This window comes from Gopherus flavomarginatus, chromosome 13 (assembly GCF_025201925.1).
Source record: "Gopherus flavomarginatus isolate rGopFla2 chromosome 13, rGopFla2.mat.asm, whole genome shotgun sequence".
Classification (NCBI taxonomy): Eukaryota; Metazoa; Chordata; order Testudines; family Testudinidae; genus Gopherus; species Gopherus flavomarginatus.
Window position 1 is genome coordinate 1008774 of NC_066629.1, and position 72089 is coordinate 1080862.

The following is a 72089-nucleotide window of genomic DNA, read 5'->3' on the forward strand; positions in this document are numbered from 1 at the left end:
TGGGAAACCTGGGGCTGCCCAGTTTCCGTGGGGGATGCTTGCCCTTCCCTTTCCATGCCCTGTTGCCAGCAGAGAGAGGTCCTCCCCAGCCCAGCTCAGCGTATCCCTGTCTCAGGGCTCCCCCAGCCTCTGCCCAGTTCACAAATCACCAGGGGAACGATTTCCCTCTAAACAAGGACAAATCACTGCAGGGAAAAGTGGGGGCAGGGAGGAGGGACACCTCAAACCTGGCATTTGAACTGGCCATTGGTGAAGTGGAGGGAAATGGGGCACAATCGGGGAGGAGAACAGACACCTTCTCAGGCATTTGAGAGGAAAGGGGGAATCACTCTGCATGGGGTCCCCATGGGAGGGGGCAGCAGTAAGTCTGAGGGGATCTCAATGCCCCCCCCTTCTCTCGCCGCTCCTTGGAGGGTCACCGGCTCTTCCATCCACATGTTTGCCCAGGTCTCCCCCCACTGGGACTCCACCGCCCAGTCTCACTGCCCCCCCCAACAGCTCCCGCCCAGCCACATGCCGGGACCCCAGTGGGGCCAGTCCCCCCTTGGGGCCCCAGAGCAGAGCCTGGCCAGGCACAAGGGTGCTGGGCTCTGGCTGGAGTGGCAGCTCCGAGCACCCCATGGCTCAGCCCCAAGCAGCAGACCCCGGTGCTGCGAGATGCCGGGGCCCCCCACCCCTGGACGCTGGGGCAGAGTCACAGTCCAGCCCCGGCCCAGCCCCTGGGGCTCGCTCCGGTACCTGGAGGCTGCAGCTCAGCAGTGGATGGGGAACCCGGGGCAGCCCCAGGGCTGCTCCACAGGGAGCATGGCCTGGGCCAGGCATTGGATGGGGGGGTTAATGTGTCTACCCGTCCCAGACCCCGTGGCTCAGCCCCATCCCCCCCCAGAGAGACTCCCAGCCAGCACCTCTCAGAACCCCCGCTTATCCCCTCCCCCCGCAGAGACCTCCATCCAGCACCTCTCAGTCCCCCCGCTCATCCCCTCCCCCCGCAGAGACCCCCCCCAGCCAGCACCTCTCAGAACCCCCACTCATCCCTTCCCCCGACAGAAGCCTCCCAGCCAGCGCCTCTCAGACCCCCCCGCTCATCCCCTCCCCTGCAGAGACCCCCCACCCAGTACCTCTCAGATCCCCCCACTCATCCCATCCCCCCACAGAGCCCTCCCAGCCAGCGCCTCTCAGTCCCCCCTGCTTATCTCCTCCCACTAGCAGAGACCTCCCCCGCCAGCTCCCCTCCCCCGCTCATCCCCTTGTGCTGCAGAGATCCCCCAGCCAGTGCCCTTCAGAACCCCTCCGCTCATCCCCTCCCCCGCAGAGATCCACCCACCCAGTACCTCTCAGATCCCCCCACTCATCCCCTCCCCCACAGAGCCCCCCCAGCCAGCGCCTCTCAGTCCCCCCTGCTTATCTCCTCCCACTAGCAGAGACCTCCCCCGCCAGCTCCCCTCCCCTGCTCATCCCCTCCCCCGCAGAGACCCCCCCAGCCAGTGTCTCTCAGTCCCCCCACTCATCCCCTCCCACCACAGAGACCACCATCCAGCGCCTCTCAGTCCCCACGCTCATCCCCTCCCCCCACAGAGACCCCCCCCAGCCAGCGCCTCTCAGTCCCCCCTGCTCATCTCCTCCCACTAGCAGAGACCTCGCCCGCCAGCTCCCCTCTCCCGCTCATCCCCTTGTGCCGCAGAGACCCCCCAGCTAGGGCCTCTCAGACTCCCCCCGCTCATCCCCTCCCCCGCAGAGAGCCCCCAACTGGGGCCCCTCCTCCCCTGCTCATCCTCTCCCCGGCAGAGAACCCCCAGCCAGTGCCTCTCAGTCCCCCGCACTCATCCCCTTCCCCTACAGAGACCACCCCCAGCCAGCGTGCCTCAGACTCCCCACTCATCCCCTCCCTCCACAGATCCCCCCAGCCAGCACCTCACAGAACCCCCACTCATCCCCTCCCCGCAGCCAGCTCCCCTTCCCATGCTCCTCCCCTCCTGCCGCAGAGACCCCCCCCCAGCCAGTGCCCCTCAGACCCCCCCCGCTCATCGCCTCCCCCCGCAGAGACCCCACAGGAAGGGGCCCCTCCCCCACCGCTCATCCCCTTCCCCCGCAGAGACCTCCCAGCCAGTGCCTCCCAGACCTTCCGCTCATCCTCTCCCCCAGCAGAGACCCCTCCCAGCCAGCTCTGCTTCCCCCGCTCATCCCCTCCCTCCGAGACCCCCCATCAAGCACCCCTGCCCCGCTCATCCCCTCCTGCTGCAGAGACCCCCCCAGTCAGTGCCCCCTCAGACCCCCCCGCTCATCCTCTCTCCCCACAGAGACCCTCCCCACCAGTGCTCCTCAGACCCCACCCCAATCCCCTCCCCAGAGACACCCCCCCAGCCAGCGCCTCTCAGACCCCCCCAGCCAGCGCCCCTCTCCATGCAGAGACCGCCCCCCCAGCTGGGAGCCCTCCCCCCCGCTCATCCCCTCCCCCCGCAGAGACCCCCCAACCAGCGCCTCTCAGACCCCTCCAGAAAGTGCCCCTCTCCCCCACAGAGACCTCCCCCAGCCAGTGCCCCTCAGACCCCCCCAACCAGTGCTCCTCCCCCCACAGAAACCCCTCAGCCAGCACCCCTCAGAACCCCCCGCTCATCCCCTCCCCCTGCAGAGACCCCCCCGACAGTGCCCCTCAGACCCCCCAACCAGTGCTCCTCCCCCCCACAGAAACCCCCCAGCCAGCACCCCTCAGAAGCCCCCGCTCGTCCCCTCCCCCCACAGAAACCTCCCCAGCCAGCGCCCCTCAGACCCCCCCAGCCAGCGCCACTCTCCATGCAGAGACCCCCCCCAGCTGGGGGCCCTTCCCCACTGCTGATCCCCTCCCCCTGCAGAGACCCCCCCCATCCAGCACCTCAGACCCCCCCTGCTGATCCCCTCCCCCCGCAGAAACCCTCCCAGCCAGCGCCTCTCAGACCCCCCAGAGAGTGCCCCTCTCCCCTGCAGAGACCTCCCCCAACCAGCGCCCCTCAGACCCCTCCAACCAGTGCTCCTCCACACACAGAAACCCCCAAGCCAGCACCCCTCAGAACCCCCCCACTCATCCCCTCCTTCTGCAGAGCCCCCCAGACAGTGCCCCTCAGATCCCCCCAACCAGTGCTCCTCCCCCACAGAAACCCCGCAGCAAGCACCCCTCAGGCCCCCACCCGCTCATCCCCTCCCCCTGCAGAGACCCCCCCCCTGCATCTAACCGGGGCCTAGCAAGCTTGGGGGAGCCCCTTGTGCCCATGGCTGCTGTTGCCTGGGGACTCTGCTGGCACTGGGTCCTGGCCCAGCTCCCCACCCAGGCAGCTCTTACAGGCTGTGAGCAGTCGAAGGACAGCAGCTGGAAGCTGAGGAGCAGTCACAGCCCCAAGCAGCAGGACGACAAGACGGGGCAGCGCTGCGGCTGCCCGCCCCATGGTACCAGCCAGTGCAGCACCCCTCTTCCCGGCTCCGGCTTCTGGCCTGGGCAGGGGGCGGGGCCTCAGAGGGGAGGGGCGGGGCTTACCCTTCACTGAGAAGCTGCAGGGGCTGGGCCACAGAGAGTGGTAGGACTCATGACGACAGGGGGGGGTGCAGCTGCAACAGTCTTCAGCCTACTCCACCTCAGCCCCCGCCCCCCGATCGCCCGGGGAAGAGGCTGGTGCTGCCCCTGCTGGCTACAGCTTGTCACTTCTCTCTGGGAAACACCCTTTGTGTATTACCCTGACTGGCCACCAGGTGTCACTGCCTCTCCAGGCGGATACGCTCTGTGCCTTACCCTGACTGGCCACCAGGTGTCACTGCCTCTCCAGGCGGACACGCTCTGTGCCTCACCCTGACTGGCCACCAGGTCTCACTGCCTCTCCAGGCGGATACGCTCTGTGCCTTACCCTGACTGGCCACCAGGTGTCACTGCCTCTCCAGGCGGACACGCTCCGTGCCTTACCCTGACTGGCCACCAGGTGTCACTGCCTCTCCAGATGGACATGCTCTGTGCCTCACCCTGACTGGCCACCAGGTGTCACTGCCTCTCCAGGCGGACACACTCTGTGCCTTACCCTGACTGGCCACCAGGTGTCACTGCCTCTCCAGGCGGACACTGCTCTGTGCCTTACCCTGACTGGCCACCAGGTGTCACTGCCTCTCCAGATGGACATGCTCTGTGCCTTACCCTGACTGGCCACCAGGTGTCACTGCCTCTCCAGGCGCATACTGCTCTGTGCCTTACCCTGACTGGCCAGTGGGTGGCACTGCTGCTCCACTGCCCCGCCCCCAGCTCCTCCTCCATCCTCAGCGCTGCGCCCCGACCTCCTCCTCCTCCTCCTCCCCCACACCCTCAGTGCCCCACCCACTACTACCTCCTCCTCCCCCCTCCTCAGCGCTGAGCCCCGACCTCCTCCTCCTCCTCCTCCCACAACCTCAGTGCCTCGCGCCCAACCTCCTTCCTCCCCCCGTCCTCAGTGCCCTGTCCCCATCTCCTCCTCCTCCCCCACACCCTCAGTGCCCAGCCCCCACCTCCTCCTCCTCCCCCATTCTCAGCGCTGCGCCCCGATCTCCTCCTCCTCCCACACCCTCAGGGCCCCACCCCAACTCCTCCCACAACGTCCTCAGTGCCCTGTCCCCACCTTCTCCTCCTGCCCACACTCTCAGTGCCCAGCCCCCGACCTCCTCCTCCTCCCCCATCCTCAGTGCTGCGCCCCGATCTCCTCCTCCTCCCACACCCTCAGGGCCCCACCCCAACTCCTCCCACAACGTCCTCAGTGCCCTGTCCCCACCTCCTCCTCCTCCCCAGCACCCTCAGTGTCCTGTCCCCGACATCCTCCTCCTCCCTCACACCCTCAGCTCCCCACCCCTGACCTCCCCCTCCTCCCACCCCATCCTCCCCAACACCCTCAGTGCCGTCCCCGACATCCTCCTCTCCAACACCCTCCTTGCCCCACCTCCAACATCCTCCTTCCTCTCCCCCGTCCCCAGTGCCCTGTCCCCACCTCCTCCTCCTGCCCCCACACCCTCAGTGCCCTGCCCCCACCTCCTTCCACCCCCGGCCTCAGTGCCCCGCTCTCAACCTCCCCCTCAGCTCCCCTCCCCTGAACTCCTCCTTTCCCCCCATCCTCAGCACCCCACCTCCGACCTCTTCCTCCTCCCACCCCATCCTCAGCACCTCTCCCCCATCCTTAGCGCCCCGCCCCTGATCTCCTCCCTCTACCAATTACCTCCAGCTCATTTCTCCATTGCTGGGCCCCACTTTCCCAGCACCCCACTGCCCCAGTCCATCCCTAGGGTGTGAGGTTCCTCATCTCCAATCTCTGCTACCCCCCAACCTGCTGGGTTCCCCTTTTCAGCCACTGTGGGGGCCTGCAACCCACACCCACCCGTCCTCTCAGGGTCTCTAAATCCCCCATTCCCATAGTGCGCCTTGGTAACCCCACCCTCCTCTCCCCCTAATCCCTTCCCTTGGGTCCTCCTGGACACCCTAACCCACAGTGGGAAATGATTGCTGAGTGTTGTAAGATTTCAGTGCTCTGCATTTTCCCTGCTGCTGTCACCTGGCAGCTCAGGGACGTGAGATTCTCCTCCACTGCGTTTCTGCCCACGGAAAGCAGAGACATCACACGTCAGTAGCTGTGGAAATAAAAGCAACCTGGAAATAAACCGGCCGTCTCTGCAGTTTGCAGTTTGTGTCTCTTTCGTTGCAGTCTATGTGTGCACAGCATGCACGGTGTGTTTGTGTGTGTGTGGTGTGTGTGGAGGACAGTGGCACTGTGTGTGTGGAGGACAGTGGCACTGTGTGTGTGCTCACGCGCAGTGTGTAGAGGACAGTGGCAGTGTGTGTGTGTGCACGTGCACAGCGTGTGTGGAGGACAGTGGCAGTGTGTGTGTGTGTGTGTGTGCACGTGCAGCGTGTGTGGAGGACAGTGGCAGTGTGTGCTCACATGGGAATTCACGGGGAACTCACCAGCCTTGGTGCAGCATTTGACTTGTCCTCGCAGTGATTGTAGCACTGTGGAGTGTCAGGCACAGGCTGCGCGACCCCCTCCATTTATCCTTGGTGCAGATACAGCCCAGGCAGCACTAGTGCAACCTTCCCTCCCACTGCCCTCCACCATCATCTGCAGAGTCCACCTGTCAGGGCAGGGGGGGGAATGTCGCTCCGTGGATCCTGGTTCTCAGGCTTTCAGATGGGACTGTCCTGGGGTGGGGGTGTGTGCTGTGGCCTCATCCATTAGGTCACCGGACTGAGCCAACTACTATCCTTGGCCTGCGTCCACTGCAACGATGGGACCTTTTAACACAAACTGTCCTGGACCGGGGGAGGGATCCGGCTGTCACTTCTGGTGTCTAGGCCCCAAGCACTGGACATCACTCAGAAGTCCTTGGTTTTTCTGCTGACCCTATGGGAGGGAGGGGAAGGTGAGAGCCCAGCTGGCTGGAGAAGAGGGATGTATTCTGCCTCCTAGAGAAGGAAAAGGTTTAATTGTCCTGGTAGCAGCACAGTGAGGATCCCTCTTGCCTCCCCCAGTCACGTACATCCAGCCTCTCAACAGAATGGGGGGCCCCAGCTCTGGTGCAGCTACAGCCCACAGGGCAGCCCTGGCTTCCAGCTTTCCAGCCCTTAGGGCAGAGTGAGTGGTATCTCGTACCTGTGTAAGGTTAGCATGTATAGTATATGTATACACCATATACTGTTTGTTTGCTTCACAAACTGAAGAGCTCATAAACCACTACCCACTTTAATCCAGACGGCTACCTAATATCCCAGGTCTGCTTCCCCTGAAGTCAATTAAATGAGACTAGGATTAGGCCCTAACAAAGCAGAAAGGAAATTACACTGAAGGTGTGAAGGACTGAATGGAATATTTATGGAAATTGCTTTTCATTATCAAGTCAAACAGTAGTCAATGAGGGACACTGTATGGCTGCATAAAGCTACTGTAAATCCAAATTCAAACTGGTCAGCTTCCAAAAGACTGGACTTTCCCCCTGAAATATGGAAGCATGTGGAACAAAGGAGAAACAGAACTGAAGTCTTGTTTTTACATGTCAATGATGCTAATTGTTAAAATATTTCAAGAACTGGGCAGAAAACTTCCCATACTAAGATGACCATCAGATAGTTCACATTTTAAGAACACAGGCAGATCAAGTCAAAAAGAATTTAATGTGGCCATGTTGCATTTGTGGGCAACACAACTAAACTCAGTCATTAATACATTTGACTTGAGGCAACTCTCAACAGCTACGGTGCCTTACACATGTTAGAGAGTCCATAACTGGACCATCAAATATTATGCAAGAAAAACACTAATACCATATGCTACAGTAGCTATAGTCAAATGCAGCTACATTAAACCCTTTAAATGTATTATTAAATTGCAACCGAAAGCTTAAGTGAGCATACATAGTTACCTACCATTTTTGAAAAATAAGACCTTTCAAGGCACATTAACTACATTATGAACCGATTAAGATCACATTCCTTCACAATAACTTACATACAAACAAAACAATAAGGACCTAATACGCCTGCAGCACAGCTCATACTCACCCCTGTGGTGCCTCCTGCTGGTCGTCCTCGGGAATTAGCTCTTGGACCCAGGAGCGCCCTCTGGAGGCCAGTGATCCTCTTGCCGTTGGCCCCCATATCCCTCCCAGGACCCCGGTGCCCTTATCTCATAGACTCATAGACTCTAGGACTGGAAGGGACCTCGAGAGGTCATCGAGTCCAGTCCACTGCCCTCATGGCACGACCAAATACTATCTAGACCATCCCTAACAGACATTTATCTAACCTACTCTTAAATATCTCCAGAGATGGAGATTCCACAACTTCCCTAGGCAATCTATTCCAGTGTTTAACTACCCTGACAGTTAGAGACTTTTTCCTAATGTCCAACATAAATCTCCCTTGCTGCAGTTTAAGCCCATTGCTTCTTGTTCTATCATTGGAGGCTAAGGTGAACAAGTTTTCTCCCTCCTCCTGATGACACCCTTTTAGATACCTGAAAACTGCTATCATGTCCCCTCTCAGTCTTCTCTTTTCCAAACTAAACAAACCCAATTCCTTCAGCCTTCCTTCATAGGTCATATTCTCAAGACCTTTAAACATTCTTGTTGCTCTTCTCTGGACCCTCTCCAATTTCTCCACATCTTTCTTGAAATGCGGTGCCCAGAACTGGACACAATACTCCAGTTGAGGCCTAACCAGCGCAGAGTAAAGTGGAAGAATGACTTCTCATATCTTGTTTACAACACACCTGTTAATGCATCCCAGAATCATGTTTGCTTTTTTTGCAACAGTATCACACTGTTGACTCATATTAAGCTTGTGGTCTACTATGACCCCTAGATCTCTTTCTGCCATACTCCTTCCTAGACAGTCTCTTCCCATTCTGTATGTGTGGAACTGATTGTTCCTTCCTAAGTGGAGCACTTTGCATTTATCTTTATTGAACTTCATCCTGTTTATCTCAGACCATTTCTCCAATTTGTCCAGATCATTTTGAATTTTGACCCTGTCCTCCAAAGCAGTTGCAATCCCTCCCAGTTTGGTATCATCTGCAAACTTAATAAGCGTACTTTCTATGCCAACATCTAAATCGTTGATGAAGATATTGAACAGAGCCGGTCCCAAAACAGACCCCTGCGGAATCCGACTTGTTATACCTTTCCAGCAGGATTGGGAGCCATTAATAACTACTCTCTGCCTCCTGCCGTACCCCACAGTCTTACTGGGTTTCCCCATACCAGGGGAACCCCCACTCCCTGTCCCCATGTCGCCTCAGTCATGGCTACTGCCAGTCTCTGTTTAGCCCCCGTGCCCTGGGGCAGACTGCAGGGTACCAGCCAATCATCACAGGCAACAAGGGGTCTGGACTGGCTGCCTTCACCCACCCTCTGGCTGCCCCTCGGCAAGCCCAATACCTAGGTAGGCCGAAAACTAGGCCCTGCAGCCTGAGGAGTTACTGGCCTAGGGCTTCCCAGCTCCTAAGGCCTTTCCCTAGCCCAGCCTCCCTCTAGGTCCTCTGGGTGAGTTCCCCAGCAGCCAGGCCTTTCTCCCTCTCCAGTCAGAGAGAGGCTGCTCCCGCTGGCTGCCCTGGCCTCCTTATAAGGCCCAGTTGCTTAGTTTGGGGGGTAGCCCCAGCTGCAGCCCCTTCCCTCACTCAGCTGCGGTTTTACCTTGCTCAGCCCCAGCCCTCTGCAGCGCTTTTCCAAGCCCTCCAGGGCCAGAGCGGGTGGTTACCCCGCTACAATGCCCAATACATCCAATACTACAAAACAATCCTGCAAGACTCCAATTATTTTGTAAACAAAAACGCAAATCAAGAGTTTCAAATTCTATTTCCTGTTAACATAGAATCATAACTCAAAAACTTAAAATTCTATCAACAACTCAAATACTGTGAACTCTGAAACATTTTCAAACCACCAACTATAGTTTCACAAAAACACATTTGACCTTCAGATATTAGTGCAAACAGATTGCACACACACACACACACACACACACACAAAATGCACTCAGGTAGCACTAAAATAATTCTCTTCGGTACCAATTTTTAGTTTTAGACTAAGACTTTAAAATGTCCATTGAAACCATCCATTAACGATTAAATTTTCTTTAGAAAAAGTGGAGCATAATTTAACAAGATTCTGTCTTCTAATAATTCCTCTGTTTAATCAGTGGATCAAAATGAGGCATTAGTGATTTTTCATTCTACAAAATGATTGACTCATCACCTCATTAACAATAGTACTACCATTGATACTGTATTGGTACTAATAGAACTATAAGACTACAGATGTTCTAGAAACATTCACAGGTCCAAAATTACAGACTGTTTGGAATATTTAGCAAGCATATGTATATGCAAAGAGAATTATATATTTATCAAGAAAGTGTCAAATTCAACATCATAAAATTATGAAACAGAAGAATCTTCATTTTAAGTCTTTAAATGTTTTTTTCCTGTCCTCAACATAATTCTTTTTTTTTAAAACAAGAACTGCTCTCCAAAACCAATCAATATACTAACACCTAAGAACATACTTGGTAATTAGTACATTGTGAAAGACAATCTAACATTAAGACACGATTGATAAAGCATTAAAATATTCATAAGTAGGATGATAAGATCAAAGTATGAATTGTCCATCCTTTTCTAATTCTCGCTCTACAGTCACATTGATACGTAACCATTCTGATTGTCTAAGCAACAGAATCAAGACTAGTAATAGCAATTAAACATATGAAATTTTCTCATGCTAAAACAAATCAGTTAAAGGGTTTTGGTAACCTAGTATAGTTAGCTTTGTGTAAATATCTTGCAAACATCCCTACTCCTCAAAAATCCCCTATATACTCTGTATATATTTATATATAATATACATAGTTCCTGAGTAAATCGTTAAATCTGATTACTAGGAAGATTTGGCAAAAGATACAACTGTATCTTATTAAAACAGAATTTTAAATGAACGTTTAATCAAAACATTAAAATAAATATGGAATGTTTCTGAAAATGAAGAAAAAAGTCAAAATGAGCCTTGCCACTCACTGGTTTCTCAGCTCATGGCTTGAGTCACAGCTGATACGGAGCTTTGGCTAAGTGGTTGAGAAAATGGTCATCTATTGCCCAGTTCCCCTGATTAATAAAATCTTTCTCTTACACAGAAGACTCTGTAATACCAGCAATATTAAAACTGCAATAACATTATTACAATAAATATTTGTCAACACCAGAATCACAATAATAAAATTGCAGCACTGATCCGCTGGATATTCTTATTTTTTCTGATGACCTAGCAAAAAAGTTCTCCATAGCACAAGTCAATTCACTTTCTTTCTTTTTTTCTTCCCTGCAGTTATGCAGAAATTGGTTTCTCATGTTTTTCTTTTTTGCTTCCCTGGTCTTCAGGATCTGCACTATTTTTTTCTTGTGTGCTGTTTCCTTTCAACCCTCCTTCTGTTTCACTGCCGTGCTTAAGGAGATTTTTGGTAGTCATCTGCAGGGCACACCATAAAGCAGTACGAGCCTTGCGTATGGAAACAGCTAACCCTTTAATGGCAGCTACCAGAGCAAGAACATCTAAAACGACAAGAATATGCAACCACATCACAACAGAAGTAATATACAACCATGACATCCATCAATTAGACAAAAATCTCTTGAATTCAGCCAGCACTATGTATTACAGTAATGAAATACCACAGGAAAGACTGCACCCTGGTATTAAAGAACCATATTTCCAATATTTCTTTAGTTATATTCTAGGCTTTCCAATGCACCTAAGTTATGAGATAAATTCAGATTCCAGAACACGGGTTCTTGGTAACAAATGGTGGTGACGTACAAATCAAAGAAAAAAGAGAACTTTGTACTAACAATTTCCTTTCCTTCAAGATAGTGTGACAATCACATGTTTCAGAGTAGCAGCCGTGTTAGTCTGTATCCACAAAAAGAACAGGAGGACTTGTGGCACCTAACAAATTTATTTGAGCATAAGCTTATTTGTCATTCATTGAGTTCATCTCATTCACAACACAGAAATTCTTGCACACCCTAGAGGAGATTTAATCCCAAACCTGCAAGTCCTATACCCACCCTTCCTGCTTGGTTTAAAAAACGTAATGGGAGCTTCACTGGTCGGAGAAAGCCAATGCCTCACTCAGTGTGTATGTCCACCTTTCGGCCTTCAATCACAGAACAAACTGAATTACACCCTGGATGCATTTGACTTGGCAAGTATCCACTATGAAATCTTTAGGGTTCCCAGCAAGCTAGCAATAGACCACTTTCAGTCTCATTGGTCTGAAACCAAGATATTGGACTCTATGCAATCTGGATTCAGCCAAGAACATGGAGCAAACACTGTATTATTGGTACAGATGGATGTTCTCTTGATGCAGATGGTTGGAGGGCAGCCTTCCTCCTTTATCCCGGCTCTCTCTGCAACATTAAATATGGTCAACCATGATATACTGCTCTGTGTAAGATACTTATTCCTTGTGGATAATCATAACAAATCAAAAAGTCACAAAGGAGAAAGCACCTTGAAAGACTAACTCTTGCCTTGTCTCCTGCAAGATCTAATCTTCAGTTTGCCTGTATGGGATGAACGGTCTTTCCTATTGCATCTGGACTTGTTGGAAGGAGATGCAAGATTTAAAGTATGTATGGTCTTTCTGGAGAACATGTGTGGAGGAAGACAGACTTTGTTCTACTTGAAATTCTCTGCCATTCTCCTCTGGGCTACACAGATCACAATCACCACTTCTCGCTTGAAAATATAATCCACGGATGAAGCCAAAGCTGCCTTTTAACTAGTGCACTGTCCACACAGGCTCTGGCTGGAAATGTGATTGGGGCTAGCATGGATAAAACTGCCAGAGATATTTGTCATTAAAGAGTCAATTCTTCCATCCCTGTTTGGAATAAGGCAATTGCAGTGGAAGTCTACAAGAATCTGTCTACTCGCTCAAATGTGTGTGTGTAGGGGTGGGGGTTATGACAGCTTATCTAACCTATCTGACATCTTTAAGAGGAAAAAGTCCACAGGATTAGGACGGTCTTATTTTTTCAACTGTGACTGTGGATTCCACTTTTGGAGTCTGGACTTTTCTATGTGGAATTTACTTACTGTTCTTGGTGGTGAACTCCAACTCTTCAACCCCAAGATTTGGGGAGTAAAGCCTGCTCTTTTCATTGCTAGCAGGATAGCACTAGCCCACAATATGCTTAATCTTAGGATCCTTGAGTTCTATCTTACATTAAGCGTTATCCTTCTCCCTTTTTTATTTTTTTAACAAAGCAAAAACAAAAAACAAAAAAAAATTTTTTTTGGTGCCTCCAAATTGGATAGATGTGATCTCAACAACACCTGGTTTTGATTCACCAGTGTCATCAAAAATTCTTGCTTGCCATTCCTCAGCAGAAGCTGCCAATCATGCCAAATTTGTACAGGAACTCCTCACTTAAAGTCATCCCGGTTAACGTTGTTTCATTGTTACACTGCTGATCAATTAGGGAACATGCTCGTTTAAAATTGGGAAATGCTCCCTTCTAACATCATTTGGCAGCCACCTGCTTTGTCCACTGCTTGCAGGAAGAGCAGCCCGTTGCCACTAGCTGGTGGGTGGGTGGAACCAGCGTGGACCAGTAGCCCCCCTAGCAGCTCCCAGCTCCCCTAAGTTTTCTGTGCAGCAGCTGTCCCTCCCCGCACCCTTCCCTGCTGCCTCGTAGAGTGTGAGAGTTAATCATTGAGAGCTCAGCCAATTGTTAGTTCATAATTTAGCAGTAAGGCATTCCCTGGGAAATATCCCACCCTCTGACTCCTGCACCTCAACCAAGCTTCACAGTCATCATCACTGTGTAGCAGTATTAAATTGTTTGTTTAAAACTTATACACTGTGTGCATGTGTGTGTGTGTATGTATATATATATAAAAAATTCCCTGGAAACTAATCCCCTCATTTACATTAATTCTTATGGGGAAATTGGATTCGCTTAACATCGTTTCGCTTAAAGTTGCATTTTTCAGGAACATAACTTTCCAGCGTTAAGTGAGGAGTTACTGTAGTGGTTTTGTGATAGACAAAACATCAATTAACGAGCAGTGTAAGACAAAGAGAATTTTTACTTTGTAAGCTAAGAAGGATGAAAGTCCACTCTCAATCACTATTAATAAAGAATAAGCTCAATTTTTTTAAAATGAGTATAATCTGCTTAAGGATGCTGAATTGCTTACTTGGCAGATATTTTTGTTTGGTATCAATTCCCAGTCATACGCTACCTTTTTACAGTGATAACTCTCATATCTACTTGTTAACTAACAGCATGCACTGAAACAAGTAGGAATTCATCCAGGGTCTTTAACAAAGTCTGATTATTTAATATAATAAAGAGGGCTTTTTTTTAACTGAGAAAATATCTTATGACAAGAAGGGGTCTAAAAATCAACACCACAAAACAGTAAAGTCTATGTAGAAATTACCTGATACAAGTGAGGGATTTTTCTCTTTTAAAGTCAAAAGCCCACGTATAGAGAAAGTTTCTGTTTAATGGAGTAAGTCTACCTGTTGCCAGGACAACATTTAAAATGTGTTACAAATTGAATTGTAGAACTACAAAGCAAACAAAAGTATTTACCCTTTTCATTATTATAACAAGATACTCCTTGTCTCTGTGGATTAGCAGCATTATGAATCTCATCTTTCCGCCTCGCTTGTGTAACATGAATAGCTTCCAAATGATGTTCTAAAGTTTTGGGTACATTCTCATGGACAGGAGTACCACGAAGCCTTTCCATTTTTCTTATTAAGGTGAGCACCTACCGAATATATTGCAAACACCAAAAGAGTTAATTTTTCAAATCCTCCACAAAATAATAAACCCACAAACATATAACCTGATGTTACTCATCCTTGCAGAACATTCCATGCTGTAAGTATGCTTACTCTGGCCTGTTCTGATAACTGGTACCCAATCAAACGATCCACTCCTGAAGGGTTAGCAGGAAGTCGGAAAACAGGAGTCTTATCTGAGCGAGATCTTCATGCTCCTGGAAAGTCTCTTGCAAGATCAGCTTCAATCTGAAGAGAAAGCACATACCTTTAAAATATTTAGAACAGAGTTTTATCTGATAGCCTAAGCTTTTCTATTTTTTCACTATGTAGATGCATGAGATGTGTCTGCTGTTTAAGTATCTGGGGGCATTTAAAACAATAAGAAGTCATTATTAAACTTTAAACTGCTAACAACTGGCTGTAAAAATAAGGGTACTTCCAAAAATTCCAAGTACTACTTTAAAGCATAAATCTAGAATCAACATCTGTAACCAACAATCAATCTTGGGTACAGACCCAAGGAAATAGAGGGATCTTGCATAATCCCTGGAAGATTAATCTCTAGCTTTGTCACACCTAATTAGAGATGTGAATTCCCAACTGCCTACTGAGAACACCATGTTAAGGGCTCTCAGAGACTCAAATCCAGGAACTACTAGCAAGTACATGAGATGCCCTCAATTGCTGTAGTGGTTGTGTTTGAAACCCCCAAGGAGAATCCCAGGTTTAACATATTGGCTTTGAAAAGATATCAGCCCTGAAAAGTCATCCACGTGGACATCAAAGTCACTCATGACAATAGGCCTAGGCAAATAAAGATGGGACAAAGCCAACAGACTGTGTTTTAGAGGGACATCTCTCTTATATTTGAAGTCAGACATAAACAGGGCCGGATGTAGGTTTTCTGACACCCCAAGCAAAAAAATGTTTGGCTGCCCCCCACCCCAGCCCTGGGCTCCACGCCGCACCCCCCTGCTGCCCCAGCTCTGGGGTCTCCCCCTCACCACCCACATACAAACACCCTGCCGCCCCAGCTCTGGGCCTCCCCCTGTACTCCCTGTCACCCCAACCCTGGGCTCTCTCACCCTACCTCCACCTGCACCCTCCTGCTGTCCCAGCCCTGGGCCACTGGTAACTCGCTCCCAGGGCGGGTCATTCAGCAGGAATTTTGGATGTGCACAGAACACAGACAGGATTGGTTCCCATATAGTTACAGAACTGCAATAAAGTGCAACAATTTTCAGCTTGTGTGATTGAAGGATATCTGGATGCATATTATAAGACTGTCCTCCATAAATGAGGAAAAGCTGAGATGCCTTTATTATTCTTTTGTTCCACTCTTTGTTTCTATGGGGAATTTGCCAATGCAATATCACTGTCTTCCTTTTAAACAAATAAAACTAAAGGCAATGGCTGTTGAAAATAGCAGTTCCAGTCCTAATAACCACTGGGAAGCATTTCTTGCTCAATTTTATCCTACCTTTTCTACAGCAAGTTACAGTGGATCAGTATATTTGATTTGGGAGAAATGAAGTAACAGCTGCCCAAACTGAGTTTGAGCACTCCTGAATTTTGAGGTGTTCAAATCTGGAAGGCAGGTGCTAGATTCCCTTTCTGAATATTAGCTACATCTGGAAAGGAAAAGTCAATTTTTGCTTCCATGGCTCAGAATTGGAAATCCTCCTACGTGCCTGGTACTGTATCTAAAGCTGCCCAGGTCCAGAGCCTCCCCTCCCTTACTTTTCATTTTAAATTCTAGTGGGATCCACGTACCTCCCTTGCTAGGCTTCAGATAGAGAGGGCACTGTCCATTTAGTCCCCACAATTCCTTCTTTGGGGACTGCAAGGTGAGGTCACACCATTATCCCTAATCCAGTCTGGTGATGTCTTCTGAAGGGGATATCTGGGCCAAAGCCTACTCCTTGAGGATACGACTAGGGTTATCATACGTCCGTATTTTCACGGACATGTCCGGCTTTGGGAGTTTTAAATAGCGATTAAACTCTCAGAAGGTCTGGGATTTTCCTCCCAATGCAGAGTGTAGCGCGGCTGACAGGGCAGCTCGGCTGGATCTTCCTCTGCCCCCCTGCTCCTCCCCTGCAGCCTCAGCCGGCAGCGCTGGGGGCGGGCAGGGCTGTGCACTCTGTGGGGGGAGTGCAGCAAGATGTCTGCGGCAGCATGTCTGGCTCTGTGCAGAGCCAGACACGCTAGTCTCAGCAGCATGGTAAGGGGCCGGGGGGTTGGAGAAGGGGTAGGGGGTTCCAGAGGGCGAGCAGGAGGGGTTGGATGGGGCGGGGGTGTGGAGAGGGGTCGGGACAGTCAGGGGACAGGGAGCGGGGGGGTGGATGGGCAAAGGTTTGAGGGGCAATCAGGAGCAGGGAGAGGGGGATTAGATGGGTCACGGTTCAGGGGGGGCAGTCAGGGGACAGGCAGCAGTTGGATAGGCATAGGAGTCCAAGGAGTCTGTCAGGTGGTGGGGGTGTGAATAGGAGCCAGGGCAGTCAGGGGACAGATAGGGGGTGGGGTCCTGAGGGGCAGTTAGGGGCAGGGGTCCCAGAAGGGGGCAATCAGGGGACAAGGAGCAGGGGGGTTGGATGGTATGGGGTTTCGGGGGGGGCAGTCAGGGGGTGGGAACTGGGAGGGAGTGGATGGGGACGGGGTCTCCCTGCCCTTCCCAGTGCAGCTCTCCATTCACACCAAGCTGCAGCATGAGGTCTCAGCTACCTCACTCCCCCTCCCTTTCCTGTTGATAGCGGCCAAGGGAATGGTGGGAAATGTAGTTCTTTCCCTGCTCCAGGGCTGGTGCTACACGCAGGGAGCTAACCAAGGAACTACAGCTCCCAGGGCCCCCTGCTGGTTCTCAGCTCCCAGGCTGGATCCCTGCCGCCCCTGCAAATGAGCCGCCCCGAGCACCTGCTTGCTTTGCTGTTGCCTAGAGCCGCCCCTGAATGTAAACAACCATCCTCTTGGCCCTCCCTCCGTTCATGCCAAACTGAGCACTATCCAAAAAGAACTGGACTAATAAAGGCCCTTCTTTACCAACCATCCAGGCTTACATCAGTGGTCTCTTCCACAATCCACGGATGGTGGTAACTATTGGCTACCGAGCTTGCACTGAACAACATGAACCAAAGAACAGGATCCATGTCACCAGATAACATAAGACACTTTGGCCAAAGAGGGTACATGGTTAAGTAACCACTGGCATCAGGTGTAATTTAGTTCAAGAAAATTACTGCTGAACAAGTTGTCCTAACTCCTGTGCAGCTGAAAAACAAAAGTTGAACCTCAGTGTCATGCACAATTTTACAACATTCACGCTGTCTGCTATCTTCTTACAACTGTGCAGACTCAAAATAGATTGTTGTAGATGGGGCTCAAAATATTTAGAGTACAATGAAAGTCACCATATTGCAAAAAGGCAGCAAGACTGGCTCCTTTTCACCAGTAAATTGCAGGAATTTCTACTCTACCTAGCAGTTCCTTTATAATCACCTCCTACATACAAGTCTATCATGGGATAGATTATTACCTTTTTCCTCTCCTCCTTCAGAGTTCTGCTCTGTAGATAACACTTATCCAGTTGAATAACAATCTCATTAGCAGGCCAAAGGCAATTTCTTCGAGGCCTATACTTAAAAGGAGTTGGAAAGGCAAAGTATGGTGCACTTGATTCCTCACAAAATAGGCCATTTTGCTTAAAATCAGACATTAATGAGAAAGAAGTATGGCCACAGTAAGACAAATGAAAATTTCTATTTTGCTGAGCAGTTGTCAGAAGTAAATGATAGTCACAAAATTTACGAGAGCATTCTTTAGGATTCATATGGCTCTTATATTCAATGTTATTACACGTTTCCCCCAAATTGAAGCTATTCTGGCCATTTTGCATGTGAGCTTCCTGTGGGTTTCTATTTGTTCCTCCAGGAAAATGATTTTCTTTAGTAAATGGTTGATTGAAAAAATAAAGCGGTGGGTGATTAGATGGCTGTGATTTATGAGAAGCTGTAAAATTTTCATATCTTTTAGAAACCAGATGATTGTCCTGGAACACTTCGCCCCATGTGCCATTAGTAGGTGGACTAGCTAAATCATTGGAGTACTTTGCTTGTGCTTGTTCGTCATTTTTCATAGGTTTGCCTCTTGTTTGGTCAGTTTCCCAATACTCTTTCTGAATACCAGTGCCATCTTTCATTCGAAACTGAGAAGAAAAATAACTAAAATCAGAGCAGTTCTTTTCATGGTCTCCATTTAAGTTCATCTTATGATAATTGCACACATGCTGATTAAACTGTACATTCTGAAATGCTAATCCTTCTTGCTGAAAGATGGCATTATTTTCAAAAGCAGGATTTTCAGGATAAATGTTCAAGATCCCAGCAGATGGCTGAGTATAAGGGTCAGAAGGAGAAAGCAAAGACTCTGTAAGATGGTCGTCAAACACTCTGTGTAAGTCTCCACAGCAGATAACTTTTGCAAGTGTCCTTGGTAACAGTCCCCGTGTGCCAATCGGGTTTGGAAAATCTTTACTTTGTAAACAGTGCTCAGAAGACAGACCTGACAAGTCACCATTATTTCCAGTGTCAGATGCCAACATAGGGGGAAACAATCTCAACAGATAATTCCTGTAACAAATAGAATTGCACTTTTAGGAATGACCAAACACATTCATGTTACATTATAACTTTGTTCAGAGTTAAGTGTTCTTTTTTCAAAATGCAAAGCTACTACTAAGACCTTTGCTAAAGATATGATTTCAAGCAGTTTTGTCACAGGAATTAGTTATAAAAAACTATTAGCGTACTTAACTGTTGACAGCAGATAATTATTTCCTGAAGTCTATTTTTTATTGTTTTTCCTAGTCTACTTTTAATGTGTCACATTATGGTGCTTCAATCTCAACTATTTGCCCTTCATATCTTCAGAAACTTCATTATTGATTCTTAAAGAGTTTCTGTACTGACATTTGAACTTCTAGAGCACTTTCCATAGAAAGAGTCCATAGAATTCTAAGACAAAATTAACCTTCCCAATATCTCCGCAAAGTTGATTCCTTATTTCTTTTTTTAATTACATTTTCCTTGTTCAAGAAAAGTATGTTTTTGCCCCCAGCAAGAAAACATTTATTTAAATCACTTGCTATAAGGTTTTCCAGTCATTGTTTTAAATATATACATCATCCTGCTCGAAGTTTAACAACATTTGTAAGCCACCAGATACAGATTTGACTTCTGCAGTGCTTGAAAATGTCTGATGGTCTCTCCTCTTAGCAATCTTCTATGACAACTAATTATGTTTTAAGATAGGGAAGATAAAAATTCAAGAGAAATAATGCACTAGCAAATCACTCTCTTGATTTTTTCCCCCAAATACTAACTATCTAAGAGAAGTCAGTAAAGTCAATGTTAGCTATATAGTCTCCACCATTCTATTTTTTGCAGGGAGGAGGAGGAACTCAGATCATCCTTGAGCAATTTCCTCACCAAATGTTTGGGTGCAAGAAAGAGTGCAGCCCAGTCAGGAGGCTGCAGGACTCATAGACTCATAGACTCATAGACTCTAGGACTGGAAGGGACCTCGAGAGGTCATCGAGTCCAGTCCCCTGCCCTCATGGCAGGACCAAATACTGTCTAGACCATCCCTAATAGACATTTATCTAACCTACTCTTAAATATCTCCAGAGATGGAGATTCCACAACCTCCCTAGGCAATCTATTCCAGTGTTTAACTACCCTGACAGTTAGGAACTTTTTCCTAATGTCCAACCTAAATCTCCCTTGCTGCAGTTTAAGCCCATTGCTTCTTGTTCTATCATTGGAGGCTAAGGTGAACAAGTTTTCTCCCTCCTCCTGATGACACCCTTTTAGATACCTGAAAACTGCTATCATGTCCCCTCTCAGTCTTCTCTTCTCCAAACTAAACAAACCCAATTCCTTCAGCCTTCCTTCATAGGTCATGTTCTCAAGACCTTTAATCATTCTTGTTGCTCTTCTCTGGACCCTCTCCAATTTCTCCACATCTTTCTTGAAATGTGGTGCCCAGAACTGGACACAATACTCCAGTTGAGGCCTAACCAGCGCAGAGTAAAGCGGAAGAATGACTTCTCGTGTCTTGTTTACAACACACCTGTTAATGCATCCTAGAATCACGTTTGCTTTTTTTGCAACAGTATCACACTGATGACTCATATTAAGCTTGTGGTCCACTATGACCCCTAGATCTCTTTCTGCCATACTCCTTCCTAGACAGTCTCCTCCCATTCTGTATGTGTGAAACTGATTGTTCCTTCCTAAGTGGAGCACTTTGCATTTATCTTTATTGAACTTCATCCTGTTTACCTCAGACCATTTCTCCAACTTGTCCAGATCATTTTGAATTTTGACCCTGTCCTCCAAAGCAGTTGCAATCCCTCCCAGTTTGGTATCATCCGCAAACTTAATAAGCGTACTTTCTATGCCAACATCTAAATCGTTGATGAAGATATTGAACAGAACCGGTCCCAAAACAGAACCCTGCGGAACCCCACTTGTTATACCTTTCCAGCAGGATTGGGAGCCATTAACAACTACTCTCTGAGTACGGTTATCCAGCCAGTTATGCACCCACCTTATAGTAGCCCCATCTAAATTGTACTTTCCTAGCTTATCTATAAGAATATCATGCGAGACTGTATCAAATGCCTTACTGAAGTCTAGATATATCACATCCACCGCTTCTCCCTTATCCACAAGGCTCGTTATCCTATCAAAGAATGTTATCAGATTAGTTTGACATGATTTGTTCTTTACAAATCCATGCTGGCTATTCCCTATCACCTTACCACCTTCCAAGTGTTTGCAGATGATTTCTTTGATTACCTGCTCCATTATCTTCCCTGGCACAGAAGTTAAACTAACTGGTCTGTAGTTTCCTGGGTTGTTTTTATTTCCCTTTTTATAGATGGGCACTATATTTGCCCCCTTCCAGTCTTCTGGAATCTCCCCCGTCTCCCATGATTTCCCAAAGATAATAGCTAGAGGCTCAGATACCTCTTCTATTAACTCCTTCAGTATTCTAGGATGCATTTCATCAGGCCCTGGTGACTTGCAGGCATCTAACTTTTCTAAGTGATTTTTTACTTGCTCTTTGCTTATTTTCTCTTCTAAACCTACCCTCTTCCCGTGAGCATTCACTATACTAGACATTCCTTCAGACTTCTCAGTGAAGACCGAAACAAAGAAGTCATTAAGCATCTCTGCCATTTCCAAGTCTCCCGTTACTGTTACCCCCTCCTCATTGAGCAGTGGGCCTACCCTGTCCTTAGTCTTCCTCTTGCTTCGAATGTATTGATAAAAAGTCTTCTTGTTTCCCTTTATTCCCATAGCTAGTTTGAGTTCATTTTGTGCCTTTGCTTTTCTAATCTTGCCTCTGCATTCCTGTGTTATTTGCCTATATTCATCCTTCGTGATCTGCCCTAGTTTCCATTTTTTATATGACGCCTTTTTATTTTGTAGGTCACGCAAGATCTCAAGGGTAAGCCAAGGTGGTCTTTTGCCACATTTTCTATCTTTCCTAACCATTGGAATAACTTGCTTTTGGGCCCTTAATAGCGTCCCTTTGAAAAACTGCCAACTTTCCTCAGTTGTTTTTCCCCTCAGTCTTAATTCCCATGGGACCTTGCCTATCAGTTCTCTGAGCTTACCAAAATCTGCCTTCCTGAAGTCCATTGTCTCTATTCTGCTGTACTCCCTTCTACCCTTCCTTAGAATTGCAAATTCTATGATTTCATGATCACTTTCACCCAAGCTTCCTTCTACTTTCAAATTCTCAACAAGTTCCTCCCTATTTGTTAAAATCAAGTCTAGAACAGCTTCCCCCCTAGTAGCTTTTTCAACTTTCTGAAATAAAAAGTTGTCTGCAATGCAGTCCAGGAACTTATTGGATAGTCTGTGCCCCGCGGTGTTATTGTCCCAACATATATCTGGATAGTTGAAGTCCCCCATCACCACCAAATCTTGGGCTTTGGATGATTTTGTTAGTTGTTTGAAAAAAGCCTCATCCACCTCTTCCGCCTGATTAGGTGGCCTGTAGTAGACTCCCAGCACGACATCACCTGTGTTTTTTACCCCTTTTAGCCTAACCCAGAGACTCTCCACCCTTCCGTCTCCTATGTCCATCTCCACCTCAGTCCAAGTGTGTACATTTTTAATATATAAGGCAACACCTCCTCCCTTTTTCCCCTGTCTATCCTTCCTGAGCAAACTATACCCATCCACACCAACATTCCAGTCGTGTGTATTATCCCACCAAGTTTCAGTAATGCCAATAATGTCATAGTTGTATTTGTTTATTAGCACTTCCAGTTCTTCCTGCTTATTACCCATACTTCTTGCATTTGTATAAAGGCATCTAAGATACTGGTTTGATTTTGCCTCCCAGCTTTGCCCTGACCCTCCTTCCTCTCTGCCATTATAGCCCGTGCTCCCTCCTGCTTCCAACCCATCTCCCAGGTCTTGTTCCCCACTTTCCTGTGGGCTTTGCTCACCTGTCCCCGTCGAACCTAGTTTAAAGCCCTCCTTACCAGGTTAGCCAGTCTGTGCGCGAATAAGGCCTTCCCTCTCTTCGAAAGGTGAACGCCATCTGTTCCTAGCAGTCCTTCCTCAAGTAGCATCCCGTGGTCGAGGAAGCCAAAGCCCTCCTGGCGACACCATCTTCGCAGCCAGGCATTCACCTCCACAATGCATCTGTCTCTGCCCGGACCCCTACCTTCAACAGGAAGAATCGAAGAGAATACCACCTGCGCTCCAAACTCCTTAACCCGTACTCCCAGAGCCCTGTAGTCACTCTTGATCTGCTCAGCATCACACCTCGCAGTATCATTTGTGCCCACATGGATGAGTAGCATGGGATAGTAGTCAGAAGGCCGGATAATCCTCGACAAAGCCTCTGTAACGTCTCGGATACGGGCCCCTGGCAGGCAGCATACCTCCCGGGATGAACGGTCAGGGCGACAGATGGGTGTCTCCGTCCCCCTCAGCAGAGAGTCTCCAACCACCACTACCCTACGTTTCTTATCAGTGGTGGCAGCAGACCTCCCAGCCTTAGGGGTACGAGGCTTCACCCCCTTAACTGTTAGTGGTGATTTCTTCTCTCCTGTATCTTTTACCACAACAGGAGGGTTCGCAGCAGTGGTGGAGCACTGCCCGCTGCTAGAAGTACCCAGCTGGCTGTGTCCACCCTGAGCCTCCTCCTCCACTGGTGTGTCAGGTACACCCTGAGGCATCTCCTCTTCCACTGCAGAGTCAGTAGTCCCGTCAACTGGGACAGCACCATCAGCTGTCTCCACATGGATACTGTCCAGGAATTGCTCATGGACATAGATGTTCCTCAGCCAGGCCACCTCCTCCTGTAGCTCTCCCACCTGCTGCCTGAGAGATTCCACCAGTAGGCACCTTTCACATTGGATGCCACCCCCAGCCTGGATATCAGTAAGTGGAAATTGCAAATTACAGTCTTTGCAAGCCCACACCAGAATCTGGGTAAAAGCATCCATGCTTTGGTGCTCTGTCTGGCTACAGGCGCAGGTGGAGGAGACAGAAGCAGTGCTGGCACAGGTGTTACGGGTCCTCCTCACCATTTTAAGCCTCCCTCTGTCAAAGTCTCAAATTCCTGTCTACAGCTCTCTGTCCGCTCCTCTTTGCTGTGAACAGAAAGGTTTTCGATGTGGCTCAGGTTATGGGTTCAAGGGACCAATGGGTCACAGATGAGACCGACAAGGGACCCCCCCTCCCTTCCTACTCCCCTTCCAAACTCCCTTGCAAAACTCCCTGTTAGCAGCTCCTGTTCGCTAAGCTCCCTGGTCGCTTGTGCGCAGCTTTATAAAGCCCTGGCCTGAGTGAATGCCCCGCCCACTGGTTAAGGCTCAGCCAATTACCAGAGGCTTCTAGCTTTCAAACCTTCCTAGTAGCTCCACCTCCAACTGCCAGCTACAGCACACGGTCCTTCAAACAAACAAACCAAACAGACTGACAAACACAAGCTCAGCACACAGCAAGTAACCCCCAAACACACACACAAACCCAAACACTGCAGACAGTCACTTACCCCACAGATGCTGTCTGTGCTCCTCCTTCACCTGGAGAACTCCCTTGCAAATCCCTGTTAACAAATCCTACCAATTCTGAGAGATCCACATGCTCTATACGTCTGCACTGGTTCCGGGCCTCTAGTTCTTCCCCAAGCCAACAGCCACACAGTTCCAGTGGAGGTATGCCATCAGCTCTGGTCAAATTTGTTCCCTAGGACCCCCAGTGCAGGAGAGAGCTGAGGAAGCGTAATATAGCACTATGCTATCACTTCTCTGTGAGAAGCTCCTTTGGGTACCAGAAGGAAGTTGGGTAATGGAGAAAAGCTGCAACAATGTATGTTACCCCACCCTTGAAGCATCCACTTCACTCACCACAGGGAGAGGTATCTGGCATGAAGAAGGTGAGGGGCAGAATTTCCCCTCCCAGCATATGTTTTTTAGAAATGATCAGGCATGGTAAAAATAGGAAGCGTATACCTTAAAAGCAAACATTTAACTCAAGCTATTTGGTATCACAGAAAAACCTTTCAAATTTTCTGCATAAACTCTGAGATAGAGACCCACTGATGGTTCACTACTTTGCATCAGCAATTCTTGACACACTCAGTACACTTAATACGCTCTTCTCATGATAATTACCCAAAAGATGGCATGTAATATATTATCAGAAATCTAAAACCTCACTGATCAGTAATATTCTTGCATAATGGATGCAGACTTGTGTACAAAGAGTTCATCTGTGCTAGAATTACGTTCTTAAAATGAGTTTGGCGAGCAGGCCATAACCCAGTCAGCCCTAGACAAAGGACTGTTTATTTTATGTCTGACCAGCCTGGTTGTCCGGCAGACATAAGGAAGGCACATTTACATGCAAGATAAACAAAGCCATAAGGACAGCAAGTGGAAGGATGGAAACTGCATCTCCAGGAAGCCTTCCTGCCTTGAAGCAGGATCAATGAACTTTGAGAAGCTATAGGGAGAGAGAAAAACCATTTTGGCACTGTCATAAACAGATAGTTAAAGGTTAATGCCTCTTTTACCTGTAAAGGGTTAAAACGTTCACCTAGCCTAGCTGACACCTGACCAGAGGAACCAATGGAGGAACAGCGTGGTTCAAAAAGGAGGAAGGAGGTTCCCTTTGTCTGGGTCAGTTTCACTTTGACTGGAGTGGGAAAGCTCCAGAATTCAGCCTCTTATTAAGTAGTGAGTATCAGTGAAGGAAATAAATAGGTTTACGTTTATTTCTTTGTAACTTGTCTTGTGCAATTAGAGGAACAATTAGATTGGGTATTTGGATATTTTTTTTTGTGTAACTAAGGTTTTGCCCAGGGGAACATCCTCTGTGTTTGGAATCTGTTGTCTGTGAGAGTAGCTGGTATCCTAATCTCTCCCAGAGGGTTTTCTTTTACCTTTCTTTTCTTTAATTAAAAGCCTTTTTTTAATATACCTGATTGATTTTTTCCTTGTTTTAAGATTTGGATCTGGATTCACCAGGAGTTGGTGGAAGAAATGAGGGGGGATGGTTAATTTCTCCTTTTTTTAAGATCCAAGGGGTTTGGATCTGTGTTCACCAGGAAATTGGTGAAGTCTCTCAAGGCTATCCGGGGAAGGAAAGTAGTACTTGTGAATGGTGGCAGCCAGACCAGATCTAAGCTGGTAATTGAGCTTAGAGCTTCTCATCCAGGTCCCCTACATCTGTACCCTAAAGTTCAGACTGGGGAAGGAACCTTGACAGGCATCATTACTTGAGGAGCTAAAGGGGTCAGAGGTCGTGAAATCACAGAATGGCGGATCCTGCAACTCAAGTGCTTGAAGTCCCTGGGTATTAAGTATAGGTGGGAAACCTGTTGAGGACAAGATTGTAACTTGCAGAAATTAAGTTTTAATCTTAAAATTGTATTTTTACTCATTTGCTGGCAACTCTTTCTCTATTTTCTATATTTGGTATCACTTAAAACTATGGGCTTTTGTTTAATAAATTTGTTTTTACTATAAACCAATTCAGTGTTTTGATCAAAACTGTGTTTGTCAAACCCCAGTTAAACTAATGAGCTGTTGTCTACTATCTCTTTTAAGGAGCAGTTCCAGGAGAGGATGGGACATTACAGGTAACAGAGTTTGGGGGAAATTTGGGACTTGGGGGACAGGACAAGTTTTGCAGTCACGCTTCTGTTACATACGAATACATATTTTTTGCATTTGAAAAACAAAAATGGTAGAAATTTAACTTTCATGTTCCTACAATATGATTTGTGTAGATCCCACTAGCAGACTTCAGCACAGTTGTATAATTAAAAGTATTATTTAGTCAGACCCCAAAGTACCTTACAGAACATAAATCTGGTCCCTGCTCCCAAATACTTCACAGTCTAAATAGACAAGACAGATGGATGATATGGGAAGAGATACAACACTAATGTTTTGTTTCTGATGTTATCTTATTCAGCTGATTGAAGAAAAAATACTGATTTGCAGGACTGGCTACTCTTCAGGGGATATTTTTTGTTCTCTTAGATATTATAGCTCATAAATCTTGGAAATAGATAAACAATTCAAAACATTCTGAAATGTATTTTCAGAGTAGCAGCCGTGTTAGTCTGTATCCACAAAAAGAACAGGACTACTTGTGGCACCTTAGAGACTAACACATTTATTTCAGCATAAGCTTTCGTGAGCTACAGCTCACTTCTTCGGATGCATCGGATGTAGCTCACGAAAGCTTATGCTGAAATAAATTTGTTAGTCTCTATGGCCACGTCCAGACTAGGAATTAAAATCGATTTTAGATACGCAACTTCAGCTACGGGAATAACGTAGCTGAAGTCGAATTTCTAAAATCGAGGTACTCACCCATCTGGACGGCGCGGCATCGATGTCCGCGGCTCTCCGTGTCGATTCCGGAACTCCGTTCGGGTTGATGGAGTTCCGGAATCGATGTAAGCGCGCTCAGGGATCGATACATCGCGTCCAGACTAGACGCGATATATCGATCCCCGAGCAATCGATTTTAACCCGCCGATGCCGCGGGTTAGTCTGGACATGCGCTAAGGTGCCACAAGTACTCCTGTTCTTTTTGAAATGTATTTGTATGTCTAGACATTATAAATATCTTCGGGATTTTATACTGATTGATCATTGCAGCTAAATCATTTTGAGTAACTGGCCTTCAGCTGAAGAATTTTGCCATAGCAGTTGGCACAGTGCCTTTTCCACTCAACTAAAACAAATGTGGAAGGTATTATAATGGGTTTGTTTAATAGCTTTGTGTATATATAGTTAAAACTCCCTCTATAAGCCCTTCCACATTTGGCTTAGTTGAATGAAAAAGGCTATCTATGCGACAGTCAAATTCTTCAGTTGGAGGCCAGTTACTCAAAATGATTTAGCTGCAATGATCAATCAGTTCAAAATCCTAAGATTTTTATAGTATCTACAAATACAAATATATTTCAGGTTTCAGGGTAGCTGCGTGTTCGTCTGCATCCACAAAAAGAACAGGAGGACTCGTGGCACCTTAAGAGATTAACACATTTATTTGAGCATAAGTTTTTGTGGGCTACAGCCCACTTCATTGGATGCATGCAGTGGAAAATACAGTAGGAAGATTATATATATACACACACACACACCTAGAGAACATGAAACAATGGGTGTTACCATGCACACTCTAACGAAAGTGATCAGTTAAGGTGAGCTATTATCAGCAGGAAAGGAAAAAAAAAACCTTTTTGTAGTGGTAATCAAAATGCCCATTTCCAGCACTTGCTCACACCTTCTTGGCAACTGCTGGAAATGGACAATTTTGATTACCACTACAAAAAGTGTGAGTTTCTCTCCTGCTGGTAATAGCTCACCTTAACTGATCACTCTCACTACAGTGTGTACGGTAACAGCCACTGTTTCATGTTCTCTGTGTGTGTATATATATCTTCCTACAGTATTTTCCACTGCATGCGTCCGCTGAAGTGGGTTTTAGCCCATGAAAGCTTATGCTCAAACTTGTTAGTCTCTAAGGTGCAACAGCTACTCCTATTCTTTTTGCAAATACATTTCAGAATGTTCTGAATTATGAGCTAACTCTACCTTCAGATATATCCACAGTCATACCTCCATTAATCCTCTTAATAAAATGAAAATAACGAAAGACATTCATTTCTTTTCCAGTTGCCATCTGCTGATAGAAGGATGAACAGAAGACTGCCTTTCTACTTTCGTTTATTCCAAGGAAGTACTAGTAACAGATCTTTCCAATTTAACTTGATGACAGCTTATTTAAATGATGATATCTTAAAACTCAGTACTACATCAGACAACACCTAAGTTGTCTTGTCAAATGTCTACTGGTAAGTAAAAGATATAAAACTTTAAATTGGAAGAAACAACACCATGCAAGTTTTCAGTAAAAACTTACCAATCTGTAACTGGGTCTGGCTTGTGTGCCTCATCTAGGATGTTCGACACTAGCCTAAACATCTCTGGGCCACTGCCAGAGTAAAACAGACTTATCTGTGCTCTGAAAAACAAAACCCATAGAGATAGGATCATATCTTCAGGAGAAAAAACAACCAATAAAGAGGAAACACACAAAAGTTTACCTTCAGATTTCTTTAGCTGTAACATATTATAAATAGAGGAGGAGGAGAAAAGGAAGCGTCCTCACTCACAAGAATTAATGGAATAATGTTCTTTGCAGATGAGAAGCTAAGTATTATCTTCTAGCATACCTTGACAGTAAACACATATTTGAATAATTGGCACATTTTAAAGCACCAGGATTGTGGCCCCTTGTGCAGATCTCAGCCCTCATGCACGAAGCATTGGTTTTGGGTTCTAGAATGCTTACTGGGGAGTTGGATGCCCACATCCTTTTCTTGATTTGATACAGTTAACTTAGGACACTGTAATACATCTAAGGAGTGGACATTGTACCTCTCATTTGCATTTCTTTGTCATCATGTTGCCTGCTCACCCAGCTTATTTAGTTTCCTCTAGTCCTGACTAACCTAAGGAATTGTGCCAGCTGAAAATTTTGCTACCTCACTGCTCGCCCCCCTTTACAGATCATTAATACATTAAACAAAAAGGAGCCTAGTATGAAACCTTGGAGGCATCGTACGGTTTATATTTTGACAAGAGGAAAATTGGCCACTTAGTCCTAAACCTGGCCTACACCTAAAACTTAGGTCAACCTCACTATGCTGCTTAGAGGTTTGAAAAAGTCACACTCCTAGAAAACATAATCAAGCTGATCAAAGCCCTAATATAGACACCAACTAGGTCAAAAGAAGAATTCTTCTGTCAACCTAGGTAGCACCTCTCAAGGGAGTGAATTTCAAAAAAACCCTTTCTATCACTGTAGCAAGAATCTACACCACAGCTGAGCAGATGCAACTGTAATACTTGCAGTATAGACATAACCCTTTGCTTCCTAGCCCCTATTCAGATTTTGATCTATAAGAATACTTCGCCTCTCAGTCCGTGACTACTTAGTCTCTTTATTGAGGGACCTGGACAATGGCCTTTTTGGTAGTCCAGATAAACATCAACCGGTTCTCCTTTATTCACTATTTCATTGACACGTTCAAAGAATTTCAATGTGGAGTCCTCATGGCACCTTGGAGACTAACATTTATTTGGGGATAAGCTTTCGTGGGCTAAAACCAACTTCATTAGATGCATGGAGTGAAAAATACAATAAGTAGGTATACATTTTCTATCTGCTGATACTCACACCTTCTTGTCAACTGTTGGAAATGGGCAACGTCCGCCTTGATTGCATTGGCCTTGTTAGCACCACAAAAGCAATTTTCCCTCTCTTGTTAGTCACCCCTTCTGGTCAACTGTTCAGAATAGGCCACTTCCACCTTAACTGAATTGGTCTCATTAGCACTGACCCCACACCTTGGTAAGGCAACTCCCATCTTTTCATGTGCTGTGATATATATACGGCTTACTGTATCTTTCTCTCCATGCATCTGACAAAGTGGGTTTTAGCCCACAAAAGTTTATGCCAAATACATTTGTTAGTCTCTAAGGTGCAACAAGGACTCCTCAGTGTTTTTCCTGATACAGACTAACACAGCTACCCCTCTGAAAAGAATTTTAAGACAATAATGAGACATTTTCCTCTCTAGAAACCATGCTGGTAAAGCTCCATCATACCATGATCCTTCAAACACTTTGTTTTCACTTTTAAATAGTTATTTCAATAAATTTGCCAGGCACAGATGCAAAGCTTTGTGAATCGTAATTCCAGTCACCCACAGACCCTTTTTAAAATAGATGTAAAAATTTGCTGCCCTCCACTCCTGTGAAACAGTGGCTAACTTAGATACCAGTCGAGCTAGTTCTGATACCTGGAAACATATGGAACAAATTATTAAACAATCTCGCTGTAGGCAGCTAGAGGATAACAGGGTTATAAATGGAGTTGTCAAGAATGAATCATGCCATATTAACTTGATTTCCATTTTTGACAAGGTTATTGGCCAAGAAGTTAGAGGGAAGCCGTAGGTGAGAGACATTGATGTTATTAAGGCTTCTGACACTGTCCCAGAGGACATTCTCATCAGCAAACTAGGGAAATGATTAAATTACTATAAAGTGGGTAAAAAACTGGTTGAAAGACCATACTCAAAGAGTAGTTATCAATGGTTCTGTGGTCAACTAAGGGATGTATCTACTGCCTGCAGAGGTCCGTCCTGAAGCTGCCGCTACTCAATAGTTTCATTAATTACTTGGATAGTAGAGTGAAAAGTATGCTTATAAAATCTGAAGATCCCACCAAGATGGGAAGGATTGCTAACACTTTGGAGGGAGGATTAGAATTCAAAACAACACTGAAGAATTGGTCTCGAATCAGTTAGATGGAATTCAGTAAAGACAAGTGCAAACTCTACTTGAGAATAAATAGAGCAATAACACCTACAAAATGGCAAATCACTGGCTATGCAGTAGTACAGCTGAAAAGGATCAGGGGGTTACAAAGGACCACAAATTGAATAGGAGACAACATGAGGCAGTTGCTAAAAAGGCTAATATTCTGGGGGAGTCTAGAAGACATACTAAGTAATTGTCCCCCTCTACTCAAAAGTGGTGAGGACTCAGGTGGAGTACTGTGTTCGGTTTGTGGCACAACACTTTAAAAAGATGTGGACAAATTGCAGAGTCCAGAGGAAAGCAAAAAAACTGATAAGAAGTTTAGAAAACCTGTTCTATGAGGAAAGGTTAAAAACACTGGGCGTGTTTACTCTCAAGAAAAGAAGACTTACGGGAAAGTCTAATAACTGTCTTCAAATACACTGAGGGCTGTTATAAAGAGGGAGGTGATCAACTGTTCTCCATGTGTTGTAAGTGAGACACAAGAAGAAATTTTTCTACTCTACTGCCTGCCAATAATGGCCTCAGCTGGAGTACAGTGTCCAGTTCTGGGCACCACATTTCAGGAAAGATATGGACAAATTGGAGAAGGTCCAGAGCACAGCAAAGCTCTAGCAAACATGCGTATGAGGGAAGATTGAAAAAATTGGTTTAGTTTGGAGAAGAGAAAACTGAGGGGGAACATGATAATAGTTTTCAAAAAAAGATTGTTACAAGAAGGGAGGTGAAAAATTGTTCTTGTAAACCGCTGAGGAGAAGACAAGAAGCAATGGGCTTAAATTGCAGCAAGGGAGGTTTAGGTTGGCCATTAGGAAAAACTTCCTGTCAGGGTGGTTAAGCATTGGAACAAGTTGCCTAGGGACATTGTGGACTTTCCTTCATTCAAGGTTTTTAAGAACAGGTTAGACAAACACCTGTCAGAACTGGTCAGTCATGTAGTCCTACCTTTAGTGCAGGGGACTGGATTAGATGACCTAATGAGGTCCCTTTCAGTCCTACACTTCTGTGATTCTTCACAATATTCTCACCAGTGAAGACTGATTCAAAAAATAATTTAACTTCTCAGCAATGCTTTTATCTTCCTTAATCTCTCCCTTTAACCCCTTGAGTGACATCATCTGGAGTTCCTCACTCCCCACCCAGGAAGACTCTTGGAAACATCTGAGAACAAAGACTGACCTGGGGGAAGTTCTGGACCTAGGCTAAAGGATTTCTAGCCTGTGAATAAAAGACAAGGGGATTCCAAGCTGTAAAGCAAGTGCAGCTTGGCCCCTATTAACCTGCAGCCTCCTTGTATCATTTCGCTGGACAAAAATCTGCTAATTCATATCCAATCTATTTGGTATATTAAGGTTAGTTTGTGATTTTTATTTATTTGCTAGGTAATGTGCTTTAAGCTGCTAGACCAGTGGTTTTCAACCTTTCCTGATTACTGTACCCCTTTCAGGAGTCTGATCGGTCTTGTGTACCCCAAGTTTTACCTCACCTGAAAACTACTTGCTTACAAAATCATTATGTAGCCTGTTGTAAAACTAGGCAAATACCTAGATGAGTTAATGTACCCCCTGGAAGGCCTCTGCGCACCCCTGGTTAAGAACCACTGGACTAGACTATAAACCCCAGAAAGCCGGCATATGCACGCTTACGATACAGGTGGTGATGAAGATCCACACGCATAAGTCCCCTAACCTTCATCCATTTGTGTTGTGCAGTAACAACAGGAAGAAACTGGCATTCACCGTGCCCCTGCTGTTACAGAAGACAGCTCCCTCTGTCACCACAAAGGATCATAACGATGTGATGTAACAAGGAGGCTTTTTCAAAAGGTAAATATTTGTCATTATACAAAAGATCAAGATTTGTCTGATACTTGACTTTCCCAGTACATTCCCTAATAAAGATATTTTAGGTCACACATTAAAAAAGTATAACCATGATTTCCAGAGTTATTTGAGAAATACTATTTCATTCTGGTAATTTCTTGCCCATGAGTTTCTGTAGTTATCCCATAACTTCTTCCTTATAATACTTAGGAACCAAACCCTCACACTCCTGCCCAATACAATTTTCAGCCTTCCAGAAAACAGCCTAAGATTACATTTATTCAATACCTTTCTTTTGTGCAGTACTGGAAAGAAGTTGGTGTGTTGGTATCATCTCCACACACAGACCGATTACTAGATAACCAGGATGATTCCAGAGGTGGGGATGGATTTGTGATCTCTCCTAACAACGGGTAGAATATCCACGTGTCCATTTTTTGTTTCTTGCCGTTTACCTGAATTGGAAAGAGAGAGTGACCAGTTTTACCATGAGAGGAGTTGATGTAAGTGAACAACAAAGGGCACCTCTTTTGAAAAAAGGAAGTTGGGTTTTTAAAAGAGGCAACATTGTTTCCTTCTGAAAACTTTGTATCTGCCAATGCATACATCTGATTGAAAAATAAAAATCAGGATATGTTATTTACATCAGTTTTTCTTTTAAAAAATAAACCTATTTAAAATTAAATTTGAAATTGTGACAACTTATGTTAAAGCTTAAATATAGTATAATCTATTAAAATAAACTAACTCATATTAAAGCAGTACATGTTTATAATGAAATTCTAAAGAAAGTTAAGCCACCGAAGTGGTGGAATTCGCTGTGCTGAGCACTGGAAGTACATTTGTTGAAGTGTTAACTAGATTGTGATAACAAACGCCTCTTACAAAGCGGCAGAGAGAATATTTTCTTTATTTCAGCTTATTCAACTAGTTTGTTCAATGGCTACTTCACTGAAAGCTGAGAAATGGATTCAGAATAAAAAAAAAAGGAGGCAGAAAACTTGCTTTCCTTTTCCGGTCTATGCCCAAGAACTAGGTGAGAAAGGATGAGAGCTCCTGTTGGTAAAATATTCCTTGATCAAATCAGCTTTCAATGAAAATACATTGTGCTAAACTTACACTTTAAAAAGCATGCAGCACATTTCAGGCAGGTTCAGGGCTGTCTCCAGGCACCAGCAAAGCAATCAGGTGCTCGGGGTCCCATGTGCAAGGGCAGATGCAGCCTGGGAGCTGAGAACCACCAGGGGGCCCTGGGAGCTGTATTTCCTATAGAGCCAGCCCTGGAGAAGGGAAAGAACTACATTTCCCAGCATTCCTTTCAGTGAACTGCTGGGAAGAGGTGTGGTAAGTTTTCGGCTTTTTCTCCCTTTCAGTGGAGAGGGCGGGAAGAGCTGTTGCTGCAGACACGTGGTGCGGGGGGGCTGGAGAGAGACAGCTCTGGAATTGACAATTCTTGTATTTTGGAAGATTATTTCAAAAGTTTCTGGGGAGCTACAATGGCCAGGAGAGTGAAGACAATGCTAGAAGCAGGAGAAAGAAAGGTCTTTCTTTACTTCATTGGCCATTGTACAGTGAAGTGTGAATAGCCGGCTTCTGTTTTCCTCCTAATTCTTATATGTTCTTTGCCCTGTTAGGCTGCTGTAGCACCCCAGAAACGTAGGTCAGCGGAAGAAAATGGGGGAAATGCCAGGAAAAAGCTTCCTTTTTTTTGGTGCACCTTTCTAAGTTTTGTAAAGTTAACATCTATTTTTGTCCTTTTATTTAAAGTTAAGTCAAACCCATGCTTCAAGGTATTTCATAACCTGCCATGTCTAGAAATTCTTTTCTACTAGTACAAATGGCTTCAGGACCAAATACACTTTTCTCTGCACTTCCTGTGGGCAAGTGAACAGAAAAAACATTTTCAATCCCTGTAGAGATGCTTGAATGTAAGCAAATGCTGTGACTGGGAATTGCCACCTTAGAGCAGTGCCGCCTTCTCTTCCTGCTTGCAAAGAACTAGAAATGAGCTGTATGCAGATACCTCATCAAATATTTCTTTTCTTTTCACAGTGCTATTAGAAGAAACAACTGTCAGGACACCTGGACCAGTAGGAAAGAGGATTTTGTAATTAGCTTTAAGAACTAGGCCAGGCATGTAGGTTCCAGCAAACAAGAAACTTTTTTTTTTAAAGCAGCATACATCCCTGGAGTTAATCTTTGCTTTCTGACACAACTTCCTTAAATGCTTTACTATCATTAATAGTCAGTAGGGCTCGGATGGTCAATTGTACGATGTATGTTTAAAATATTTTTTTTCATTTTTATAAGTAAGTTGGCATTAAACTTTTATCAATAAACTTTTGGTAACCGAATTGTTTTTCTTAACTATGTGAACAATGGACTGTATATTTTTTTACAGTCTGAAAGATACCCACCAGATAGATTTTACCTCTCAACTATGTTAAACGTGTCTGAATGAAATTTGTATTTGTTTCTTATTGGCATATTCCCATTAATTTTGTGGGGAGGAAGAAAAACTAACTTCATTTTAATTATACCAAATCTGCAGTGGTATCTAAATTGCAGAGTTGTCTTCTTGATTAGTCAGTGTCGCCATTACAGTAAAAAGATGCATACAGTGAAGGGCAAGGCATTAATACGTTTATAGCTGTTACCACAAAAGCTGCCCCCCAAACCATAGGGGGAAACCCCAGCCCTGGGGCGGACTCACCTGCACTCAATTGGGCCCCCTGCGCCCAGCCCCCAGCCTGCAGGATCATGCCAAATCCACCAGCATCCACACAGGCAAGGCCTGGCCTGGCAGCGGGTGTTCAGCTCCCACAGGCTTCCTCCCTGGAGGACCAGCAGCCCCCAAAGCCACAGCAGGAGACCCCGGACCTGGGCCACACTCTCCCAGACTCAATCAGTCCCCCTGCACCCGGCCGCCGGACTGCCCCAAATCCACCAGCGACCTCGCCTGGCGGGATAGATGGCAGGTGTCTGGCTCCCTCCCGCTTGCCCCGTTCGGGACTCACAGCCCCCAAAGTTGCTTGGGGCGACACCGGGCCTGGGGTGGACTCACCCGGAGCCATTCAGATCCCTGCGCCCACCTACCAGCCTCCAGGACCACCCCAAATCCACCAGCGGCCACCCAGGAGAGGCCAGGCTCAGCAGGACAGACGGCAGGTGTCCAGCTCCCACAGGCTTCCTCCCTGGAGGACCCGCAGCTCCCAAAGCCACAGGGGAAGATCCCAGACCCAGGCCAGACTCTCCCAGTCTCAGTCGGTTCCCCTGTGCCTGGCCACTGGCCCCCAGGACTGCCCCAAGTCCCTCCGCAGCCACTCAGGATGTGCCCACTTGCGTACTGCTGCTCTCTGCCTATGTCTAAGTGAAGCTTTCTACCCACACTGGCAGCCAATGGGCTGTCACTAGGAGAGCAGGGGCTGCGGGTCAGGAGTGAGGAGCACCAGCAGAGCAGTGACTGGGGAGCCCAGGGCTGAGACAACAGGGGCTGCAGGTTGGGAGTGAGGGGCACCAGAAGAGCTGGGAGCCCAGGCCTGGGACAACAGGGGCTGCGGGTCGGGAGTGAGGGGCACCGGCAGTGTGGTGACTGGGGAGCCCAGGGCTTGGACAGGTGGGGCTGCGGGTCGGGAGTGAAGGGCATCATCAATGTGGTAACTGGGGAGCCCAGGGCTGAGACAGGTGGGGCTGTGGGTTGGGAGTGAGGGGCACCAGCAGAGTGGTGACTGGAGAGCCCAGGCCTGAGACAGCAGGGGCTGCGGGTCGGGATTGAGGGGCACCAGAAGAGCGGAGAACGGGGGGCCCAGGGCTGGGATATCAGGGGCTGCGGGTTAGGAGTGAAGGGCACCGACAGAGCAGTGACTAGGGAGCCCAGTCCTGGGGCAGCAGGGGCCGCGGGTCGGGAGTGAGGGGCACCAGCAGAGTGGTGACTGGGGAGTCCAGGCCTGGGACAGCAGGGGCTGCGGGTTGGGAGTGAGAGGCACCGGCAGTGTGGTGACTGGGGAGTCCAGGCCTGGGACAGCAGGGGCTGTGGGTCGGGAGTGAGGGGCACGGGCAGAGCAGTGACTGGGGAGTCCAGGCCTGGGACAGCAGGGGCTGCGGGTCGGGAGTGAGGGGCACGGGCAGAACAGTGACTGGGGAGCCCAGGCCTGGGACAGCAGGGGCTGCGGGTCGGGAGTGAGGGGCACCAGAAAAGTGGTGAGCGGGGAGGGCTGGGATAGCAGGGATAGACCACTGCCAGTCTGAAGTTCCGTCCGCCAGCTCCTGCAGCTGGATCCTGGCTGCCGGCCCCAGTTCCCGTCCACCCAGACCAGCAGTGGGCTGAGCGGGGCTGGTGACTGGGACCCCAGACCCACACTGGGCTGAGCGGCTCAGCCTGCTGCGGCCCAGGGTTCCGTCCATTGGTCCCACTCAGCCCACTGCTGGCCAGGGATCCTGTTCACCCAGGCCAGCAGTGGGCTGAGCCAGGCCGGTAGCTGGGACCCCGGGAGGCAAGGGGCCAGCAGTGGCCTGAGCAGGGCCTCTCCCCAAAAAATTATCTTCATTGGAGAAGGGGTGTGCCCAAAAGACAAATGTCTCAGAAGGGGTACACAAATGTTGTAAGTTTGGGAAACACTGGTCTAGATGAACATACTGTAAGGTGGGAGCAAAACTGTCTGAAAGATCCTGTCAGAGTAGTTATCGGTGGTTTGCTGTCAAACCAAGAGGACATGTCTAGTGGGTCCCTTACTATTCATTTTCATTAATGACTTTGAGAATGAAATGGAGACTATGCTTTCAAAATACACAGAGAACACCAAACTGAGGTGGGGGGCTTGCAAGCACTCTGGAGGACAGGATTAGAATTCAAAATGACCTTGACAAACTGGAGGATGGGTATGAAATCAACAAGATGATATGCAATCAAGTACAGAGTTCTACACTAGGAAGGAAAAGTCAAATGCACAACTACAAAATACGGAATGAGTAGCTAGATGGTAGCACAGCTGAAAAGGATCTGGGGTTTCTAGTGGACCAGAAGTTGAATGAGTCAGCAATGTGATGCCGTGATGAAAAAGGCTAACAACATTCCAGGATGCATTAACAGGAGTGTTGCATGTAAGACATGTGAGAGAACTGTCCCACTCTACTGGGCACCAGTATTGCCTTCACTGGAGTACTGTGTCCAGTTCTAGATGCTACACTTTTAAAAAGATGCGAACAAATTGGAGAGAGTCCAGACCAGAGCAACAAAAATGAGAAAAGGTTTAGAAGACCTAACATCTGGGGAAAGGTTAAAAACCTGGGTATATCAGTCTTGAGAGGGACATCGGATAACACTTTTCAAATAAGTTAAGGGATGTTGTAAAGAGGATGGTGATCAATTGTTCTCCATGTCCAGAGAGTAGGCCAAGATGTAATGGGCTTAATCTGCAGCAAGGTATATTTAGGTTAGACATTAGGAAAAGCTTTCCAACTATAATGGTAGTTAACTTTGAAATAGGTTACCAAGGGAGATCATGCACTCCACATTATTGAAGGCTTTTAAGAACAGGTGAGTCAAACATCTGTCAGGGATAGTGTAGGTTTACTTGGTCCTGCCACAATGAAGGGGGCTGGACTTGACGACTTCTTGAGGTCCCTTCCAGCCCTACATTTCTATGAATCTATGAATCAGCTGAGGAGGTGTGCACGAGGGTATAGTGTCTTGGGAAGGTCTAGATACAACTCCACGTGGCTGTTTTACATAGGTCAACAAGAGGTACACCCCAAAGAGAAGCTTCTGAAGTAGGCTTTGCTCTGGTGGAGAAGGTTCTCACCAATTGCGGTGGAGGAGTGTGACAACTGGTAGCAGAGCAAGATACAACCAGAAATCCACTTCGTTTTTGCAACAAGATTGCATGCCCTTTCATTCATTCCATAAAGGTAACAAAGCCACTAGATGACCTCCTAAATAGCTCTGTTCACTGAAGACAGAATCCCAATACTTGAGGTACATCCAAGATGAAGTTTCTGTTCCTCATTAGTGATATGAGGTTTTGGGAAAAAACAAAAAACAAAACAGGGAAGTGTGTGAATTGATTCTGATGGAAATCAGAGAAAACATTGGTGACAAATTTAGGGTGTAGTTCCACATGCAGAAAAACTGCAGGATTGAGCAGGTATTTTTGGAAATATTCAATCCATCATGCTATCCATTATAAATATTAATTTGAAAACAAAAAGCTTGTCTTTTAAAAATCACTTTTTAATTTAAAAGGCAACATTTACAAAAGAGAGGGACATATGCTAGATTCCTACAGTATTGATAATTAAAATCATTCACTTGGCATTTTCATAGTAACAGTGCCTCTCAACACCTCTGACCGATGCACAGGTGAATAGCCCAGTCTAGATCAGGTGGAGGTCTCACCTGCTCCAGAAGATGTTTTCTGAGCCTCAACTCCCACACCCGTTGGGCAAGGAGCAGTATCTGCATCTGGTGGAGATGTGTGCTTTTCCAAGGCAGAACAAGCACGTCTGAAGCTTGTCGCTGACCAGGAAGGCTCCAGGGCAGGAAACACAATTTTTGAATCCTGTATCCTCGGGGGTATAATTCAATCTCCACAATGGGACATGGGCAAGGAGTTCCCAAAGGGGATATATGACTTTTCAGTACCTAACTGCACTAAATAAAACTATCTAAGATGACCTGGATGTGCACTAGTTAGTCAAAGTTGAAAGAAGAACTTGGAGGACACTGGATTGTTCCATCTCAGACCATGTGGTGCTAAGAAGGAACAGTAGAGGCAATTGGTACACACCACCCCTTACACTTTTGGTTCAGAGCACCAGGAGGGGAAGAGCAAAGGCAGACCAACGGACACCCCCAGCAAGACTCTCGTGGTCTCAGGAGCATGGAGCCCATGCATACCCGCAATGGAACACACACAGGGGCCAGCATGTGAAGAACCAGGTACAGAATGGCAAGTGGTGGGCAGAGAAACTGGGAGGCAGTGACAAATTCTTATCTCCCATTTTCAGAAAGCTGAAATAATCCACACTCACCGAGAAGACCAAAGGCTATAATCTGATTTTCTGAAAATGTGATTCCTCTAGGAATTGATTTCTTATTCCTGTGGAATAATTTTGCAGCATTGTGAAGCTGATTCAGTCCACTGAATATTTAATGTTTTGCAAATTTTGTATATAGTATTACTATTGCGTGTCAAACTTTTCCAAGGTGAGTATTTTAGTGACCTTTTTAATAGACACTTTGATTTTGAGCCTATTTTGTGCCCTTACTATTCACAATCAATCTTATAATACAGCTGTTTATTTTATGCCACATCTTACAGCACAGAAACTCTATTGGTTAGATATTTGAGTGTGGCATAATAAAGTGCAACACAGGTCCTTCTACAAGGTCCAGAAACACTATCAACTATACTATTTCTTAGCAATGGTACTGTATTTGGGACTGCGTACAGAACAGATCTCTCTGCTCAGCACACAAAATGTCAATCTACCATCAGGTTATTTGCATGTCCACTTTTAGGACTTTCTGTTTCATGTAACCGTATTTTGGGCTGAATAAACTCTGATGCCAAAGGCTGAGGGGGTTAATTAGCACAGTGGGAAGCACTGGATAGCTATTAAAATTTTCAATCATGAACATATTTTTAGCTGCAGGAAATGTGAAGCTGGACAACCATGTTTGTTATTCACACTGGAGAAGAAGAGAAGGCAAAGCGTTAACTAATCAGAATGCAGAAATTTCAATACAAGGTGGTTAAACTAAAGTTTTAACTGTGCAGTTCTCATGTGGATGGCAGAAATAGTCCCATGTCAGTGATAGTCTCTCTGAAATAATTGTTCTCTTAGCTACGACTTCTCTCCTTTCTTCCAGTTGTTAGACTCTCCCTTTCTACAGCAAAATGAGATAAGAGAGAAATCATTATTACTCTTTTATGGATTTCAAGTCACATCTCCCTCAAATCCTACAGCAGTGTCTTCCCCCACCCCCAGGACTGGGCCTTTTGGATGATCAAGTCACAAGAACTTTTTTTCCCCATTTATATATAAAATACACACGTGTGCGCACACAAAGTGCAGATATTATAGTTCAGTTTACTCATTTTGTTTAATGTGATATGTTTTGATTTGGGTTCATCATAGGTACAGGTGTATATAATTTGTTATGAAAATGATACAATTCCATTATGGAAGAGATGAACTGCAATATAAATCAAAGTACAGCCTTAGTGCAAACTACCATTGCATTATCAAACACTTTTCCCACTATGCTATACAACTGTTCAGTCTGAGCTACAAGAAGCTTCCCCCATTCCCTAGTAACTTAGGAACACGTGCATTTACAAGGTAATTTTTAAAAATATATATATCAAATGTCAAGGACAACATAGATTCACAACACCTCTGCACATGCAAATGACAACTCATTGAGTTTTGCTTCTCTGTAAGTTACCAGAAGAATTTTCCCATATTTTTTAGCTTCTCTATAGGAGGTACTTAATTTTGTCCAAAGCCTGGGATACACTAGCAGGGGGAGGGGGGATTTGAACTAAGCTATTCGTGTAGCTGAAGTCGAAGTATCTTAGATCGACTTACCTGGCCGTCCTCATGGCGGCGAGTCGACTGCGCTTACTGAGGTTGTGTAAGAACACAAAGATGAGTTGCATTTACCTGTAAACACGGAGCAAGATCATTGACTATATGAATCCACAAACCTGTAATGCAGCAGGAACTCAGAACCTTCTAGTTAGCAGAACTCATAGACATTAAGTTCTGATTGTTTTCCCCATAGTTGGCATAAGTTGTACCTGTCCAAGGCCTGATCCAAAGCCCACTGAAGTCGATGAGAAGCCGAAGAGCTTCCCGTTCTCTTCAAATGACTTTGGATCAAGGCTGCATATACATGGATTTTCAAAAAGTGAAAATATAAGCTGGCAATGAGGAAAAACAGAGCTCATTCTCTAACAAAGAAAAAAATGACCTGGAAGCCTTCAAATCTTTTTGATCATTATATAACACGTTCAACATGAAAAAATTAAAATACAACAAATGTCGGGAGGGATTTCAGAAGATGATTTATTACATGGGCTCTATAAACAGAAAATAAAACGTTAAGTTTCCTGAGAGTTGTGAATTCATACACAAAGAACACTAAAATAATGTAAATATATCCTGCATATTTTTTCCAGCTATGAAAGATTTTTCTTTTAAAGGAAACAGTAGTGTGTGCACTTTGTAATGCTATTTAATTTTAATGGACACTGACAGATAGCATTGATATTTGTTCTTACAAATCCTCTCAGAATATTTTAATTACAATTTTAAGCCGCTAAAATACTGATGCATCTGCACCAATGAGTGGTGTCAAGATTGGACAAATGTTTGCAATCACTACAAAGTAGAATGGGCAAGGGCCCCATCCTGTAATCCATATACATCCTTAAAGACCAAAGGAATTCTGTATGCTGAAAAACTGCAGGATTGAGCAAATCCTTTCAGGATTTATGTAATCCATCATCCTATCTGTTATATAATTCAGTTTGCAAACAAAGTTTGTCCTTAAGGAAAGGACAATATTTACAAAGACCAGGGGGAAATGTATCAAATTTCTAAAGTATTGCTAATACATATTAACCTTTACAATATGCTACAAAAATTCAATCACTTGGAATTTTATAGTGTCAGTGCTATTAGAGTAAAACAGTATCGGTCACTTAGGAGTAGTAACGGAGTAGATAGATTGCCTCTCCCCTCTTCCCCATTCTTCTACATAACTATATATCTGTTACTCAGTTGCGAAGAGGTCGGCAACATCTCTAGGATTTTCATTTAAAAAAAAATTATATCCTGTATACACCACCATTTTTAAACTATGTCAGAACTCTTAACATCCAGGAGTTTAGCTTCTGGTGTGGTGTGGACTGGGGGTTTTATTTCTGGTGAGCCAAGTTAAGTCAATCCTTCTAAGCACAAACAGAAGACTGCCAACAAGGAAAGTGTCTCTCTCCCCAAACCAGGGAGTGAACAAGGCTTGGAATCATTGCATAAAGACATGCAGTATTTTTCTATTTACATCACTGCAGAGAGATTTGTGTATTTATCATAATTCACCATGTGATCATCCAAATAGACATACCTTGTATCATTCTGCATGAGATGAGGTGAAGGATCACAAAAAAGTGTACTGAATATCACACATGCAATTATAAACCTTTACGGTCATGAGTAAACAGTCATTTATTCAAACATACATATATAGAGATTTTTTAAAAATCCATCCTATAACATGCAAGTCGGTCTAAGCAGTAGCAAGGATACCTCTCACCTTGTCTCATGAGTCTGTGCATTAAACAACAAAACATCTAGCCTGGTGAGATAGTTTGAGTGTGCCTACATGGTTGTGAAAGCAGTATAACACTGTGACAGACTACTCCCACATTCATCCTTCTTACAAGACTATGATACATTTTGTAAAAAGTGAGCTATTATTTGGATACTCTTAATCTGCTGAACATTATTGTCCTGGTAAAATATATGTGGTAACACTGTATATAAACATATACGATTCTACACTGCATAACATTGCTGTGACATGCTTCAGAGTTAGAAAAGTGGATCCTAACCATTTTTTCAGAGAAAAACCCATTGACATCCTGGGCAGGTATCAGCATAATCAAATGGGCTATCATCTGGTTAAGCAGCCATTATTTGGTAGGGAAAAGGGTGTGGATGAGAACTTTACATATTGATAATGGAACAGTGAGGGGTCTTCCATGTAAACACACTGACTGGTGCCTGATCTCCAGCTGAAGGTAATCCTCAAAGAGGGAAGCAGGGTATAAGAATGAGAACCAGAGGCTGCTAAACCACCTCTCTCCACTCATCTCTACTCACAACTTCAAGAACATTTGAAAGGCAAAGGAAGCATCATTGAACTGGAGGGGGGTATTTTATCTAAACCAGTGTGTTTGGATTCAAGTGTTTGAGAAGCCCCACTTGAGATAACAGGGATTTGCACGCTAGAGGCTGTGAATGCACTGGCCAGGAAAGGTTGATCTCACAGCAAAGCAGTTTAAAAGGCACCCCAGAGTGAGGAATTGAGGAGACACTGCTGTTCAGCAATCCACACATGGGTCAAGCTAATTAGTTGTTAAAACAGTTTTTTAAACTGGTTTAAAAGCCACTGTGGCATTAAAAATAATTACTCCAAAGAAACCTCATGAGCGATGTATGACTCTCGCATTGGGAGAGGCCGGGCCCAAGGGCCGGAAACTCCCTAGAAGTGTGCGAGGCCCATCAGTGCCTGGATACATCAGCCACATTGAACCCCACTTGTTAGCAAATAAAACAATGATTGTACAAAGCTCTATAGACAACACTGCTATTCAATTTCAATCCCTTCTATAATAGATTTAATTTAATGTAGCTGTTACCCTTTCTAAACCAGCCAATCAATCAGACTTGATATCCAGAACCTCATGAATATGCATGATGGACATTAGTGTCAACTTTCTGCAGTTTTTCCACATTTGCTTTCAATCTTCATTTAAAAGTTCCAATATGCATTAGTTGATGGTGCTTAATTGAAATAAGCCCTGCAGTCTGAACAGTGATTAAATATCTAACCAGGTATCAGAGGGGTAGCCGTGTTAGTCTGGATCTGTAAAAAGCAGCAGAGAGTCCTATGGCACCTTATAGACTAACAGATGAATTGGAGCATAAGCTTTCGTGGGTGAATACCCACTTTGTCAGAAGCATGTCATGGAAATTTCCAGAGGCAGGTATAAATATGCAGGCAAAAATCAGTCTAGAGATAATGAGGTTAGTTCAATCAGGGAGGATGGACACAAATGTAATATACACAGCCATGTGCCAGCAATGCCTCTCTGCTACATACATCAGGCAAACTGGACTGTCCCTACGTAAAAGGATAAATGGACACAAATCAGATATTAGGAATGGCAATATACAAAAACCTGTAGGGGAACACTTCAACCTCCCTGGACACACAATAGCAGATTTAAAGGTAGCCATCCTGCAGCAAAAAAAAAACAAAAACAAAACAAAAAAACCCCCCACACTTCAGGACCAGACTTCAAAGAGAAACCTCTGAGCTTCAGTTCGTTTGCAAATTTGACACCATCAGCTCAGGATTAAAGAAAGACTGCGAATGGCTAGCCAACTACAAAAGCAGTTTCTCCTCCCTTGGTATTCACACCTCAGCTGCTAGAAGGGGGCCTCACCCTCCCTGATTGAACTAACCTCGTTATCTCTAGATGGATTCTTGCCTGCATATTTATCCCTGTCTCTGGAAATTTCCACTACATTCATCTGATGAAGTGAGTATTGTTGGGGATTTGAACCCAGAGGCAAGGTTCGTTGTCTGACCGCGAGAGAGACAGGCAACACCAGCAAGGTCCGATCAAAAGCTCTTTATTGAAGGGTGCACACAACAATAGAGAGCAGCTTGTCTCCAGAGAGGACCAGCTTCTTCCTTGCATCTTAGTATAAGCCTATATAGACAGTTTCGTCGTGTCATAGATTATTCACTTGCGCAACCCATCCCCTTCTTCTAACGACTAGAAACTAGACACCTTTAGTATACATGCATGCCTATTCCCCTATGTTTTACAGCATTAGATGATTAAGAATATCTTAACAAGCACCAAAAGTTAGGAATGTAGGGGAGTCAAAACAGAAAGAGAACAGGACCAGGGAGTGAAAGCAGGGAGGCTGAGAGGCTGGCTTCTTATCAGTTCTTCAAACGAACTGCTCCTAACACAGCACAGCTGGTACTATGCCAGGAATGCAGCCCCTCTCTTATCTCACTTTTTCCCAGCGCTTCGTGAGACATGCTGCTTCTCAGTATTTTTCCACTCAAGGATTTCCCAGAAATCTGTGTTAGCCTGACTTTGGTCAGGTTGACATACCTGGTTTTGTCTGCTATATCTTTATTCAGGCCTAACAGTATTCACCTATGACAGCTCATGCTCAAATACGTTTGTTAGTCTATAAGGTGCCACAGGACTCTTTGCTGCTTTTACAGCTCCAAACTAACACGGCTACCCCTCTGATACTATACTGATCAATGTTTTGTTGCATGGCTGGAGTCTGCACTTCTCCCCTAACTCCTGCACGCTCTCATGTCCCTAGCCCCCTGCACTTTCTCCCCTTGTCCCTAGTCCCTGTATGAGGGGTCTCAAACACACAGCCCACAGGTAGTCCATGGAGCTATTTCCTGTGGCCTGCCATAGGCACCTACTCACCCCTCTGCCACTCCCCTCCTCCCCACAGTGTGCCACGTCCCCACTCCTCCACCTACCTTCCAGGGCTTCCTGAGGCCAAACAGCTGTTTTGCAGCGCTTAGGACTTTCCAGGAGGGAGGAGTGGGGATGCAGCATGTGCAGGGGAGGAGGCAGAGAAGAGGCGGGGTCAGGGCAGGGATTTGGGGAAGGGGTTGGAATAGGGGTAGGGAGGGGGAGCATGAGCTGTGTGCTATTCTGGTTTATGCATCATCAGCAGAACTTTTGACTATGAGTCGAATCCAACCCCCATTGAATCAATGACATTCTTTCCATTTGATTTCAGTGGGAGCTGACAAGATCCTAAATTCCCGTGGTAGAATATAGTACTGGTAAAGAAACGTAAGTGAGACAGAACACTGCTGGACTGAAATTACAAGGGACATTTGCAGACCTGTGTAAAAGGGGTCCACTCACCGCAGGAGCACTTCCTTGTGGGTACTCCACCCTTTTAAACCTCCTGTAAGAATCTCTCATCCAGGGCAGAACCAGAGCTCTAGCCAACTCTCCTCCTCGGCTCTAGCCAACTCCTTTTCCCTTTCGGGAGTGATTGCAGACCTCCACCCTGCAGCCTCCTTCCTGTGAGCACTTCCTGGCTGTATCATCCTAGGACACGTCTTCCCCCTGCTGGGCTTCATCTGCCAGTATTTCTTATCAAGCCCTGGCTTCCCTCCAGGTGCAACATGTAAGGTTCATTGGCTCTTTCTGGCCCCTGGTTACTCACTCGGGACTTGTGTGGGATGGACACCCCATCACAGGCTGACAGAAATTTTTATAACTCATACATTTAACACATTAATGCTGCCAGTTAAGTGGCCAAAAATGAAACGGCTGTCAAAATTAGCACGGACTTTTTGCATTACAGTTTTTAAAAAGTTACTCCATTGACTTTTACTAGCGGACTGTATTACTTTATTTCCGTATCGTTGTATGAAACGGTTTCAGTGAAATGGCCCTCGGGCCAATGCCAAAGTTTGCAGATGACACTAAACTGCTCAAGATAGTCAAGACCAAAGCAGACAGTGAAGAACTTCAAAATGATCTCACAAAACTAAGTGATCGGGCAACAAAATGGCAAATGAAATTTAATGTGGAGAAATGTAAAGTAATGCACATTGGAAAAAATAACCCCAACTATACAGACAATATGGATGGGAGCTAATTTAGCTACAAGTAATCAGGAAAAAATCTTGGAGTCATTGTGGATAATTCTCTGAAGATGTCCATGAACTGTGCAGCCGCAGTCAAAAAAGCAAACAGGATCTAGGAATAATTGAAAAAGGGATAGAGAAGATGAAGAATATCTTATTGCCCTTATATAAATTGATGGTACACTCACATCTTGAAAACTGTGTACAGATGTGGTCACCTCATCTGAAAAAAGATATACTGGCATTAGAAAAGGTTCAGAGAAGGGCAATTAAAATAATTAGGGGTTTGGAATGGGTCCCATATGAGGAGAGATTAAAGAGGCTAGGACTTTTCAGCTTGGAAAAGAGGAGACTAAGGGGGATATGATAGAGGTATATAAAATCATGAGTGATATGGAGAAAGTAGATAAAGAAAAGTTATTTACTTATGCCCATAATATAAGAACTAGGGGTCACCAAATAAAATTAATAGGCAGCAGGTTTAAAATAAATAAAAGAAAGATCTTCACACAGTGCACAGTCAACTTGTGGAACTCCTTGCCTGAGGAGGTTGTGAAGGGTAGGACTTTAAAATGGTTTAAAAGAGAACTAGGTACATTCATGGAGATTAAGTCCATTAATGGCTATTAGCCAGGCTGGGTAAGGAATGGTGTCCCTAGCCTCTGTTTGTCAGAGGATGGAGCTGGATGGCAGGAGACAGATCACTTGATCATTTCGTGTTAGGTTCAGGCCCTCCGGGCCCCTGGGATTGGCCACTGTTGGTAGACAGGATACTGGGCTGGATGGACCTTTGGTCTGACCCAGTATGGTCACTCTAATGTTCTTATGTACTAGTCCTCAGGTGGCCCTCGTGGTGATTTGAGTTTGAGATCCCTCCACACGCCCGCTGGTCTCTTACCTCCAGCAGCTACAAGCAGCTCAGCCGTGCAGCCCGCCGTGCCCACCTGCTGCTGCAATCCCAGTGCCGGGGAGAACCTGGGTTCCATGTTATTGTTTTGATTCTGCAGTTCCATCAATGTTCTTATTAACACAGATAACATGGAAATTGGTATGGAAGAGGCACAAGGACCTCTTTTGTTTGTTGTACTGTTAAAATAATTTCAAATTATTATACCAATGGTGCTTGACTCCTATAGGCCTTGAATGCACGGAAGTGAAGTCTATGAAGGGATAAGACTATTATTGAAAACTGTCATTTTAAAGATTTAATTCATGTCTAGGTCAGGGGTTCTCAGCCTTTTTCTCTCCGAGGCTCCCTCCCTCCAACATGCTATAAAAACTCCATGGCCTCTCTGTTCCACAACTGTTTTTCTGCAAAGATAAGCCAGAGCTGGCATTAGAGGGTAGCACAGAGGGCAACCGCCCAGGCCCCATGCCACAGAGGGCCCCGTGGACCTAAATTGCTCAGGCCTTCATCTTTCTGCCTTGGGCCCCAGTGTGTCTAATGCCTGCCCTACTTGGCCTGCTCGAAGACCCTTGATTGACAGCCACTGATCGAGGTTGCCCAACCAGTCATTCACCTTTGTGGCATTCCTTATTCACAGCCAAACTGAATCCAGAACCAAAAATAGATTTCTCTGAGGGCCTCTGCTCATGCAGCTAGTCTCTCTGGTGAATAAACTCTAATATGATCAGCACAAAGAACTAATCCTGCACCCCTTGGCTGCAGCCAGAGATTCAATAGCTGCTGAAGGACTTTTTCTACTATGGCACCTTTAGAATATTCAGACAACTCTCCAGCTACCTTATCTTCTACTTCTTTTTTCTTTACTACTTTTTTGTAGTTTTAGCTTGCAAATTTCATTGAGGGGAAAGAGAAAACTCCACTCTTATGGCTTTTCTATTAACCTTCCTGTGCTTCTGCGCTACTCCATCATCATAAGATCTCTGCTCTTTTAAAATGCAACTATGGATCTCCAATGAATTCACACACAAAAATGATTTAAAAAACCACCCAATCACCTGTGAGTGAACACTTTCCACAAAGTGATCACATTATATCGGACGTATCCGACCTCATCCTCAAAGGAAACCCAAACAACATTTTCAAAAAATGAGCCTGAGAGCTTAAATTCATAACTCTGGTAGACACTCAAATTCCTGACCTGAAAAGACACTGGATTTATGGTTCATTACAACAATCTATAATCCACTAGCCCCTTCTTTTTGTCTTATGACTGCAGAGGTGCTAAACAGGCCACTCTACCATGAATGGTCCCTTAGATTAGAATCATAGACTTTAAGGTCAGAAGAGACTGTTATGATCATCTAGTCTGACCTCCTGCACAATGCAGGCCACAGAATCTCACCCACCCACTCCTGTATCAAACCTGTTTCTGAGCCACTGAAGTCCTCAAATTGTGGTCTGAAGACCTCAAGCTGCAGAGAATCCTCCAGCAAGTGACCTGTGCCCCACTCTGCAGAGAAAGGCAAAACCTCCCCAGGGCTTCTGCCAATCTGCCCTGGAGGAAAATTCCTTCCCAACCCCAAATATGGCAATCAGTTAAACCCTGAGCATGTGGACAAGACTCACCAGCCAGCACTCAGAAAAGAATTCTCTGCAGTAACTCAGATCCCAACCCATCTAACATCCCATCACAGACCACTGTGTAGTCAAAGATGAATTAATTGCCAAAATTAGGCTATCCCCCCATACCATCCCCTCCATAAACTTATCAGGCTTAGTCTTGAAGCCAGATATGTCTTTTGCCTCCACTGCTCCCCTTGGAAGGCTGTTCCAGAACTTCACTCCTCTAATGGTTAGAAACTTTTGTCTAACTTCAAGTCTAAACTTCCTGATGGCCAGTTTATATCCATTTGCTACCTCACCCACTTTGTTTCTCCAGGTGTCCACCCCCATCCCCTCCCACTCAAATTAAAAACTAGCAAACATTGCCAAGTCTCCAAAAATACAAGAATATTTACAAGTGATAATAAATAGTTAAAACTAACCTGATATTAAATAAGTAGAATTTTAGAGAGTTCACCATACAATATGCCCGTGAACTTTGTTTTACATTGATTACTGCACAAAATAAAGTAATCAAGGTACATTTGCCAATAATTTATGTGTATTATAAATAAGACAGGGAGATGTACTGAAGGTTGCTCACTGTTAACCCTGTTTGGCTTTAATTTCCCTAGTTTTAGAAAAACTGGAGTATAATTCATGATGAACTCTAGATCCTCAACATATGGGTCAGAGACTTGTGAAAACTGAGTTTGGTGCAGACTTCATCTTGGGATTTCAGTATAGAAAAATTGTGACAGAAGCAGCACTACAGAAATCCTGCCACCATCACTATAGCCTATTCCGAAATTCTATAGGTTACTCCATCTCTATTGAAATACCTGGGCCCTTCTTTTCAATATGCATTGGTTAGAAAAGGCTGTACATGAGAGAAGGGAACTAAATCCTTTCTGAGGAAGGGAGCCAGGTTGTTCTCTTGTAAGTGCATTCATGGCATTGTTCCCAAGTGACTAAGGGCTCGTCTATATTACCCGCAGGATTGACAGGCAGCGATCGATCCAATGGGGTCAATTTATCTTAATCTAGTCTAGATATGATAAATCTACCGACGAGCGCTCTCCCGTCAACTCCGGTACTCCACTGGAGTGAGTCGCAGGCAGAGTTGACGGGGAAGCGTCAGCTGCCGACTCATTGCAGCGAAGACAGTGATGAATCCTGGTCACTTGCCACATGAGGCACTTTCTGCATATGCTAAAATGACAACTGGTATACTTAGAATGGTACAGTTTTGTGTTTCCACTGGGCCGTACTATTTGAAGTCACTAAATGAACGGTGCTCCTGTTTTCACCATTCTTTATGGTTAAACTACATTGGAATGCTGCCCTTGAAATCAGAAAGCCTGAAAATCTGCACCTCTTTTCTCAATATTACATTCTGCAAGAGAATGTAAGAAAGCCACATTTTTGCATAATATTCTCACCAAAATTATCTAAAACCTTACATTTTTATCCTCAAAATACCTGTTCAACTGAGTAACTTAACAGGATTTTTTAAAACAAATTCTATGTAAATGCACACTTCCACTGCATTCTTGGAATTCACCACAAACACATAAGATATTCAGCAACATGCAAAGTACAGAGATCATTAATTTGGGGGTGAGTAGGTGGAGAGGACAAGTATGGTCAGATTTTTTTAAAATTCATTACTGAAAAGAGTTACCAAGGAACTGGACACACTAGTTTTAAAGATATTTAATTTTACAGATTTTTATTTTTTTCCAAAAAGGTCATATTAATACAAAACTTTGGTCAAAATTTTAAAGTTTGGTTTCCATATATAACTGGCCAAGCTAACACCTCACAACTCTACAATATTCAGAAAAGCCTTACAAAACAGAGAATTGCAGATTCAATTGAAAAAACCTACCGAACTAAAAACTAATCCTTATGCAAAACACCACTGTGCTGGTTTTGCTCCCTGAGGGTTTGGTATTTGTGGTCTTATTTAAGTGAATTTAATATTTCTGAAATGTGGCACACTGACAATACTGGACACAGGTACAATAGAAGTATAAACTTCCCCAATACTGCTCCATTGATGTGTTTTCATAGCTAAAGAGGGTTCTTTTTTTACTCCTTATGTCTATTCAGTCCTTGGCCCTCGCTGCTGGGCCAGTCAAATGTGCCGAAATTTGATGTGGTAACCTATCCACTAGCAACAGGACAGAATACCAAATCATATGAAATAGGTCTCAATCTTTACACAGGACCATACATGACAAACATCTTCAGTTCCTATCAAAGCTGAATTAAAATCAACTACTTATCAATAGTAATTAGTTTTATTGAACCTGAAATGTATTCTTGTGTTTTACTGAAATAAAAGGCTAGTCTCTACCCTAATTTCATTCTTCCCTCATTCCAGCTTTTGGTCTAAAATTACTCTAATTCTTTACTAACTTTCACATCTTCTGGTGATCTGAAGTAGTCTCAGGAATATTTCCCCCAGTTTACCTACTTTGATAGATAAATCTAAGTCTCAGCAATGACCAAGTCAAAATTTTATTTTATTTTTTCAAAATAGGACTATTCCAAGGGATCTCTTAAGAAGTTCTGATTTTCCCCAATGACTTCACTAAGGAACAGATACCGGAATTTGTAGAAAAATGGGAAGCTTGACTTCATAAATTCTATGAATTCCTACTGAGCAAAAGAAAATTGATATTCACAAGAATGAAACTTGAGAGCTCTCTCTTTTCAGAAGCTTTAAATTCAGTATTTAAAAAGGGATATTCTATCCAGTTGTACAAGTGTCGTTACTGATCTGCTTGTGATGTGCAAATCTTGATGGGCTAGATCCCCTAACATGGAAATAAAGTTTCAGGAATTTGGGTATTTTAATATCCCCCCAAATACCGAATGAAGAAAACTATCGATTTCAGTGCTATTTTTTTAAGATCAACTTTTCGCTACATCAAAAGAAAGAAGAACACACCCCAAACACATCTTTAGTTAAACATACAAAAATAGCTTCTTACTCTCTTAACTGTACAAGTCTAGGGAAGCTTGTAATGAAGCCTGCGTGGAAGGTCTGCTGAAGCTTTGTTGCATAGTTATGCCGAAGTTCCTTCTAATTAAAGTAAATTAGCACAATCATCTGAATTGGCTCTCTGCAGACCGGACAGGGTTTATCCCGCTTCTTCAGTTTCCTTGCACAAGTAAAACACAACATAAGATGTCCTGTCTTGCCATGAACTATGCAGCCATTTTTAGGTCTGCTCTGACATATGACACAGGGCTCTGTGCTGGAAGGGGGTAGGCTGCATTCCACACTATCCTCTGTGTCTTCTGTCTCTTTTTTCTCAGGTTCTTTGCAATCCTCTTGGCTGCTACAAAAGAGACTCCTAGATGTAGATGGCTGAGAGTATTCTTCACTTTCCTTGGATTCAGAAGGTCGTGCTGCTGTATCTTTACTGTCTTCAACACTCAGTTCTTTATCTTCATTCGCTTTCACTTTCTTACAGTCGGGAACATCAAAACCCTCTTCACGCTCTAGCTGTGTGGAACTTTCCAATTTTCGCTTTTCAGATAGGTCATTCTGTCCATCAGGAAGCCAGTGCTCATGAAGAGAACAGCATTTGGGGGAATGCTGTGGAAAGGGAGGGTTCATTTCATTGCATTTAGTGCACTTCCAACAATCCTTTAGTGTATTCAAAGTTAAGAAGTTAAACTATTTTCATTCCTACTATTACTGAAAAAAATTAAAGGAGATTATAGTTTCTTTATGTTATTGCTAAAGTATTTACTCAATACTTGTAAACAAAATTGGTCAATATCCACTGAATTCATTCATGATACAGGTCTTGGTCTTTCATCTCACAGACTTGTGATTTTTCATGAACCAAGAATTTACTCACGGCCAGTGAAATTTCAGGATCTTCATCAACTGAATCAGCATCACTCTCTTCACTCTGATCAATCATCATTGGACATACCTGATGGAAGAAAATGTATTTCAACTTCCTTTTACTTGTTTTTTAATTGTAAACAATTTATTAAAACAAACAACTGTCAGGGTTCCCTCCTCACTCTATGGTACAGATGTGGGGACTCATGTGAAAGACTCCCTAAGCTTATTTCTACTAGCTTAGCTTAAAAACTCCCCAAGGCACAAATTCTCCCTTGTACCTTGGATTAGGTAAATGCTGCCAGCCACCAAGTGATTAGACAAAACTCAGGGAAAGGACCACTTGGAGTTCCTCCTCTCCCCAAATATCCCCCCAAGCCCTATACCCCCTTACTTGGGGAGGCTTGAGAATAAACAAACAAGATGAGCACAGACCAACCTGGGGTTTTTAGGACACTTAAAAACCCAATTAGATTCTTAAAAAAACAGAACTTTCTTAGAAAGAAAAATGGTAAAAGCAGCACCTCTGTAAAATTAGAATGGAAGCTAATCTCACAGGGCAACCAGATTCAAAACACAGAGGATTTCCCTCCGGGCAAAACTTTAAAGTTACAAAAAGAAAACCAGGAATACACCTCCCTCTCAGCACAGAGAAAATCACAAGGCAAAACAAAAGCTAATGCATTCCCTGGCTAGTACTTACTAATTCCAATGGAGTTAGACTACTTGCTTTCTTCATCTGTCTCTGGCAAGCACCCAGAACAGACAAAGCCTCCTCCCCTAGAATGAAAATATCTTGTCCCCTTATTGGTCCTTTTGGTCAGGTGCCAGCCAGGTTACCTGAGCTTCTTAACCCTTGACAAGTAAAAGGATTCTGTGCCTCTGGCCAGGAGGGATGTTATAGTACTGTATACAGGAAGGTTGTTACCCTCAGTATAAAACTCAGAAAACTCAGTATAAAGAATGGCAGTAGATATTTGCCATACAGCACATACAGTCATGAAAGATGATTATGGAAATATTTCATATTGCATTCCAACAAAATGCTTCTGCTATAACAGTTCAGATGGGGGGGAAGAAATATACATGCCTCATCATCTTCATCTGTGAACTCTTCTCCTTCTTCATTATGGCTATAATCTTCGGAAGAAATGGACTCAACTTCATACTCAACACTGAACTGGTCTGAAACACAATCCTGGTCAAATCAAACATCAGAGTTTTTGCTTCATGAACTGGCATGAAGATCCAGAATAAAACGGGCAAGGGAGAGAATATATTTCACTTCATTAATACATTCTTATGTCTCCTCCTGCCACATGTGTATTTAAACATACCAGTAAAGAGAAACATTGTTTAAATGGCTGCTGGCCAGAGATAATAGTCATGTGTCAGCCAAATACCTCATACCAATCGAGATGCTGGGACTTCTGCTGCAGTTGCACAATTTAGAAATATATTATTGTACTTATAAAACCTTTACAGATATTTTTAAATGAATGAAAAGAACATTGGAAATGGCTCCGAAACTAGTATGTTGAAATACAACACAAGTGAAGTTTGAACTTACTTTTACTAACATTTAAAATATACAAAAAGCAGACGCTATTTTGCATGAATTTAACAACAAATATTTCACTTCTGTGGACTGAAATGTTATAATAGTTATAGCATCTTTCATCAAATCTCAAAATGCTTTAACAAAGGCATGTAAACATTAACCCCCATTTTACAGATTGGAAACTGAAACACGTGTAAATAACTTACTCTAACCACTAAACGTACTCGCACTGGGAATACAGATATTCATACACAATTCAGAGGCACAACTTTTCTACTGTACCAAGGGCTAAGAATTCATTGGTTTTGCTTCCTTATCTGAATATTCATAATGAAGAGTTAAGAAAATTCCATTTCTTAAGTTTTGTGATCCAAGCCACATAAAATACAACATTCGGGTTCTCTATCATCACTAGAACCATTATTTGTTTCAAATATTAATGTGATAGCCAAGATGCATGTCTGAGAACTCAACATAATTAAAAGTACATCTTGCTTACAGAACCTGCAGAGTCTAGTGAGTGGCCGCTGTCGCTTCCTTCACGGGATAGCTCACTTGTAACACCCTGAGAAAGGCTTTCATCACATGTGACCGAAATGCTGGCTGAATTATGCCGTTGTCTTTCTTCACTAGATTGTCCATCTGAAGGACTTTCTTCTGTGTCAGAGAGAAAAAGCGTATTAGTCCAAAGGCATTTTATGGAGCGTACAATGTTACATGCATTTTAGTAGATGTTTAAACTGGAGTTACTTATTCAGAACTTCATTATAATTATTTAGGGCTTTTCCAAATGGTAAATGGAATAAAGGCACCTGACCTATTTTAAAAAGAAAATGAAACAAATTCTTGCTGTATTCCTAAAAGAAAATGGTGTAAAATGGGCAAAAGACTGACATTTCTGAGGTTGTTTTTCATTGACTGCCCCATCATTAAGATAGATGAATGGTAATTTCCCCAGGCAGTAGATACCATGATTAAGGAATCATAAGAATGAACTCCTGGCCACCTGTGGAAATCAAGGATTTTATTTTAGCTTTGCATGCAAATGTATATTTACTGGTATCAGAATTTCTATTACAACCGCAATTTGTGGACATATAAAAGTCCACACTAAAAATTCCTTCAAGGCTAAAACATGATGCTCAAGATGTCAACTGTGGAAACATTGTTTTAAGCTGAAGAACTCAAAAATACTGCTTTTTGGATGTTTCTGACATTTTGGACTCCGGTAGCATGCAGGTAGGGAGTAGGGAATCAGCATTTTGAGGATAAATGTATCAAAATTCAACTCTACCAACATTAAGAAAAGGCATTATAAAAGAACTTGACAAAGACTTAAAAAGCAGCTGCCAAGTCAGTGTGTAATAAATGCAGTGGAGTGAAATTCCCTACCAGGGTTGGCAGATTGGTTCAGTGACCACTCAGCAGAGGTTGCGGCCGCCTCCAGGTGTTGTGACCAAGTTCCTCCTCTACCTTGGTGGGTCCCGTGCTTATTGGCGGATTTGCTCACCTCAGTGATCTTTCCCTTTGGTGGAACCCACAGTTTGGGTCAGCTCCTCCTGTGTCTGATCAGGAGTCGGGAGGTGTGGGGGGAACCCGGGCCTGCCCTCTACTCCGGGTTCCAGCCCAGGGCTCTGTGGATTGCAGCTGTCTATAGTGCCTCTTGTAACAGCTGCATGACAGCTACAACTCCCTGGGCTACTTCCCCATGGCCTCCTCCAAACACCTCTTTCTCCTCACCACAGGACCTTCCTCCTGGTGTCTGATAACGCTTGTACTCCTTAGTCCTTCTGCAGTGCATTCTCTCACTCTCAGCTCCTTGTGCCTCTTGCTCCCAGCTCCTCACACGCACTTCCTCTCCTCTGGCTCCCCCTCCCTGACTGGAGTGAGCTCTTTTTTAAACCCAGGTGCCCTGATTAGCCTGCCTTGATTGGCTGCAGGTGTTCTAGTCAGCCTGTCTGTCTTAATTGGTTCTAGCAGGTTCCTGATTACTCTAATGCAGCCCCTGCTCTAGTCACTCAGAGAACAGAAAACTACTCAGCCAGTGACCAGTATATTTGCCCTCTACCAGACTGGCCTGGGTCTGTCACAGTGTCTTATTCCAAACTCACTCTAATGCCCAATCCTTTCTTTGCACTGTAAACAAAAATTTGAAAAATCCCCCTCATTGCCTCTAAGCCTGGCAACTTTCATTTTAAAAGAAAAAAAACACCACCACTTGTACATACTTTGTGACTCCTCTTACTTTCCCTTGATGCTTCTTGGCTCAATCTCTCTCTTTTCTTTTTGCACCCTGAGAACCCAAACCTTCAAACTTAGATGCCCCCAGGCACAACCATTGCTCCTGTCCATCGTTATCCTCATTAAGTTGTCATCTCTCCATGAGGTACCGATAACATGCCAACACATAGTTTCTAAACATTTACAGCTTAAAACAATGTTTCCACAGTGGACATCTTACCATCCCAATGTAATGGGCATAATGCTTCAAGGGAAGATGTGATGAAGTGGAACTGTTCTTAATGTTTCCTCTGAATACTGAGGGGGTGCCTCAGTTTCCCCAATGCATTTCTTAAGTCTCTAGGTGGTGGGATAAGGGGGTGTAATTGTTGCAGAGCAAAGGGCCAGTGCACACAAATGGCCAAAACTCTGTCTCCTTTAGCTATCTCATTGCAGGGGGGAAGGGCCCCAGTCAACTAATGACTGGGGCCCTTCCCCCCTGCAATGAGGTAGCTAAAGATGTTGGAGAACAAAGGAATCAGGTGACCTCCTGGTCCGGGAAAGGAAAAAGCCCAGAGGAGGAGGGGGCTGGAGGGTTTCTCCATTTGGAGCTGGCTGGGGACAAGGACTGAGTGCAGACGTGGGTGTCTGACTCACTGCCCTCAGAATGGACCCGAGTGAGGGGTCCTGTCCTCTGTACCTACAAGCTCTGTTTTAGACCGTGTTCCTGTCATCGAATAAACTTCTGTTTTACTGGCTGGCTAAGAGTCACGTCTGACTGCGAAGTGGGGGTGCAGGACCCTCTGCCATCCCAGGATCCCAAGAGGCAGATTCGCTGTGGGAAGCACACGGAGGGGCATATGCTGAATGCTCCAAGGTCAGACCCAGGGAGGTGGAAGCTCAGAGAGAGGAGACTTCACCAGAGTCCTAACTGGTTTCATAGGCAGCAGTTCCAGAGCATCGCCCTGAGGACTCAGTGACAGAAGATTTCCAACAAACTAAAAAAACACTGTACATAAAAACACGATATTAAAAGAATTTTAAGGCTGTAATAAACTGACACATGGATGCAAACCCGAGTTAATAATTAAGCTGGCAATAAGCAGGCACAACAGAACACCTGGTTACTCTGTGAATTTTCATCCTTTCACCAGTTTGAGTTACAACATTTGTCCTAACTCTCCTACTCAGATCTGAACCTTAGAGTTCAGAACATGAGAAGCTAGCATGAGACCTCCAAAGCTTAATTACCAGCTTAGATCTGATATCGCTGCCACCAGCCACAAGATTCCAGTGCCTGGCTCACTCTGGTCTCCCCAAAACCTTCCCTGGGGGACCCCAAGACTCAGATTCTTTGAGTCTCACAACAAAGGGGAATAAACCATTTCCCTTCCCCCTCCTCCCCTCCAGGTGCTCCCTCCCTGGGTTCCTGGAGAGATATACAGATTCAAGCTCCGTGAGTCTAAACAAAGGGATTCCACCCTCTTTACCTCCTCCCAGATTTCCCCACCCTGGGGACCCTAGGATACTCCCTGCTTCAAGTCCTTGAAACACAAGTATCGAGAGATCTAATCTCTCTCCCCCCTCACCCAGAGGGTATGCAAAGTCAGGATTAGTAAATCTAACACAAAGAGATTTTCCCCCTCCCTTCGTTTCTTAGCCTTAACCCGTGAAAAACACTCAAACAGGTCTTAAAAAGAAAGCTTTATATAAAAAGAATGAAAAAAGACATAAAAGGGTCTCTGTATCAAGGTGGCAATATACAGGGTCAATTGCTTAAAAGAAAAATGAATAAACACCCTTATCCAAAAAGAATACACTCCAGCAACTACACACATGTAAATACAAAAAAAACCAATATAAACCTATTGTCTTACTATCCTTGTACTTACAACTTGGAAACAGAAGATTAGAAAGCCTGGAGATTCCTGTGGTCACTCTCAGAGCCGAGAGAGAGAACAGACCAAGAACAAAAGACTCACACCCAAAACTTCCCTCCACCCAGATTTGAAAAAGTCTTGTTTCCTGATTGGTCCTCTGGTCAGGTGTTGTTTGTTACCCCTTTCCAGGTGAAAGAGACATTAACCCTTAGCTATCTGTTTATGACAACATTAAAGAGTTCTTTGAATGTAGTGTGAATGGCTTAGAAATGCAGTACAGTTTTACGATAGGCTAGGATGACTGCAGCCTAAATAATACAAGTATAAGCATATCTGATTTCAGAGTAGCAGCTGATGAAGTGGGTTTTAGCCCACGAAAGCTTATTCTCAAATCAATTTGTTAATCTCTAAGGTGCCACATGTACTTCTGTTCTTTAAGCGTATCAAAAATACCTTACATAGATCAAGCAACTGAACAAAATATTACTGAACACAGGAAAACACAATATAAAATCATAGTGTGACGGGTTGGATCACAGAAACCCTCTTGGGAGCTGCCACTCGATGTGCCAAAAGCACTTCTATCCCTGCCTTCCTCGCCAGCTCGAGGCCCCAGCACCCTGTCTTGCTGAGCCAGACACTCCTGTCTGCTCCAACACAGACTCAGGGTCTGAATTACTTGCCCCAAAGCTGCAGATTGACCTGAAAGCAGCTCACAGAAGTGTGCTTGCCTTTAACACTCAGATGCCCAGCTCCCAATGGGGTCTAAACCCAAATAAATCTGTTTTACTCTGTATGAAGCTTATACAGGGTAAACTCATCAACTGTTCTCCCTCTGTAACACTGGTAGAGCGATATGCACAGCTGTTTGCTCCCCCAGGTATTAATACATACTCTGGGTTAATTAATAAGTAAAAAAGTGATTTTATTAAATGCTGAAAGTATGATTTAAGTGGTTCCAAGTAGTAACAGACAGAACAAAGTAAGTCACCAAGCAAAACAAAATAAAATGGGCAAACCTATGTCTAATCAAACTGAATACAGATATCAGAGGGGTAGCCGTGTTAGTTTGGATCTGTAAAAGCGACAAAGATTTCTGTGGCACCTTATAGACTAACAAATGGGCTGGAGCATGAGCTTTCGAGCATCTGACGAAGTGGGTATTCACCCACGAAAGCCCACGCTCCAATTTGTTTGCTAGTGTATCAGGTGCCACAGAACTCTTTGCCGCTGAATACAGATAAGATCCTCACCGGTTCCAGAATGCTCCCTACCCTACGCTGGACAGGCTTCGTTCACTCAATATGACTTGTTTAGCGTCTGTTGCATTTTCCCAGTTCTCTGTGCCCTCTGGTACACACTCTGATGCAGACTCTTCTGCCTCTTTGGGAAGGATTCTAATTCAGGCCTGTGTTTGGGGCGTTGGCCAGGAAAGGGTGCACTGCAACCATGCCTGTTCTCAGCCCCTCACAAGTGTAGCAAGAACAACATCTTTCAATGGGGTGCTCTGGACCCCTTTGGGCACCCCAATTCCTGTTCCCAACAGATCAGCTGGATGGACCTCCCCACCCTAGGAGACCTGACCCCCCGTTTCCCTTAAAGCCTGATCCACAGGAGAGGGGGCTGTCATTTGAAATGCAGACTTTTCATCCTCCTTCTGGGAAAGTCCCTCCCTACAAAAGGTGGGTGACTCTCTGCCCCCCGTTTCCCTCTGGGCTCCTGTTTGGGTCAGACACCCCTGTGTCCTCCAAAAGGACAGGTGACCCTGCTCCAGCTGTGGGTTCACAGCTACCAGCCATGGGAGACCTTTCACTGGCCAGCAAAATCCCCCTCCCCCTTTCACTCGGGTTCGGCTGGCACCCAGCTACAGAGTTCTTGGGGTCTGTTCCCACCGCAATGGTCACCAGGACCCCAACTTCCACCTTCGGGACATATGTCTCTGTGCACCCCAGGGCAGGCCCTGCCCGCTGCTGACCTGCAACTTCCTGGCAGTCAGCAGCCAGAATGGCCCCTCTGTTACAAGGTGATACATCCCCCTCCTCCGGGGGAGATGATTATGGGACAGGAGCTGGCTTTGTCCAGCCCCTCCCTCTGGAACTTGCCTGGAGCCCTTGGGCTGCAGGAACTGGTCATAACCATTCTTGCCCCCAAAGCTGCATCCTTTACTGCTGCATAGGAACCTAAGAGACACTCTCCTATTCCCCCAGCAGTCCCTGTGACTTCAACACCCCCCCACACCCCGGGGCTGTTAGCACAAGATTCCTGCTCCCTGCTAACCAAGCCTGGGACAGATTCTGCCACACTGAAGAAATCATTCCCAAGTAGAAACGGTGCAAAATTGTGTGCCACTGTTGCAACAGTCAGTTCAGCCTGCAAATCCCGAGTTTGTGTGTGTACGTTAGCTAAAGCTGCAAGGACTTTGTAACCCCCAACCAGCTCTAATTCTGCCATTTTACCTGGCAACGAATCCTTCTCCTGGATCAGGTCCCTCCTGATCACGGGAATCTCAGCACCCATGTCCCTCAATCCCAGAAGCACTTCACCATTCAATTTAACAGCGTGCATATGCTCATTGCCTGGTTGTGTGGAAGCAAGCTTTACAAATCCTGTGTGGAGAGAGGCAGCAGCTGGGCTCTGAGAAGCAGCAGCTTCATGCGTTACTTGCTCCTTGTTCCCACTCAGCACGGGACACTTAGTCCTCAGGTGCTCAGTGGACTTACAATGCTAGCACCTCTTGGCCTCCTCTGCTCGCACAGGAAATTTGGGACCAGTACCAGGGGAATGGGGAGGTGACCGCCCAGCCTCCTCCTTCCCAGGGGCAAAAAGGTGATTCTGCTTCCCCCCAACCCTGGACCCCTCTGCCAGTGCTTTATGTCTGACTGCAGCTTGTGCTTGCTCATAAGAGTCTGGAAGCCCAGCTAATTCACCCACTGCATCCACCTTTTTGGCCCACAATACTGTTTTACATCATCACTGCACATATTCAGGAATTGTTCCTGAGTAACCATGAAAATATGGACTCCTCCCCAAAAAAAATGACATGAGCCAGTGACATACAAAAGCAGCAAAGAATCCTGTGGCACCTTATAGACTCATAGACTCCAGGACTGGAAGGGACTTCGAGAGGTCATTGAGTCCAGTCCACTGCCCTCATGGCAGGACCAAATATTGTCTAGACCATCCCTAATAGACATTTATCTAACCTACTCTTAAATATCTCCAGAGATGGAGATTCCACAACTTCCCTAGGCAATCTATTCCAGTGTTTAACTACTCTGACACTTAGGAACTTTTTCCTAATGTCCAACCTAAATCTCCCTTGCTGCAGTTTAAGCCCATTGCTTCTTGTTCTATCACTGGAAGCTAAGGTGAACAAGTTTTCTCCCTCCTCCTGATGACACCCTTTTAGATACCTGAAAACTGCTATCATGTCCCCTCTCAGTCTTCTCTTTTCCAAACTAAACAAACCCAATTCCTTCTGCCTTCCTTCATAGGTCATGTTCTCAAGACCTTTAATCATTCTTGTTGCTCTTCTCTGGACCCTCTCCAATTTCTCCACATCTTTCTTGAAATGCGGTGCCCAGAACTGGACACAATACTCCAGCTGAGGCCTGACCAGCGCAGAGTAAAGCGGAAGAATGACTTCTCGTGTCTTGTTTACAACACACCTGTTAATGCATCCCAGAATCACATTTGCTTTTTTTGCAACAGTATCACACTGTCGACTCATATTAAGCTTGTGGTCTACTATGACCCCTAGATGTCTTTCTGCCATACTCCTTCCTAGACAGTCTCTTCCCATTCTGTATGTGTGAAACTGATTGTTCCTTCCTAAGTGGAGCACTTTGCATTTATCTTTATTGAACTTCATCCTGTTTACCTCAGACCATTTCTCCAATTTGTCCAGATCATTTTGAATTTTGACCCTGTCCTCCAAAGCAGTTGCAATCCCTCCTAGTTTGGTATCGTTCGCAAACTTAATAAGCGTACTTTCTATGCCAACATCTAAATCGTTGATGAAGATATTGAACAGAACCGGTCCCAAAACAGACCCCGCGGAACCCCACTTTTTATACCTTTCCAGCAGGATTGGGAGCCATTAACAACTACTCTCTGAGTACGGTTATCCAGCCAGTTATGCACCCACCTTATAGTAGCCCCATCTAAATTGTACTTTCCTAGTTTATCTATAAGAATATCATGCGAGACCGTATCAAATGCCTTACTAAAGTCTAGGTATATCACATCCACCACTTCTCCCTTATCCACAAGGCTCGTTATCCTATCAAAGAACGTTATCAGATTAGTTTGACACGATTTGTTCTTTACAAATCCATGCTGGCTATTCCCTATCACCTTACCACCTTCCAAGTGTTTGCAGATGATTTCTTTAATTATCTGCTCCACTATCTTCCCTGGCACAGAAGTTTAACTGGTCTGTAGTTTCCTGGGTTGTTTTTATTTCCCTTTTTATAGATGGGCACTATATTTGCCCCCTTCCAGTCTTCTGGAATCTCCCCCGTCTCCCATGATTTCCCAAAGATAATAGCTAGAGGCTCAGATACCTCTTCTATTAACTCCTAGAGTATTCTAGAGCAAACTTGCATGTCACTCATCAGAGGGGTAGCCGTGTTAGTCTGGATCTGTAAAAGCAGCAAAGAATCCTGTGGCACCTAATAGACTAACAGACGTTTTGGAGCATGAGCTTTCATGGGTGACATGCATCTGACGAAGTGGGTATTCACCCACGAAAGCGCATGCTCCAAAACATCTGTTAGTCTATAAGGTGCCACAGGATTCTTTGCTCCTTTTACTGATCCAGACTAACACGGCTACCCCTCTGATGAGTGACATGCAAGTTTGCTCTAGGCGTACGTATCACATGTTGAAAATCCTGCATTATAAATGTGCAAATACCGGATTCACCGAGCGCCCTCCTAGAAGAGGCAGTTGGTTTAGCAGCCAAATCTGGGGAAGTCTGCTCCTCGTCAGCTAACTCTTGCATGGATTCCTGTTTAACAAAAACACTAAGTAAGCAGAGTATTAATGTGAATAGGACGAAATTTATTTTCATCTTTCAACTGCATCCAAATCTCAATGGTAAAGCAAATCAAGTTGTGAAACTTGAAAAAATGGGTATGTTAGATCACCTTTGGAACATTGCCTTGTTCAGTTTGGCCGCAGGTCTCACTCTGATATGGGATTATTTCCATACACACTGAAAAAGAAAAATACATAAAGCAATGCGTCAGAAAGGAATTCCCGGCAGGCTCAAAAGACTGCAGTGAAAAATATACTGCAAATAATTTGTACATATTGTTTTAAACTTTAATTCAGAGGATACTTAACATTTACAAAATCACTTCATACTCTGAAGAAATGTTCAAGGTTTTCTTTGGAACATTACATACACAATTATAAGAAAAAAGAAACGTAACTGTGTTTGGGGATTTTTCGCAGATGAAAGAATGTTGGGAGAAAATATTCTTATAAATAAAACACACTTTTTAGCTAGATAGCAACATGATGATACACCACTATTTACAAGGGAACACTTACAAGAGAACATATACAAGATCCACTGGTTGCAAAAGCAGATATCAAGCTCTGCAAGAGATGTTTACAATCACTAGTGTATTATTAAGACACAGAAATAATTGTTCTAAGTACACTGTCAGAATGGACCCTGAGCTACACTACATTCTCAGACCAGATCCTGACCTACACAATACAACTAGTTATTTTCACAACAAAAGGTGTCCATTTAGAACAAAGTCTAGTAAGCACATACCCTCTTTATTTGAGTAGATTTGATCTTAGATCCTTCCACTTTGCTATTCTGGCCAAGATTTGCAAAAATAGGAGCCTAATGTTAAGCCCAAAAGTCTATACATAGGCATTTGCCTGATTTTCGAGTACTGAGCACCCAACTGCACCCACTCAAGCCAGTGGAGATGTTAGGTGCTCCAGACTTTGGAAAAATCAAGCAGATTACAAGTATAAATGTAGTTTTAAGAGCCTTTTTAAAAAAAAATCACCCCCATATTTAACTTTCATTTCACTCATTTCTTAAATGTAAGTTACATCATAGCTGTATTATCCATCCTTCTCTTGCAGATGTAAATAGCCCATAGTCTATTTTATGAAATTATATATGTATTTAATAAACTCATAACAAAATTTTTCCCTGCTTCTTTTACTGTTTATCATGTCAAGTATTACACGAGAAATGTTAACTCAAACTAGTCCAGGTAGTTAAGGATGAACCAATATTCGAATATTTTGGTTTTTAAATCTGTTTCTTAGTATGAGTTGAGTATGTAAAGAAAGCAGCCTCAAAGTCGGCACAGAATGCCTTATCCTGTTTCCGCTGAATCCAATGAAAGTTTGGCCATTGACTTTACTGAGAACAAGTTCAAGCCCATTTGCTGCGCTAGACCCATAATCTTAAAACATTTTATTTGTAAAAAATGCAATTCACCTCCAACAATGCTATGAAAAGGGACAATAATTACAACCTCTATCAATGACTCCAGTTAACTGAATATTGCCTACAAAGTAAGTGAATACAGCTTTCAGAACTTTTGCGTTAATAAAGACCCTCCTCCTCAAAAAAGGGGGGTTCTCTCAACACTAATTTACCTTGTTGACTGACTGCTATCAAGTTTCTCAAAACCACTGAGTATATTTTCCTTGAAAGGAGACAAAACAGACATTTCATACATTATAAATTAGAAGTTCCTATTTGCTGTGGTAAGTTTAGCCAAACTAGAAGAGAGAAAGACCAAGCTGAAAACACTGATTATTTTGTGGGGTCATGATCAGAGCTGACAGGAAAAGAGCTAAGTGTATTTTAAGAAAAAGCCAAAAGAAATTAAAATGTTTCTGGTTTGCTCAAAAATTTCACAGCATTTTCGGATGTTTTCATTTTATTCTGGTGGGGAAAATAGGACCAACACTTGGGTTTTGCTTTTTTAAACTTTCCACTTCTCTTTCACCACCCCAGTGTAAAAAGGAGAAAAGAGTATAAAAAGTGAAAGTGTTCCCCCTCCGCCCCACCAAAACAAACTGAAGAAACTTTAAATGCTTTTTTCCTAAAAAGTTGGGAAAAATTCAATTTTGAATTTTTTTTCAAAAAATGAAAAATTTCAACAAGATCAAAAATTTTCTTCTGAACCTTTCAATTTTGTCAAAAAGCCATTTCTCACTTAGCCAGCAGTTGGACCATCTCTAATCATGAGTCAAAGCATTTTTAATGGAATTTGTACAGCATTATTTCAGGGTTTAATTCAGAGAAAAATATCTTCAACTTTCAGGGCAGTGGCAAGATCCAGGTCATGCATACTGGCTTTGCAGCAATAAAACCTATTTCAGAAGAAAGTTTAGCCTGCTGCAAAGGGAAATCTTCAACCACTGTCACTTTGCACGGATGAGTTGTGTAGCTGCCAGGAGAAAAACAAAAGAGAGTATGCAACCCCCTTTACTTGGGCTTAGTCTCCCATGCATAAGGAGTTCATAATGGAAAGAGAACAGGCTTAAGTGCTTGTATAATGTCTAAATTACATTGCTGTTACCTCAAGGGGTGCAGGAAAGAATCTCTCTTCAAAGTAGACAGAAGCCCCCAAGGTTACTGAACCTGAGAAGTTTGTGTAGCTTCTGAGCTCTGGCACTTATAGATATCAGTGTGGGCTGAATCAGGCCTCCCTCTCAAAAACCAGACACCTGGGCAGGGAGCGTACAACTTTGACAATTCCATCTATCAAGACTTCATCAAATAAAATATGCAACAAATTGCAAACCAAAACATATGTTCAGTGTATTACATAAGCTTTATCTGGATCTCTCGCACAAAAAATATGAAATGTTACCTCGGTTCTTTTACCGAAAAGCTTGGTTCCCCAAATAGATCTCCAAGAGGATCATCTGCACAGTGGACAATATCCCGCTGTTTTTCATCATATAATTGTTTAGATATAATATATCGACCAAGATAGATTATTACCTACAATGCAAGTCAAGTTTGGAATATTAAATATATTTAGAACTTTAAAGTATAAAACCAATATAAAACAACCTATTTCAACCCCCCTAAAAAGTCTATTCTCCTTTCAATCATCACCTGCAACTCCATATTAATATTAACAGCGTTATAAATAAATGCTAGTTTACATAGCAGGTTTCATCTGTAGTTCTCAAAGCTATATACGGTACTCCATTTTACAAACAGAGAAATGGTGGTATAGATGTTAAGTAACTTGATCAAGGTCACAAAGCAAGACTGTGACAAAGCCAGGAACAGAACCACCTCCGAGCTTCCATACCGATGCCTTACCCAGTACACCACATTATTTTTCTTTCATTATGGGGCAACTAATAAGTATGATAAACTTGTAAGAGTGAAACTTATATTTATTGCTTTCAATCATTCCAAATGAGAAATTCCGATAATTTACCTCTATCATTGTTAAAGTGTCTTTTGGGGCACCAGCAAATTTTAACAACTTCAAGAATAGTGGCTTCGGTTTAAACTGAAAGAAAAAAAAAAGCAAATAACATATTTCATTTTTATAGTGCATGTCCTTCCCAAAGAGTCCAAAGCACCATAGATTACTTGAGTATTACACCCACAAAAACTATGTTATTTACATTGAAAAGTCAAGCACCTCAAAGTTAGGATATGGCAGATTTTTGGTTCCCCCTGCAACCATAATTTTGTCACTCACTCAATGCATTTACCATTCACATGAAATGAAACAGGGGCCCTGTGAAAATCTGTGTGTCGTCAGATAATTTAAGACTGTGCCAAAATACATATGCACGCGGAGGCTAAAGTAAGGTTGCACAGGCAACGACAGTCTTTGCAACCTAAATAAGATTTGTTTACATGCTTAGGTAATTTCCTAGGTTTTTCTTTTTAAGAAAAAAGATAAACCAATCTTATTACACGCAACTATAACGATCCTCCCTCACCCAAATCATACATCAATACTTGGGTGTGAACCCTGAACTTTCAGACTGCTCCCCTTTGAACTACAAGACTTACCACATTACCTGGTAAGTAGAAGGCTGTTATCCCAAGGGGGACCCAGCCTACCTCTCTTGTACCACCAGGCGGTGTGGCAGCTCTTACCCCACATGGAGCCCTCAAAGTGAATCAGCTGGCTCATTAGAACTATTTGCAGGGTTTGGGCATAAGCCCATCTCTCTCTCCCCACTTCTTCTTGTGCAACAGCTCTAACAGTTCTTCAGCATTCCCAATATAGAGTGCAATGAACAGGTGAGAGAAGGGAAATGGCTTTTTTCAAAAAGGCATCTCTCAGCAAAACCTGAACTGAATGTAATGGGACAAACCGGGCAGCTCTTCAGCCCAAGGACTTTCCTCCTGCCATATTTCAAAGGTTTCATGCAACCCATGAAGCAGCTGGAGCTTCTAAAAACAAAGGGCCACAATAATTTTTTATATGGAAAGTGTTAGGCAACCTAATTACTGGCTCAGCCCAGTAATACAAACATATCACTGAAATACAACAGATGGATATATAACAGAAAGGAACAAATTCCATCAAATCAAGTGTCAGAGTATAATTAGGTAGTCCAAAAAGAATTTGAAGAGCAACTAGTAAAACACAAAAACTAACAGCAAATTTTTTAAAGCACATCAGAAGCAGGAAGTCTGCCAAAGAATCAGTGCGGCACTAGAGATCGAGGTGCTAAAGAAGCACTCAATGAAAACAAGGCCACAGCATCAGTCCTCCCTGCAGAGAATACGGGGGAGATTCCCATACATCAGCCATTCTTTGTAGGTAACAAATCTGAGGAAGCAGATTGAGGTGTCAGTAAAGATGGTTTTGGAACAAACTGATAAATTTAAGTGTAGTAAGTCACCAGGACAAGACTGGTATTCACCCAAGAGTTCTAAAGGAATTCAAACATGAAACTGCAGGGTAACGACTGTGGTATACAACCTATTGTTTAAATTAACCTCTGCATTAGATGTCTGGCAAGTAGCTAACATAATACCGATTTAAAAAAAAAAAGGCCTCAAAGCAATACTGGAAATTACAGGCTGGTAAGTCTAATATCACAATCAGGCAAACTGGCTGAAACTGTGTGTCTGACAATTGTGTTCTTTACTATAGGTCAATGATAGTCAATTATTTTTTATCAAGGTCCAAATATCTTGGTCATGATGTACGCAAAATTCAGACTCCAGAGAAAATAATAAAATACAGTGCAGTAACAATAATTACGAGTAAATAAGATTTTGGGGTCCAACTGAAAGCATCTGGCAGTCTGGATTTGGCCCCTGATTCGCCTAATGACTACCTCTGCTATATAGGAACACGATATGTTAAGGAATAGTCAATGGCTTTTGTAAAGGGAAATCATGCAGAATCCAATCAAGTCAAATTATTTTAAGGTGTCAACAAATATGAGGACAAGGGTGATCCCGCAGATATACCTGGACTTTCAGAAGGTCTTTAACAAGGTCTCTCACCAAAAGGTTCTTAAGCAAACTAAGCAGTCCTGGAATAAGATGGAAGGTCCTCTACTAGATCAGTATTAAAATACAGTAAACAAAAGGTAGAAATAAGTGGCCAGTTTTCAAATTGGAAAGAAGTAAATTGCTGGGTCCCTCAAGGATCTGTACTGGGACCAGTGCTGTTCAATATATTCATAAATGATCCAGAGAACGGGGTAAACAGCGAGTGACAAAGTTTGTAGACAATATAAAAATACCCAAGATTGTTAAGTCCAAAGCTGACTGAAGAGTTATGAATGGATCTCACAAAACTCAGTGACAGGGCAACAAAATGGCTGATTAAATCAAACCATAGAATTGTAGGACTGGAAATGACCCTGGGAGATCTTCTAGTTCGGTCCCCTGCACTCATGCAGGACTAATTATTACCCAGACCATTCCTGACAGGTGTTTGCCTAACCTGCTCTTAAAAATCCCTAACGATGGAGATTGCACAACCTCCCTAGGCAATTTATTCCAGAGCTTTACCACCCTGACAGGAAGTTTTTCCTAATGTCCAACCTAAACCACGCTTGCCACAACTTAAGCCCATTGCTTCTTGTTCTATTCTCAGAGGTTAGGAGAATAATTTTTCTCCCTCCTTCTTGTAACAACTTTTTATGTATTTGAAAATTGTTATGTCCCCTTCTCAGTCTCCATATTAAACAAACCCATGTTTTTCAATTTTTCCTCATGGGTTATGTTTTTTAGACCTTTAATCATTTTTCCTGCTCTTCTCTGGAGGACCTTCTCCAATTTGTCTACATCTTTCCTGCAACGTGGTCCCCAGAACTGGACACAATACTCCAGCTGAGGCTAATCAGGGCGGAGTAGAGCAGAAGAATTACTTCTTGTGTCTTTCTTACAACACTCCTGGCTAATACAGCCCAGAATGTTTGCTCCTTTTTTGCCACAGTGTTACACTATTGACTCATATGTAGCTTGTGATAAATGTAATGTTGGTATATGCGAAGTAGTGCACACTGGGAAAAGTAATTCCAGCCATACATACAAAATGGAGTCTAAATTAGTTGTTATCACTCAAGAAAGATCTTGGAGCCACTGCAGATAGTTGTCCGAAAATAGCCACTCAATGTGCAGCAGCAATCAAAAAACAAACAGTGTGTTAGGAACCATCAGGAAAGGGGTAAATAATAAGGCACTAAATATCATAATGCCTCTACATAAATCCATGGTAAGCCCACATCATGAATACTGCATGCAGGTCTGGTTGTCCCCTCTCAAAAAAGATATATTAGAATTAAAATAAATGTAAAGAAGGCAAAAACGGTTAGGGGATATAAACCAGCTTGCGTATGAGGAGAGATGAAATACACTGAGACTGTTCATCTTAGAAAAGAGATGAATCATAGAATCACAGAATATCAGGGCTGGAAGGGACGTTAGGAGGTCATCAAGTCCAACCCCCTGCTCAAATGACCTCAAGGAAATATGACAGAGAATTATAAAATCATGAATGGTGTGGAGAAAGTCAATAAGGAAGTATCAGAGGGGTAGCCGTGTTAGTCTGGATCTGTAAAAGCAGCAAAGAATCCTGTGGCACCTTATAGACTAACAGACATTATGGAGCATGAGCTTTCGTGGGTGAATACCCACTTCTTCAGATGCATGTGGTGGAAATATCCAGGGGCAGGTATATATATGCTAGCAAGCAAGCTAGAGATAACGAGATCAGTTCAATCAGGGAGGATAAGGCCCTGTTCTAGTAGTTGAGGTGTGAAAACCAAGAGAGGAGAAACTGGTTCTGTAGTTGGCAAGCCATTCACAGTCTTTGTTCAATCCTGAGCTGATGGTGTCAAATTCGCAGATGAACTGAAGCTCAGCAGTTTCTCTTTGAAGTCTGGTTCTGAAGTTTTTTTGCTGCAGGATGGCCACCTTAAGGTCTGCTATAGTGTGGCCAGGGAGGTTGAAGTGCTCTCCTACAGGTTTTTGTATATTGCCATTCCTAATGTCTGATTTGTGTCC

At 44.4% G+C, this 72089-nt stretch overlaps 1 protein-coding gene and 1 pseudogene across 1 annotated transcript in view; both read right to left on the reverse strand.

The window, feature by feature from the left end:
* Positions 1–10842: 10842 nt before the first annotated feature.
* LOC127033512 (uncharacterized) lies at positions 10843–34656 on the reverse strand (annotated as a pseudogene).
* An 18487-nt stretch (positions 34657–53143) lies between these two features.
* The window catches only part of LOC127033513 (E3 ubiquitin-protein ligase Mdm2-like), a 28084-nt gene continuing 9138 nt past the window's right edge, over positions 53144–72089 (reverse strand). Inside the window, 9 exon segments of the mRNA XM_050921468.1 lie at positions 53144–53713; positions 53931–54008; positions 55011–55170; positions 55973–56138; positions 64499–64592; positions 64732–64799; positions 66224–66273; positions 67450–67583; positions 68035–68109. Of these exon segments, the coding sequence (XP_050777425.1) occupies positions 53144–53713; positions 53931–54008; positions 55011–55170; positions 55973–56138; positions 64499–64592; positions 64732–64799; positions 66224–66273; positions 67450–67583; positions 68035–68109 (1395 nt within the window).